The sequence below is a fragment of the Cryptomeria japonica genome, chromosome 2 (assembly GCF_030272615.1).
Source record: "Cryptomeria japonica chromosome 2, Sugi_1.0, whole genome shotgun sequence".
Taxonomy (NCBI): domain Eukaryota; kingdom Viridiplantae; phylum Streptophyta; class Pinopsida; order Cupressales; family Cupressaceae; genus Cryptomeria; species Cryptomeria japonica.
The window spans coordinates 258,228,771-258,299,411 of record NC_081406.1 but is presented as its reverse complement, the minus strand read 5'-3'; the positions used below and the strand labels follow the sequence as shown (position 1 = coordinate 258,299,411).

Genomic DNA, 70,641 nt, shown 5'->3' with positions numbered 1-70,641 from the left:
ATATTTAATTTATCTAATTAATTCACTAAGCCCCATCTTTCTAATTAAATAAATATTTATTATTTAATTAATTAATCCAACCTCTTCTCCTAAATAAATATTTCTATTTATTTAATTTATCTAGTCCTTTCTTCTATTAATTAAATAAATAATTTTATTTATTTAATTATTTCTCTTACTTTTTCCCTCTTTAATCATAGCCCTCCAACTTGTTCACATGGATCATAATCCAAATTTACAAGCACATGACAAGTGTTAATAGCCTCTTCATTCATTTTGTGTTTTCTCTAAAGTCAACTAACCTATTAATCTCCTCCCTTCACCTTTACCTACCGTCAAATCCTATTGAGTCTCTTTTATCTCTGGGATCTTGGCCATTCAAAATCGAACCTCTTAATCTAAACCTCCATTTTTAGAATGATCTTCATAAAAGAGGATTTCTCTCCTCATTCTCCATAACACATCTTGAGAATAACTACATTCTGCCAAAATCTCTCTAGGATCATACATAATCAAAATCATATCCTCACATCATCGCAATTACATATTTTCTTCTTTGAGATCTTGTGCAAGTGCAACACAAATATGAGAGAAACACCATCAAATACGATATCATGGAGGATTTCCTATTATTTTCATGCATTTATAGTTCTCTATTAAGTTTGGTTGAATTAGTTTGTAGATCTAGGGTAAGTGGTTGACTTACTTAGGGTTTACCAACAGGGTTCAAGTTTAGCATAAGCAATTTTCATACCCTTCATATTGCTTTTCCCATAACCTGGTGATTTCCTTATTGGATTATTTTTGCTTGATTCCCAATTTATCAGTAAATACTTGTGAGGACATTGAACAATGGTCCCCTCCTCTTTCTTTTGAAATTGTTAATTCTTCTACCCCTAAGTCTTCTTTAGCTAGATTCTTAACTTCTACAAAAAGGCCTTCAAATTTCTTGCCTTCTTTCTATAGTAGATCTATTTTAATTAGACCCAACCTTAATTCCTCTGAGAAAACCATTAGCTCACATACTACCTTTAGTATTGAATCCATCTCATTCAGATTTTACCCATAATATTCTTCTACTAATAGTGCTAATGTACCCCCATCTTCTATATCTCCTTCTGGAAGACCCTGCTCCTTGAATACTAACCATTCCTCCTCATCAGTTCACTTCCCTAGATTTAATTGATCTATACAATTGCAACTTTAGTCTCCTCCAAAAATTCATTACCCACTTTGTATGGTAGATTATTTTAATTCTTGAGGATTTGCATGCACATTCATTGAGCTTCTCTAATCCCCTAGATTTTTTTTTGTCTTTCTCTTATTTTTCCTAGGAAGGTCCCTCTATGCATAGTGTCTATTTCTAATTTTGGAAGCTATTCATTGTCTTCTATTATGATTTTAATTCATTCCATTGTATGATATTCGAGCTTATTTCTACATAGATCCCGATCTGCATGATAGACTCACTAGGAAGAAATCTCTCTTCTATACAAATATAAGCTCCAAATTCATTTCTAATCATCTTGAAATATTCATGCTCTATTGTTCTGATTGTAGATTCAGAATTTTCTACTAGATACAAGTCTTCTCCATTTTATGATTTGTTGGGTTGAAATTGGGTTCCCACTCCTTGATATAGAAAATGAAACCATCCATCCTCAAATTACTCTCAATCACTATCACTTGTTTCAGGTCCTATGTTTTGAAAATTTAGTAAAATATTATTTGTTAGAATTTTGATTTAGACTCCTTCACCCATCGTTTAAACCACTAATTCTCCATTCTTTCACTATCACTCCCAGTGCCATACCATTTCACAAAAAGGGTATCTCTTCAAATTTATTAGAATTGGATAAAGAGTCTTTGATGGAACCACCACTACCTTACTATTCCCGATTAGTTGCCTTTCATTGTCTCCCTATGCATGAAAGAATTAGTTCTGCCTAAATAAACATCTACCATTCATTTCCTAGTGCCTAGGGTTTTCCCATGTCTTCTTGTGACCCAACAATATAGAATTGGATCCTATAGAAAAAAATAGGACTTGTATTCTATTCTCACATCCCTGCCTCCTATGCCCATGTCCAAATCCATCTCCTAAAATTTCTCTTTGTCTTCCCTGCTCTATTGCCCTATTCGCATGCACTAGATTCTCTCATCTACACATGCCATTATGTCACATTGATTTTTTTTCTTTTGAAACATAGTGGTGTCTCTTATTTTTGTAATTATATTATAGTATATAGTATGAGTAGGGACCCACTTTTAGATTAATACATGTGTCAACATTTTGCACCTCATCAATAACTAAGATCTTAGGATAATCCTGCAACATGTATTAGAATTAGAACTTGACACCTAGACTATTGGAATGATAATCCTAAGCTAGGATCACGACTACAACAACTTCCATAGAAAGAGGGAGAGAGATACATATTTCACTAGGAAAGATAAATGATATTGTTGAGATGATTTATAAATATACAATAACCTTGCTTATAAAGGAAAGAGCTAGAGATGAGAGAACACAAGATATGAACATGTGTCTTAATATAATGTGAGGGTAGGTACAAGCCAACTGCCCAACTACAAACATTAAATGTGTCACATCTCATTTAATTGTCCTAGTTTAATCAATGGATTATTGTATTGATCACAAACAATTTCAAAAAACAATTAATTATGTTACGAGTCTATTGAATTATAATGGTGATTATTGATTATATATTATGTTTTCATAAGTGCATTGGCTATTGACATCCTCTTAGGTTAGAGAGAGAGATACAAAGTATCATCGAGTAAAAAGGTTCTAGTTGGTGAAGTTAAATTATCGTGATGGAATTAAAACACATTCACCTAGACTCATATAGTTAGGTTACAGGTACGTGAATAAGATTAGGTATTTCGAGTTCGAATAATGATATATGTATGTATGTATTTGTAGAAGAATAGAACATTTATATAAAATTTCCCTAATTAAGTAATTTAGAGCTTGAGTTAACATCAAGTTATAAGCTTAATTTGGCACAAGCTCATGTTGCTAGTTGATACATAATTTTTTTAGCATTCCATCAAATGAAGCCAATTAAATGAGAATTGGCACAAGAATGCAAGTAATATTTTATAATAATACAATAAAACAAAATTAAGTAAACTATATAAATTTAATATTAATACTAGTATAGTCTAAAATAGAGTGAATATTTCATTAAAAAATATTTATTGGTACGTCAATGCGCTTATTACATTTTAAAGGAAAGGCCGATTATTTTAAAAATAAAATAAATTATATGCATTATGAATAAAAAAATCTTTAAAGTTGTTTTTCCCTTCTCCAAGGTGCACCCTCTCAATACTTCCACGAATTGTGTACATGTGAATTGTGGCATGTTGTTGGATAGGGCCGAAGCTATTTTGGCTCTTAAACAGACCTTTCGTACAACGTGATAGCGATGTGTTAGTCAATCGCAGTTGTTTATTGCAAATCGATGGTGTAAAACGCACGACTAACACGCGTGTTAGTCAATCCGTATTGCCGTTTTGGAACCAGAATAGACGCATCCATTAAATAGGATAAGAAATTCAAATTATAACTGACGATTTCATTTTTTTAAAAACAACAAATTTGGAAGGGCTAGAAAAGAAAAACCCATATCTGGAAATGGGGGTACAAAAGAGGGGGGGACCTCGTTGTAGCGGGGAGGATGCTGAGAATGGATTTTGTATTTTTCCTATGCTTAGCTAATTTTAATTCTTTTTTTTCAAAAGCCAAGGAAAAGTCAGTTGTCAATTTTTGGAAACAAGAAAGAAGGAAAAGAAGATTCACAGAGTTGAGATAAGGGTTGAAAATATCTTCAACCAGATACGTGGGCTCTAAACTTCCTACTCTCATTTCCCTTGGTACTTGTTTTTAAATCATTTTAAAAGAAACAACTAAATTCTCTTACATACAAGAAATTTCATTTGTCTCTTTTCAAGATAATTCAATAAATAATATTCACTTGCTGCTGTGCGATTCTCACAATAGACTTGTTGCTCATAGATAAAGTTATAGATCTACAAATAATTGCATTGAATATTTGAATAATTACATAAATTAAAATTTCTAATGAAGTACCGTAGCAGCATAGTATTAATTATCATAAGAAATTTAAATAAAATTTAGAACCCATTCAATTTATTATTATTAGCCACGAGTCTTCAAAAAATAATGAAAACAACAAATTAGTATCGTTAATATCTTCCACCTTGAGAGAAGTTACCAAAGTGAAAATTTCTCCTACCAAAGTGAAAATTTCTCCTACCAAAGTGAAAATTTCTCCCTATATGTGAAATATAGAGATATGGAATAGAAGTATTTCTTTTGTATATTAGGGTTTAATCATTAGCCATCCCTTTATTTTGTTGATTATATATTATGCACAACTGGACCTTGCATACATTATTATTGTGATCCAGAATAAGAGATTATATAGTGGAGCCATATCCATGAATATTTTGAGAGATAGAAATATGATTGAGTTATAATCGTTTTAGATTCAACAAATGTCTACTATATGCACACTTTTATATATATAATGCAGTGATATAATCAAGCAATACAACTCGTTGCTGATTTCTTAATAGTGGACAACTTGTTATGCCTAACTCATCAACAACTGGTTAGTATATGTAATACATTAATATATTTACACAGTGTACAACCTGTTGTTGATTGCCTAATAGTAGACAACTTGTATCAATAGTTGGTTAGTTTCTTGAACTATGGTTTTGTTGTATTCTATAGTTGCTATCTTATATATGTACAACAACAATCATGTTGGTTTGAAGACCTTTTCTCTTTCAAGAATAACCAAGTGAGAAATGACATCATGCTTTGGATTAGTTAGTTATATATCATGCTTGAAGATTTCATACACTTGACTTAAGCAATATAATGCACAAGATATGTTTTGAAGAGGAGACTTGAGTATCAAATAAGATTATGTCCTAGATGCCTATTTAAATATTAAACTTTCTAGGATCAATTTTAGATTATGTGTTAGTATAAGTATAAAATTACCCTATTGTCACACTAGTGTGCTTGGTAAACTAGAAAAATTTGTAGCAGAGAAATTTGCTCATAGGTGCTTGGGTTTCTCACGAAATGATTTCTGGGTTTTCTTCATTCCTTCACCTTTCCAGAACATACTGAACTTTTAATTAGGCTACTTGGGTTTCTCACAAAATGATTTTTGGGTTTTCTTCTTCATTCATTCACCTTTCCAGAACATATTGAACTTTTAATTATGCATAGAAGTTATGACTGTTTTAACATTGCAGTTTTGTTGCAAATCAACAGATTGAAAATTGATAAGTAATTAAATGGTGAAAATATACATTGAATATATATATATATATATAAAATTAATCAATTGGGTGAGTTTATTGAATGATATTATCCCTTCCACGAAATCCTAAAGGGGCGGGGAGGTTCTACATTTCAGAAATTAACATGTGAGGAAGTAAGATCCTTCATCCTTTATATCATTATGGTGAGTGAGTTTAGCAAGTTGTTATGATTAGAATAAGGAACTATTTTTAAATAGATTATTTAGAATATATGGTTTGGATCAATGCCAACATGACTTATATTTTTGGTATATTTATCCTTCATGTAGAATGCCAAGATATATTAGTGAGATGATTGAAACATTGTATGTTGTAGACATTGATTGTTATTGATAATATCCATAAATGCACTGTTATGATTATTCTACACTCTTCAAAAATATATTTAACTATAGATGAGTGTATTAGACATTAATGCATGAGAATGATACCAATGCATGCACATATAGGTATGCTAGATTAACAATAAGTCAGGTGAGTGAAATTACATCATTCCTGTTGGCCTCGACTTCCTAGATCCTTTAAGATGGGTCGGGCTCCTCCAATGGAGTAGCGTGGGGAAGCATAATGATTCATGGTAGGGTGGATGCCATCTTGGTGATTCTCTCTCTCACTTATACTACAAGTTGCAGATAGGAAATGATAAAGGTTTTGTGGCATTATGATGTTATATCCTTTCCTTGTGTCTTATTGATTGAGATGGGTATATGAATCTTATTATTTGCTTGTCTCAAAGATTAAGCCATTCATGTCTAAGTATGAATATTGCATTTTATATTTATATTTTGATTGAAAGAGTAGGTAAAGTTTATATACCATTTGCTCAAATCATGCAAATTTTGAGTGTGGTTTTTTGTGTGTATTATGAATTTTTAACAAAAAATGTTTCCATTTAATAGCTATGCTATAATTGTAAATGGACTTACAATTTTTAATGATTGTAGAAGCAATTTAAATTTATGATTTCAGCCAAAATTTAGTATGTTTATCATCGCGTTTATCTCCACTTTAGTAGCATGTTACTTAATGATATCCATACTTTATTAATGCTTATTTGGAAGGATGTTAAAAAATGTAACTAAAATTATTAAATGATGAATGCATATGTAGGCATGAGTGAATAGTATTTAGTCCAAAACCTTCCCTTGAGTGTAACTTAGGGAGATTATTATGCAAATGATGCAATATTGATATGTGAATGCAATAAATGGGTCCTAGTAACTAGGTCACGTTACGTACCCATGTACAACTAATCATGCAACTAATCTCTTTATAAATAGAGAAAAGGATCAAAAAATTCATGGGATAAAACTCCTCTCCAAAAGAGAGATAATAGAAATGAAGATAAGTGATAGGATGAATGATGAATGGAGGTCTCAACACTAATATCCCCCAAGAACTACATCCATCTTGAGAATACAATTGATGTCCCCCATAAGAGGGAAAGTGAGAGAGTATGTAGCTCCACCATAGTGAATAGTCTCTAGAAACAATGGTAAGTGTTTGCAAATAAAACATAATCCAATTCTTACAAACTACTTGTACATCCTCTTAGGAAGAAACAAAACCATGTATAGATGCAAGTATGCTTCCCATTTTGGATATGAATCGAAGGATGAAGCATGAAAAAAGAAGATGATGTCTCTAAATTTTTTTCATGTGTCTCCTTGTCCATAAAAGATGATGATGTTATAGTCAAATTTGGTACATGCCTAAACAAACAAGAAAGTGGCAAGCTAGAACTATGTGGAAATTGATATAAAACAAAATCTAAAGACAAATTTGTTGTGACAACAAAAATGCAATGATTGTCATCAAATACGAGGGACAATCCCTCAAATGCATCCTCTAAACAAGTACAAGACTGACAAACCAAATTTGATATACTGGATAGGAATCTATTTTGCAACCTCAAATATGAAATTTTTAATATCTTCTGAATTTGAAAGACGATGATCTTGCTAATCAAGAGTGATGAATGTCTTAATCAATGATTTTGCATAATAAGTTAATGGAAGTGAGGGTGGATCAACAATCTCTAAAGAATAATTCAAAACCTCTAAAGCAACCTCAACCTCATCTGAAGTCTCAAAATACTCCAAGGTATTAAACTCCATAATATTTAAGGATTTTAAAAGAACATGAGAAAATGTTGATAAATTGTTCCACTAGAAAAATGTGCCAGTAGACACACAAAATATTATGTGACTTTTCTCCAAGAGAAGATAAAGTTATGAAATGACCCTTTTAAAATTAAAAAGGGAGATAAAAATAAAATGATACTATAATCCTTTGATTTAGAGAAATATTAATAAAAACTATTTATGAAAAATTCTCTTAAAAGAGGGGAATAACTATAACCATTAAAGGGGTAATTAAAGGTGGCCATTTTGAAAGGGTGTGATGTTTTGGAAACTACCTTTTAAAAGGTTATATACTTTTCATATATGTGAGACTTGGAAGAAAGCATGGGGATCACTCATAGAAGAAGAAGAAGGCAGTGGATTGGTGGGCTACGAGAGATTTGGAGAAGGGGCACAAAATATGTGTCCAACTTGGGGTACAACATATACCCAGGAGTGTCTTGGCCACAATAGTGTTATTTATGCCATGAAGGTAGGTAGGCTTCTTTGTAAGAAGTGGTGGGTTATGTGTAAGAATTGGTTTCCTCTGAGGGTTCTATAGCCATAAAGGACCCAAGGTCACTAGAATCTTCTTAGAGTGAGAATGATCTTTCCAAGTGCTCAATGTAGTGCCCCTCCCCGATTTATCTTCCCTTTTTGTACATCGATAGACTATATTGATATAGCTTAGACTACTTTATGATGCTTTTGATAGATGCTTATGGATTTATTTATGATTTGGATGCTTCATTATGGCTGATGAACATGTCGTATTTATAATTGACATTATGGTTTCGTGCGGATGATGATATTTCTAGATTATCATGAGGATGGACTATTATTTGATGATTTATATGTACTCATTTTATATGTGTGTTTTATATTTGTTTATGGTGATTTGATGGTATCTTATGATGCACTAACCCTATATCATGATTATATTAGACACTATGATTATGACAGTGCTTGGTTGTCGTGATTGTCTTCTACTGCATTTGTGATAGGGACGATGTCATACCACTCACTTATGAGCATAACATGACATTGTGATTCCCGTTCACTTGTGTGCATCTTTCATGATATATGTTATTGTATATGTTGTTGTACATGTATTGGCGGTGATAGGTTTGCAGGTACTAGACATCGACTCCACCTGGTCTCACGAGTCTAAGCATGTCTTTATCCCAATGGCAAGTTGTTGGAGATGGCATGAGTTCCTTCTACACACTCTAGGCTTAAGTTGTCATCCTTGTCAGTTAGTGTCATGGCTTGGGTTGGTGGTTAGAGTCTTGTGGTATGATGTTCGACCCTATGTTGGGTTGTCTTGTGGCAATGTGAGTATTTGATTATTTAATTAATTGATAATTAGTTAATATAGTTTATGAATGTTTAAATTAATTTAATGTATAGTTTTGATATTTAATTATTAATGATTAATTTATTGTTGTGGATTAATATTATTTTAACTAAGCTTTGGGTTATTGGTGCTTTAATATTTATTTATATATTGATTTGATGTTTGTTCGATATTTATTATTTATTGTTTGATTATTTTTACTGTTGTGGTTTTAATATTAATTTGGGGATTTATTTATATACCCTTGGTTATCTTATTATTGGGTTTTTATTTTTAATTGTGCCCATGGTTTAATTTATTATTGGTTGCTTATTATTATTTCCCTTTTTACCTATTGGGTTGATTAAATATATTTATTCTACCTACCCTATTTTACTATTGGTTGAGATATTGGGGTAAGTTATTTAAATAATATTTTATATATTTTACCTTGGTTTTTGGAGAGGGTGGGTATGAAACATATTTTTATGCAATTTTATGATTGGCCAACATGTTTCTATAGGTTTTGAATAATTTTCTATACATGGACTTTTCTGAGATTGTCTAGAGGTTGGCTATCGGATGAATTTTCTGTGATTTGGATTTTGGGATTGCTTGCTTAGAGATTGGATTTGGCTTGGCTGGTTTGTGATTTGGATTGCTCTTCTTTAGATTTCATTTTGTCATTCTTCATTATTTCAAGTTGGAGATTTTATCCACCTTCGTATTTATTTTCCAAAAAGATTGTCTGTGAAAGATTGTTTGTGGGAATGGGGAAATGATTATATTGTTTGCAGGAATGGGGAAATGATTATATTTGATAGATTATTTGCATAGTTTCATTATTATTATGGTTTTAAGAAAGATATTGTGATGTGAATTAAATTAATGGTAATTGCTGGAAATGATTTTTGGATTAGCTCTATGACCATTGTCATGTCTATGTTCTTGTTTGAGACCGAGAATGCGTCTTTGTGCTAGATTTGTTGTATCAGGACTTAATGATCTTTGTATTTGTGTACGTTTCTAAGATGTGTCTCTTCTAAGTTTTATTGATGCCGTAAATGAGACTTTACCTTATCTTATATTGAATCGTATCTTTCTTGCTTTTGTCTTTTCTGAGTTTTGGCTTGTATGTGTTGAAAATACATATGCGCTAATTCTTTTGTCAAATGCGCTAAAACATTCAGTGAATACACTATAGGAGTTGGTAGATGCGCCACTCTGATTGTCATTTGCACTATTTGATCTGTTATATGCGTTGTCTAGATATGCATATGCATTGAAATACCTGTTAGAAGTACTACAGAGTCTATCATATGTGCTAAACTAACTGACAGAGGTGCTACTCTGTAGAACATATGCACTAATTTGCTTTATTTGATTTCTGAATTTTTGGTCTTTTCTAAGTTTCTATTTTGGGTATTTTCATCTATCCAGAGGCTGAGTTTGTGTATTTTGAGTATTCTAAGGTATACTCAAACTGTATCATGGATTTATATTGGTCTTTTGTATTATTTTTGGATTAAAAAGCGACTTACACTTTTTGGCGTGATAAACAAGATGTGCCATGTCTTGTTGTGATATTGGGGCTAATATTGTGACTATTGGCTGTTATATGGCTGAATGATGTGGCAATGGTATTGATTTATATTCTTTGTTGATTATCTTGTAATGTAGACCTTGGATCCGGGAAATGTTGTATTGAGGGATTTTGCCCTTGTTCTTGTTGTGTATGTTTACCCTAAGGTCTAGGTGAATGATTAGGGGAAGTGGGCTTCCATGAGTCTACCGAGGTCATGAGGAATAAACTGCTAGGATTCTTGAGTTATGGAGCTGGGGTCTAGACCGTTGGGATGGCTCATTGGAAGTTTATTGTAATAATCAAGTGATAACATAATACATTAATCATTGGTAGGATGGGTATTAGTAACTCATCTTAATAAGATAAGAAATGTATGCGCAGTATCCCATCTCATGGGTTGGAGTGCTAGTGCAGACCAGAGTGAGGTATGGAAAGATTTAGTAGCTGAATAATCCGAGCTCCCTTGATTTCCTCAAAGGTTGAGACAGTTCCGCATGTGTATCACAAATGTCGGGACTGAGTTCTAGGATATCCTTTGATGGTGATAGCACGTGATGACACTTTTCCTTACATGTAGTTCCTATTTCCTTATGTCTTATTGTTGTGGTGACTTTGGATAAGTTTTATGTGTAAGGTCTTATGCCTTGTACTTTTGAGTTATCCTTGTGATGTGTTAGAATAACTGGTGGACAACTGAGAGAGGGGGGGGTGAATTAGTTGTCAACAGATTATATTAATCAAACCACTTTATAACCTTTAACCAGAGCACATAAACATTAAATATCGGAATAGCTGGAATAGATACCGGTAAGCAATAAAAATTAAGTATGAAACAAAGAATCAACACAATGCAACCATACCACATAACACCATGACTTATACGTGGAAAAATCGGTAATGGGAAAAACCACGGTGGGAAGCCTACCCACAGTCAGATAATACATCTGTAGAAAGTATGTGATAATAAGGGGCCTGCACATGCAGAAAGGCACACTGCCTAGAGTGTACTGCTCATTACAAAGGAGTCCCACTGACTACAAAGAGGTTATAACCACCTCAATATAATTGGACAATAATCCAGATGAATGAACTGCCAATGATAGCATCTACCATGCCTGATTATAGTCCCAGTTAAGCTCAATACTGGAGGCCTTTGACCTCTTACATAAACCCAATCCGATCACCTATGATAGATCAAATATCCTTCACATATGATCTTTTTATTATTCATACATTTAATTCCATGACCATGATCTACAAAGAGATCTTACGTCAATTTATACAAACCCTAAGGCCTAAACCAATTAGGTCGGCCATCTAAAAGATATTACAATAAGATCATTACATACATCCACATTACAATGATATACCATGTCAGCTTTAGACCAAAGCAACATTAACCAATCCATAAATCATTCCAGTAATGTATAGAGAACACTTAATATCACGTTATAGGATACCGGTCCATAACCTAGATAGATACTAGACCCAAATAGATCGACCACACCAACGTGATGTCTCCAATCAGTCGAGGCACAAACACAATCACCTTTTGCATCTTGAATTCTATCTAGAAGCCGCACCAACACCACCTATGCATCCTGTCATAGATTCTTAGTAAAAGCTCTGCCGGTAAAACCTTAAACCCTTACCGGTATAGGCTTACTAGAGTGTATGATAGCATCCGATAACCAAGTCAATACCGACTAACCAAAACATACTCTAGAAACATGCAACACATTAAAGCAAATATATTACATTTATCCAAACATGTCAGTAGTATCCAACTAATAGTCCCTTCTGTTGGTAACACTAGTTCTTCTACCGGTAATCAAAATCAGTCTGTCGGTAACCAATCATAATAGCTAGTGTTGACATCAATGACAAAACATCAATGCAACACATAATCAATTTATTCATATTGCCAACAATCTCCCCCTTTGGCATTAATGGCAACACTAGATGTGAAAAAGAAAACATTTAAGTGCTAAGAAATGCCAAAAATTTCTCATAGAAGATATAACAATGAAAAACTGAAAAAATCCCAGCAACTCCCTTTGAGGAGTGCAGTCCAATCTGAATTGATCTGAATCTTTCCAATCATTTCATAAATAAGGTAACATTTTTCTTTTGAAGGATTTTCCATTAAGGTTTTAGTTGCTATCCTTTCTAATAAAAAGCTCTTTCTTTCATCAAATGTTGTTGTAGTGGAGGTGGGAACACCAACATGAGGATTGACTTAGGAAAGCCCCTATATAACACAAAGTATTTTCTATTTTTGTTTGTGTAGATTTAGTCTGATAGTAGAGAGTAGAAAATAATAGATGTTTCCATAATACCTGCACAAATGCCTAGACTAGGGAACCCTCCAACCATGTCTAACACTTTTGAACTAATTTTCAAAGAGACAGATCTATAGGATCTCTTGACTTAGAATTTGGAACTTATTGTTGAAAAGAACACCCTTGGACTAGTGTTCCTTTCAATCATGTTTGAGATTTTGAAGCCTAGAGGGTAGCTATGAGTTCCTATCTCTCTCTCTCTCTCCCCCCCCCCCCCTCTTTATAGATCTAACTACTATGTTGGTTTTCAATTCTATTATTCATTTTTTTCTTGAAAGTTATCAATTTCTTGTTATTTAGCCTAGTTCATTCACACACACCTCAAAATCTCAATTTTATTGCAACAAATGAATCATAAACCATAAGTGTTCAACTCTCTTATTAGGACTATAGCCAAACCTTTTTATGATTCCAATTATATGCGTTGGGGATTTGAGATCTTATCTGACTTTCCTATGCTAGGATCTCATTTCCCACATGTCAACTAAAGAGTTGTATGTATCCTACTAGAATAGGATTACATCAAAAACAACTAAACTCAAGTTATCCCTAAATTTTATATTTGATTCAAAATATTGAATTCATAGGTAAACGCTGACATTGATCAAACTCTTTTGGTGCTTTCTCCAAAATTTTCCCAAGGTCAAGCCTTGGGCAAGAAATCATTTTTTGCATTATATGAGATCATTATATTTAAAGGATCTTATAAGAAAGTTAGTGAAGGGAAATGAGCTTGTATTACAAATTAAGGCTACTTTAGAATACAAGGCTCAATTAGCCACATCATTTCAAGTTGTGATAGAAATGAAGGGACACGTTGAAAAACTAATCAAGAAAGGATCCTTCTCACCATTTATTGATGATTATAGTTTATCGAATGAAAGAAAAATCAAAGCATTTCTTGTGATTAAATTGGAAGACTAGACATATTTTTAGGGTAGGGGGTAGACCCCAAGCATTGTAGAAGTGGAATCAGTTCTCAATCCTTTGTCACAATTAAAGTTTCAACTAAAAGTGGTTGTAAAGAAACTAAATTAGATTTTTCACAATGAAATAATTGATTTGGATAAAGATTTTGTAGGCGTGAAACAAAAAAGATTTCCCATAAATGTCAAGCAAGTGTTGCTATAGGCTATACTAGAAAAGTTGCAGCTTCACTTTACTTCTTTTTATAATTTTGAAATTTTGCTCTCCTTCACCAACTAGAGATTCTAGATTTTTTCTTTATGACCAAGGATCCCCTTAGAAGTTGCTAACTATAGAGACCACTCTCTATTTTGTTTAAAATTAGAAGACAAGTGACAATTGATTTTATTATAAATTTTATGATAGGCAAACGATTTTGATCATGGATATTTCCATACATAAATATTTCACAATATTTATACCTTGATGGTTCTAAGAAGTCTAAATCATTATGATATTTACCAATTCATCCAAGTCATCAAGTAAAAATAACCCATTGTGGCTTCCCCACGATACGTGTCATCTTGACACATAATTGCAAATATGTTTGTCTGATTGTTTGTCCATATTACATGGCATTCAAAGTGGGTCTTGACTTCAAGTTATCAAAAAATAAAGATCAACATCATGGTGTTTATGTTGCACCTGTATCCACGTCCAAAGCTTTGTCAAATAACACATCCTTTTAATCACGTCAGTGGTTTTGTAATCCCGATTCAGAGGTCGTGGTTCCCGTTTTCTCGAATAACATATCAAGAATTGTGAATGGTCGATCATAACAAAAGTCATCCAATGGTTTGCACATCACGTAATCTTATGAAAGCCAAAATGCACAGCCTTGCACCATTGGATTGAATTAAGTAAGCCGACTAGCCTATGGGCCACATGATAAAAGAAATAAAGGATAGGTCTACAGTACTATATTCAGGTCAAATCTAGGATTTGCATGCATTTGAAGGTATATATATATATATATATATATGTGAGTGTGTGAGAGAGGCTCTAGTTTATCTAAATATTTAGGAATTTCAACTATTATTGTCATTCCAGTTCGTAGGTAGAATCAGGCGGTGGGGAAAAATTAATATACTGTATATTTTCTTTATAATTTGTTTTGGGATCAACAATGAAGTGAAATTGATATAATGTCTATGTTAATTAATTTCAATAAAAAATATTTATGAATGGTTTAAAATCATGTTTTTATGTGTGAACTTTCATATCATAATTCAATATTATGATTTTATAAGTCTAACTAAGCATCATTATAAGTCTCTTTTTTTAAACATCGTCTTAATATTGTATCTTTTGTAAGCCTTTTGGTTTTTTCTCAATTTAAATTGAAGCAAAATTCTTTGAAGATCTAATAAAGAGACACCTTCTAAAATCTCAAAGATCATTTTGCAAGTCAAATCCCATCCTTGGTGTTTGTTTTTATATAAATAATTATCAAATATATATAAGATATCAACATAAAGTTAAAATACACATTACACTATTTTCCTCCTAATCCCTTTTCAAGGCCTTGGGTATGGTATCATCTCTAAATTTATTACAAAAGTCAATCTCAATGACAAACAATTAGTTTCAAGTTTTGACTTGCATGTGTGCAGGGGTTTCATCCCTTATTCTAAGAATATACACAAATATTTAGAATTGCTCTTGGATTTGTTATCATAGTTATTTGAAGGCCTAGAGAAAGGATTCAATGGTAATCTTTTTTTGGGATTACATGGATTTTAGTAGAAACTTCATGACTATTAAAGATTTTTCTTTTTGCTATTTCTTATAGATGAATAATGACAAGATAATTTATATTTGAGAAAACTATAAACCTAATTATTTTATTTTCCTATTGTTAAATATTTAATGATACATATAGAGGTTCTATTTTTGTTCTTGCACTATGAGTTCTTGCCATGTTTCATAACCTTAAGAGTCTTAGGGAAACACAAAGACCTATATGTAAATACTTCAATAATAGTATGGTTGATTTTTGTTACTTGATAAATATGACTATAAATTATTTCCATGGTTCCTTCGAACAACCCTTTCTTCAATGCAAGTGAGCCCTTTTCAATTCATATCATATTTTTTGCTTTAATGTGTAGAAATTTTATCTTTGTAGTTTACACATTACTGCATACCAAGATCCTTCAATTTCAGTAACATGGATGATAATAATTAAGATAATCATAATGCTATTTTCGTCTTTGATGAAGAGGGCTAGTGAGATTCATCATTAAGAAATATTTTTCTATATTTCATATGCATGAATCACATGATCAAAATAAGTTATAATATGCTTATGATGCTGAATTGCAAATATAAGACATGATTAAAATGATACTACGCTTAATAACATAAAAATATTTTTGACCAAACATAGACTAAGCTATTTGTATACATGATGCTTTCCTATCCACCATTCAAATTAAAATATGTTTCTTTCCTATAAATATTAAACATGTTATTTTAATTTTGATCATATTAATCTAAAAATAAATAATATTAATCTACCATGTCTTGAATTTCAACTCATAGAATGTAAACTATTCATTTTCAATAAATGTATTTGAAAGCATTAGAATCCTTCCGAAGACCAGAACTAAAAATACAACTTAATTTACAATCAAATCTATTCTAGCTAATGTCATTTCTTGAACCAAGAACGTCTACATTCCTCTCGGGCTCTCCAATGCACACTTGTCCTATTTAATCCACTAGACTGAAAGGAGGTCCAATCTTCAAAAGCTTCTTTCAAATCATGGATCTTGGCCTTCAATCCTCTACAACAATTTGCATGCATGGTGTACACCACACTCAAATCTCTGCTACACTGGCAAAATCCACTGAAATACTTGGTATCAACAAAGCGTGCACTCAGACCTATTTTACTAATACTTCGAGACAACTTTATAGCATTCCACACATCCTGGTCATGCATGTGGGGCCTCATTAGTGTAGAATTGTGCCACACCTGCATCATCTGAATAGTCCTATTGTTTGAACGGACTAACATGAATCCTGTATTTTCCTGGTTTCTCATATCAAGTGGGTTCCCGGAATACCTATCGCATGACATCTGAAAATCTGTATCTCTTGAAAATCTTTCAAATGGATTTCTAAACCACAGTATATCTGAATCCTGTGCAGAAATGACACTTCATGAATTTAATTATAAAATTCAAATTGCTGATGGCCAAATAAATCACTATATATCATCTGAATAGAGTTGAGAAAGAGAAAACTTACAGAAAAAAGAAAACTGTAGCCTTTCTGTAACACATTGGTGAGGAAGAGGATTTTAGAACGCGTCATCTTCAAGTAATCCTCCGACATGAAGAAGCTTTCGCCTGAAAAATCAACTCCTGCAGTCTTTAATCGATAGCAGTGAGGATGGATTTGTGTACAGGCGTTGAATGCCTTTTCATCGTGGGCAACCACCAGAAGATTGTTTAGTAGTGGTCGTGTTCCCTCCCCAACTTCAAAGCTCTTCATAAACAAGTCGAACATCCCGCCAGATTCCATCCATGCCGCGTTCACCATCGTTATTATCACAGTCTTGTTGGGCATGGAGGCGCTGGCCAGAGCTGACGTCAGCTCGTCCTGTTCATTCAAGTACCACAGCATCAGTAAGAAAATCTCTGTAATTCATTATTCTCAATATTGCCTGTGTTTCAAAGAATGAAATTTGATGTCAGATTATGACATACCGAGCTTTGATTCTTGAGCTTTCCTTGAAATCTGTTGTTCATGGCTGAGTAAAAAAGTGGCTTGTTGGAGAGCAGTACAAGAAACAACAAAACACAGCAGAGGACACCCAAAATCTTCTCTCTGTGGCTTAGATCCATACCTACTGGTCAAGAATTGAAATATCAAACTTGTGGTGTATCTTTAAACAGATAAATAACATGAGCAACATTAAAAGTCCAAAACTACCAGTAAGCTGTGACGTAAATAGTAGTTGACGTGCAGGTTAAGTAAGAGAATTCAGTCGCAACATCTCGTCTTTTTCTGATACGCTCATATCTTACCCTCCGGCAATCAATTCAATTTTGAATAACGCAGTTGTTTAAGATAAACCGACTCATAGTTTCTCCCTATCCACCATTCAAACCATTACGCAACCCAAATTTTCCTCCTCCTGTTTTCGATTTTCTCTCTGTTCTGTTATCAGTCAATTTTAATTTGTCAGTGGTTAAAAAATTAATAATAATTTTATCCCACCTATATTTATATATATTATTTTTATTAATAAAAAACTAACATGCCATTATTTTTATATTAAAAATAGGTAGATCAAATACAAAAACATCCAACAATAGTATCAAAAAAGAGGCCCAGCCTCACCACGAATTCAGAGTATCATGTAAATAGACTAAAGAAGAAGCTAAAGGACATCTAGTGTAAGACATCATAATGGGTATCAACCCAAGCAGTCCAACCAAGAGGACCCTCCATCCAAACTATGATCTTACGCTCCCGGATTTGCGTAAGCATGAATATCTCATTTTTCCTTGAATTAATATTCTTCCTGATCTCTTGGTTCAGCCTTTTGCAAGTTCGTTCAAACATTTGAAGGTCATCGAAGTTCCTCCTCCACTCATGACCATGCTTCAGCTCATAGACGAAAATAGTGGTGTGCCCTTCTTTCAAGAATCTCCTCAGCTTGTCTTTCTCCATCATCATTGTTGTGTGGACCTGCAGAAAGATTTTTAAAAAAGTGAGTTTTTGAAAAAACTCAGTAAGAACTCTAGGGTTGCTTTGATACCTTTCCTCGTTCCTGAACTTCCAAATCTGCTAGAGGATGTTAGAAGACAACATATTCCAAAATAAATTAGCATCCTTTTTAAGCCCATCAATATGACCAGTAACAATTTCCAGAATGTTCACATTTAAAGGATAAAAAATACCAAACATATTCCATATTTCTTTAGCAAAGATGCAATCAAAGAGGATATGTCTACCCGTTTCAGGAAGCCTGCAGAGACTGCAAATGTCAGTAGTGTGACCATCTTGTCTAATAGGGAGTCTGTCAAGCATAATCAGCTACCTAAAACATCTGATTTTAGGCTCAACAGGGCCTTTCCAGAGAATATCAAAATACTTTTTCCAAGACACAGCATCAAGAGAAGAGTACCAAACAGTATTGATATGATTAATAATATTTTCATTATGATCAATGATTCTATAGATATTCTTGGCTTTGAGATTAACCATGATGACCCCATCCGGCCATTTGCACTTTAAGTATCTATGAGAGTCCACATGACAGTCAGAGGGCAGGTCCTTAGTAGCCTTGACAATCATATTATAAGTCTTCTTTTGGGAGTCCAAAATATTGAATCTGTTCTTGAGCTCATCCCAATTGACGAGTTTATCATTTTCTAAAAGATCAGCAAGTTGGGAGATCCCCAGTTTAGCCCACAACCTAGCAGAGCATCCTTGGGAAAGGGCTAGGGGTTTACTAGCCCGGCTCAAGTTCCACCAAATGGATCTTTCACCATATAGATGCTTAGCATCATGGAAATCCTTATTGGTGATAAAATTCCTGACATGGTCCCAGGCTCTCCAGATGGGTCTGAAAACAACAGAGCCTTGGACATTGACCAGGAAGTTGCCAACAATTAAGTCACAAAATGGGAGATTCCTCCAAGATCTAGCTTTTTTAGGAAAGCCTCTTACAATATTATGCCTAACCAGCACCTTCCATGGATTGTTCCCATCCATAGAATGAAAGATCCATTTGGCGGATAAAGCAATACCTTGAATTTTAAGGTCTTTAAGCCCCAGCCCCCCAAGGAGTTTGTCAGTATGACACCAGTCCCATTTGACCGCATGCCATTTTCTATTGCCTTTACCATTAGACCAGAGGAAGCTCCTAATGGCCTTTTGAATTTCCAAAATTTGGTAGTTACTGAACATCCAAGTAGAGGAGTAGTATATGCTATATGAAGACAACATTTTTTGACAAACCTGAATTTTGCCAGCAGAGATAAAGATCTGTTATGCCACTTATTCAACTTCTTATCAATTTTTTCCTTAATCCAAGACCACATGTCTTTGAGGGAAGGCTCAATAGAGAAGGGGATACCTAAATACTTAACAATCTTATGAGGTCCGCCCCATTGGAAGTTATACTGATTGAACCAAATAGGAGGTTGCTCTTCCCACCCCAGGCAGATGGATTTGGATTGGGAAATACGAGCACCAGAGATAGAGCAGAACAAAGTAAGTTTGGTTTGCAAGGCTGCAAATTTATTGTTGGAAAGCTCAAAAAATAAGGCAATATCATCAGAAAACTGATAGTTTATAAGCTCATCATTGTTAGGGAGATAAAGACCTCTAACATCAAGGGAAAGCGTATTGTCCCTGAGGATATAGTAAAGGGCTTCTGAAGCTATGACAAACAGAGAAGGGGCAAGGGGACATCCTTGTCTAATAGACCTACCAAGGGGAAAGGGATTGGAGAGGGAACCATTGACCTCCACCTGGGCAGAGGCATCATTAAGCAGAACCCGAACCGAGTTATAGAAGAAGGCCGGGAAACCAAATGCTTCAAGCATCATAATGATAAAGTTCCATTCAAGCCTACCATAGGCTTTTTCAAAATCCAGGAGTAACATCACAGAGTTCTGATGAGAACACTTTGCCTAATCCATGGCTTCCCAGCTAGTAATTAAGTTTTCCAAAATATATCTACCTTTGATAAAACTAGTCTGGGTAGCACAAACAAACTTAGGAAGGATATGAGCAAGTCTGAGGGCCAGGATCTTGGCCAAAATTCTATAGGAGACATTGAGGAGGGTGATAGGCCTCCAATTTTTTATAAGAGCTTTGTCCCCATCTTTGGGAAGAAGTTTAATGATGTCACTGTTAATCTCAGGGCCAAGGGAACCATTAGCTATGGCCTCCACATAAATGTCATGTAAATCCTTACAGATCCAACTGATATTGGCCTTATAAAATTCAACAAGGAGCCCATCAGGGCCGGGTGCCTTATCATTATTGAGAGAGTTGATAGCTTTTTCAACCTCATCCAAAGAGATGTCCTTAGATAAGATAGTAATATCATCATTATCCAGCATATTGGGGATAAGAGGTTTACACTTATTCCTAAGAACAACAGCCTCCATAGAGTCTTCAGAGGTGAAGAGATTCCTATAGTAATCGACAAAGGCTTGGTTAATGATAATAGGATCTGAGATATCCTGGTTGTCAATAAGGAGTCTATCAATAGACTCCTTGGTTTGTTTTTGTTTTAAAAGGTTAAAAAAGAATCTGGAACCATGGTCTCCATTCTGGATCTAATGAGCACGAGATCTGATTTTAGCACCACAGATTCTAAATTGTTGATGCATCCTTGGCAGATATCACCTGGGAGACAAGGTCAATATTGGAGGAATCATTCTGGACATTGTTCTCAGCCTCTTGGAGATAAGAGGAAAGACGTTTTTCAACGAATCTGTAATCCTTAGCATTCTTTTGACCAATGGTTTTGAGGAGACATTGTCAAGTTGGGAGATTGACCTTCCATCTGTCAGTCATGGAGAAGTTAGGGAAATTGACCTTATTGATATTGCGAATAATCTAGATAGCAGCAAGGATATCTTCATCAAGAAGGAGACTGGTATTCAAAATGAACTTGGGATTAGTTGTCCTAGGGTGAACAGGGGTGAAATTTAGGCTGATATGGGTAAAAATGGGATGATGATCAGAGAGAGTGGTGGCTGTAACAAGGACAATGTTATTCTGGTTGTCAGGAAGGAAGGAGAAAACATTCTTGTTGCCATAGAAATAGTCAAGTCTAGAATAGATTCGAGAGTGGCCCTGTTGGAAGTTGCACCAAGTGTGCCAAATCCCGGGGTTAGAGGCCTTATTGCCAGCTAAAGGGTCAAACAGAGTCTTAGAATTAATTAACTTGTTCCAATGAATCTTTTCATTATCTTTCCAAACGAAGGGATTACCTCTAGATTTATCTTGCTGGGACTCAACCATATTAAAATCTCCGCCAACTAGCCAGGGGATATCAGGGAGGGTAGTCATCCATTTCCAAAGATTAGCCCTCTCCTTAGAGTCATTGGGGGCATAGACAAAGCAAATGCCAAAGATATTATTATTATGATTAATGATAATCCAGACAGCTCTCTGGGAGGGAGAGGTTCCATTGGCAGTAATATAGTTCCCCCATTTGGGGTTGGTGAGGAGAGCAATTCCACCTCTGCCTCTATTGTGATTAGTGCAAAACTTGATCGCATTATTCCATATAAAGTTAAGGTTGGTTTCAAGCATGAAACCGATGGCTTTAACTTCTTGCAACATAAGAAAATCCATAGAATTAAAAGAACTAAGAAAACGCTTAATAACAAATTTCCTATCCAAGGATTCAAGACCCCTCACATTCCAAGATAAACAATTCATGAGGAAACATTAGAGGGAGTAGGGCACACAACACCAGCTTCATCAGCTGAGGGTAAAGACTTAGTAGAACTATCCCCCGTTTTCTTATCAAAGGTTTTATTCTTAGATCCTGGAGGTCTTCCCTTGCGTTTCAAAGCAAGGGTATTAGATTTAGGATCATCTTCATTTTCAGATTGGGAATCCACTTCCATCGAAGGCATATTGGGGAGATTGTTAATAGCAGGGATGATTTCAATAGAACATCATCACTTAGTTCCTTAAAAACTTTTTGCAGGAACTTTTGAGATGCTCCTAGAGAGATATTCAGGTCGGAATTGTTGGAACAAATAGCAGGGGAGCAAGGAGGGTTGTCGCTACTAAATTCAACCACAGGAGGGATAACAAGAGGAGTTTGGGGAAGGAGATATCCCGAGGAGGCAGGATTCAAAGTTTTAGGATGATTAATGTTATTACCCTTGCGCCTTCTTTTTTTGTTGACGGTTTGGAAGCCATCGTTAGTGTTTGCTTCATCAACAGCCATGTCCGAAAAAGGGAAAGAGATTTGAGCGATACGGGAAATAGGAGAGGCTGAGTCAAGAGTAGGAGGAGGTTTGGAGGCAGTTTCCTCTTGAGTGTTTTTGTTAACCGAAGGAGGCAGATTAGGGTTAGCGGGTTGAGGGAATTTAGCAAGGTTCTGATTCTTTTTAATAATGGGGCAATCCTTTCTAAGGTGGCCCTCTTTCCGACATAAGAAACAAGCATTTTTACCTCCCAATATTTCAATAGGGCACACAAAAGTTTCTTCCATGATGTTAACAGAGATGTCAGCAGGGATTTCCTTCCCTAGTTGCAAAGAAATAAGGACTCTGGCGTCCATATGTGGTACTAGCCTAACAGTATCATCCATTCGGATGGTTTTGCCCAACGGTTCAAGCAATTGAGGCAAGAATCGCCATAAAAAGGGGGGGAGATTTTTAACCATTATCCATCTAGGGGCCGAAAGGGCAAGAACTTCTTCGTGCACAGCCTCAGGAGTCCAAGCCAAAGCACGGAAAGAAGTGGATCCAACGGTCCAATATGCTTTTTAAGGACTTCAACTTGAGATTCATGATTAACAAAGAATATCACAAATAAACCCTTCTGGATCTGCCGGCAAAAAGAAATGTGAAAGCCCATTTTGAGATTCCAAAAATTATGAAACCAGTCGTCAAGAAATTTCCGAGGAGGACACTTATCAAGTTCAACAACAAAAAAGAAAATCGCAGTATTCTTTAACCTATTCTTCTCCTTAATAATCTCAGCAAGCATTTCAGGATTAGGAGCCATGGAGAAAGGGGCCAAAGGAGCCGTAGAGAACTTACCAGGAATGGCGGCATTGTGGGCACTGGCCCCTGCAAGGTTAAACTTGGCTTTCTCATTGACAACACCAGTTGTATTGGCCACTGCTTCAGAAAATGTTTTTGGTTTACAGGTAGGGTTAGGGGTATTAACAGAGATGCCATTAATGCCGGTGTCCTTCGGCACAGTGGGAGAGGAGTTAGGGGGTACGAGCTTTGCCGAACGGCAGAGCGAGGGAGATTGAGAACCAAGTAAATCAACCATATTAATGGAAGGGTTGGAGAGGACTACACCTGGACTGACATTGCGATCGGGGGCCTCCAGTTATCTCCCGTCCTTCCGTTCAAACCTGCCGGAGATCGCCACCTTAAAGCAGCCTATGCTTTATTCCAAATTCGCAGAGTTCGCCCTCCAATTCTCAACATGCCTATATTTTAAAAATAATTATGTGGAGATATCCATTTACAGATAACTTTAAAATTACATTAAACTTATTTAAAGATTTTTAAAGTTGTATTACATTAAATTAATCTCATTCTTATTTTTCCACATGATATGCGGAGTGCCTTTGAACCCTCCATTTGTAGGGGTGGAATAAATAAATATTTGAAATGTATTGATATTTCTAAAATTTTCACACATGCTCGACAAATTTAATCTTGCATGCATTGGCTGCAAGAGAAGAGGAAAAATCAATTTTAAATTAATTTTCTTAAACTGTTTTTAATTTAAGTTCTTTAAATTGTTTCTATTTTTTGGCATCATACAAATGCCTAAATGCTATTGGTGGAAATACAAGTTAGAATCTCTTGACCAAATTGTTTTTTGAAAAATTTACTGAAGAAAAGAATTTAGATATTTTTAATGTAAGAAAAGTAAATGAGAACATAAATAAAATTATATAAATAGAATAATTCTAAAAAATTTAAGAGCATATCTTTTTATAGTAGCTTAACATATAAAAGGGATATCTTTTTTTTTTTCACATTTTTATTAATTAAAAAAAAACTAGCATATCTATATTTAAAAAAATTAGGTAAAGATTTTTAGGGATATCTTTTTGAAAGTGGTTATTTAGACACATATAAATCACTATTATGTTTTTCTTTCATAATAATTCTTTGTATGGATATTCAAAAACTAATACTACATCAAAACTAAATGCAGATCTCCAAAATGAAAATGTATGAAGTGGAGATCTCCATTCCACATTTTAATGGGCTATAAATATGTATTACAACATACAAGAGATAAAAAAGTTCATATAAAAGAAAAAACATGTTGACTCAATGCCTTCAATATATTTTCTCTCTTTCCTATAGATTTTCAATGGATTAAATTTTAAATTTAAAACATGCAAGACATAAAAGAAAACTATAAGATGACAATTGATTTCCCAAGCCAACATAATCATGACTCATGAAAAACATGACAGACCATCAACATAATATTGTGTGTCCTCCATTACTCAAGTTGTTTAGACTTAATGCTTTGATACCAAATGTACAAATCTAAAATAACTAGCCCAAACTTAAACTAGACAGTATTCTGGAAACCTTAACCATGCCACCTAAGATGAAATTCTACCCATAGAGTATGGGCACATCTCTCAAGCTACCCTTCCAAGCTTAGTAGTACATAATATTATAAGAAAAGGGGCCCCCCTGTAGTACACAATACAAGAAAAGTGGGTTTTCTATAGTGCATTGGGGACATTGGTAGCACTCCGAATCGAGCAACCTATGACCCTGCAACAATATAAAATAAACTTGTGAAAATAAAATGCGAGAATTAGACAGTACAAAATGATTGATGGAAAAGATTATTTCAGGCAACAGAGCATAAATAAAATACAATATAATGGTACCCAAAGATTATGTAGAGGGTATGGGGTGGCACCCTAAGAACCATCTTAGCAGAAAAGCAAAGATCTATTACTTCTATTGTAGTTTCCCCAAGGCCAACCATGACGTCCCTTGAAAACTAGGTACAATGCCAATAACATTTCCCACCATAGATGACATGTATATTTCAATAAATGAAATGAATATTATAGTTCTCTCTAACATATTATAATTGTGGAAGCACCATATCCTTCTTGCTAGTATTTACTAATGATGGGTAATTACACAAATTGTAGAACTCCAACCTAATCTTAATTGATTCATTTCCACCACTGTAACTACAACTATTGACATTTATAAAAATAATACTAGCTAAGATGTCAATTTGTTTTAAAAGGGGTGTTTGTTTATCAATTATGTGATTATAGATGTCAAGATTGTAAATCCCAATATTTTAACCCTTGTTAAACCCTAACCCAAATTGAAAGATAACCTTAAACTTAACCCTAATTGAACCTTAACTCTATAATATTCCCCTAATTGAACCCTAACCCTATAATATTCTCCTAATTAAACCCTAACCTTTAGCATAACCCTAATTATTTTTAACCCTAAACCTAACCCTAATTGAACCTTACTCCTAATTAAACCCTAAATTTTAACCCTTATGGAACTATAACCTTTAGTATAACCTTAATTAGTTTTTAACATTAACTCTAATCCTTATTGAACCCTACTCATAATTAAACAATAACTTTAACCCTTATTGAACCTTAACACAAATTGAAATCTGACCTTAAACCTAACCCTAACTGAACCAAACTCTATACTATTCCCTTAATTCAACCCTAACCCTAATCCTAATTAAATCCTTAATTTTAACCCTTATTGAACCCTAACTCAAGTTGAAATTAACCTCAAACCTAACCGGAATTGAACCCTAACTCAAATTGAAAATTAACCTCAAACCTAACCCAAATTGAACCCTAACTCTATAATATTCCCCTAATTTAACCCCAACCTTTAGCATAACCCTAATTATTTTTTAGCCATAGTGCCAAACTGGGAAAAATATGTCCTTTTAATATAAAGCACAAAAAATAATCATTCTCTCACACATTCGACTTAGATCCACAACCCAACCATGAATAGAAAAGCATACAAATTTTTGACCTCTAAGAAGGAATGATGGCTTGAGAATGTCTTTTGATGATAAGATACCATCACCAACATCTCATGTGAAGTAATGATAGTGTGTAATTTAATTGTGTGGCATATGTCATCTCAGTCAAAGTTGGCCCAATTATTCCCAACTCCAGTCCATTAGCCGCTATGTTGACCAATTCATTGCCTTCACTATTTATCTCCCTATAAGTGTGATTTAGAGTAAATTCCTCAAAGAATTCAAGTAAATTTATAATCCCATCAACTAGTGCCTTCAATCTCCAATTAGGTGTAGTGCATATTGTGATAACATTACTGGCTAGAGTTGAATCATCCTCAACTTCTATTTTCTCAATATCAAGATCCTTGCAAAATAAAAGATCTTGAGTCAAAGCATTTAACTATGCCATATTATTAGTGTTTTATTCTAAGGGAATGACTAGTCTACCCACAATGTATCTATCCCAAAGCCTGATAATTCAACATGCTCCAAAAGGCCATAGATTACCATGAGAAGCCCTATCAAAGTTCCATTTGAACCAGCTAAATCTTAGTGGTTGCCATATAGCATGGCACCTTCCATGTTGGGTCTCATTCCCCCCTCCCTGATAAATGGGGGAATACAAAGGCCATACCAATTGAATCTCATTCTCCTATCCCAATTAGTGAATTCACCCTTCTGCTTTAGGAACATATATATCCTATTATTGGCATTACTGCACCGTGACATATCAGGACATTACCACCATCTAGATTCGAGGAACTATTAGGACATTACCACGCTGCACGAACATGTATGTGACGTGCTTTTGTAAAACCAAAGATAATCCCAATTGGAGTCTTAGGGCAATTGGTGACACTTTATCTTTAGAGGCCATGATGTCAAAATGAAAAAATCTTGATCATGAATCTTATCATAAATGCATTTGCGCAATGCGTAAGTGTCATAAATACATAGAGTATAATTTATGACACTACATTTTGTCCCCACTTTAGTGAACTGGTCAACTTAAGGGATCAAGTGCACTAAAGTAGTCAAGAAATATGAATTCATCAAATTCATACAGTGCATTAAATTCAGTGACTATTTTAAGAAAAAAGATACTATAGAGTTCACAGAGGTTGGATAGGAAAACACGAACCATGCCCCAAGTACATAGCAAAAATTAGTGTGTTCAGTGTGAAAACCCAAGTACTACAAAACGCAAAAACTATTAGCACAAAAAACAAAGGAAACTACTTTGGCGAGAAGAATGCTTAAGAAGTGTTAGTATGAGGCAGAAATGAAAAATTACATAAAGGCCAAGTATATGCCCTCTCATTTTTTTCCCCTATCAAGATGGGGAAACCAAGAAAGAAGACAATTTAGAACCATCACAAAAAAATTAACAAAGTTTGGGCAAGAATCCGACTATAAACTCGAGGAGTGGGCCCTTAGAAGGGTCATTCTTACTATTCAGTATTGAAATTTTCCTTGAGATTTCTATACAGCTTCAGTGAAAATGCCTCATAGGCAAGATCATAGAGAAACCAAGATCGATGAGCTACGCATCACTGTAGAGCAGGGTGATGAGTCAGACCAATTAAGCTTTGAACCATGTCATGTAGTTGGTTTTATATGTTTAATAGCTAGTTCAAATTAGGAGTAATGCGAGCATCCTTATGCCATGCATGCTTTCGGGAGCCGTGTGTTCATCTTGGGTGTATCTACATTGGCATCCTTAGATCATGCTAGTGTCCAAAGGATGCATTGTCATCCAAGGGCATCAAATGATCTAGCATCCTGAAGGACATAGGAATGAATAGAGTAGAAAATTGTCACTTTTTTGCTTGTATGGAGATAGAAATGATGTAGATTGTGTTTACTAATGCAAGGATTGCCTGAGATGCATGATCATACATCGATCATCTACTATCAACATTGCAAGATTGAGCAGATGAATTGACAATGGAAAAACGGGCATAACTACAATGAGTAGGACTCTAGTGGGTCTATCGCATGCTAGAGTTTCGGTTCCACACCTCGAAGCTGCGAGCATTGATGGAGAGGTGGGATGTTGACATAATGTCATTCTACTTGCCCACTTGACATAAAATCTGAGAGCAAATATATCAAACAAGATCAATGGAGATAGGAGACAATGGATATTGAAACCCTACTTGACATGTGAATGGTAATATTGTTTTATTTTATTGATTTACATGATCTTAGGTATCTCTATTGGTATTGGTGAATGTTTCATTGTAGGACCTAGATTGTTTGTGGTTGGATCTTTATGGTTTTACAATAGTTTATCATCATCACTTTTCACTGTATACAATCACTAACAGGTCTTCATCAGGGAAAAGATTTAGAGTAGGAAATTATTTAGGAGAAGGGGATATAGCTAGTTGGTCAGAAATAGCCTATCCTTCGATTCATTTTCGAGTCACAAATTTTAGGTTGAACTCAAAAAGTAACTTTACCCATTTCACTAATCTTCTAGCAAAATCAACCTTGGAGAAAAGAGGTTTAAGAAGATTGTTCTTAACAATCACCTGAGTTTTTGCACGAAGGAGATAATGTCTTAACTTTTGTGTTGTGAAAACTAGAGCTAAGCATTATCTTTCCATCATAGAATATTATTTTTTTGTAGTCTACAAGAACACAAATGATGTAATACACCACTCTTTCTCTACCATCATCATCATACTGGGCTAGTAAAGTAGCTAGAGCATTAGATGAGGTGGATTATCTAGATATTATTTAATAGAATGAAAAGAATTTTGATAATCTTAACCCCATTTAAATTGCACACCTTTCTTCAACAAACACATGAATGGAAGGGGTACGATCGACCAATGGAGCAATAAATCTATGGATGACTTGGATCTTCCCTTTCAATCTATGAAGTTAAGAGATATTATAGGGTGAAAGAATATTAACAATAGAATCTATTACAAGATAGGGTTGTCATTGCACCAAAAGATTGACCTGTTAATGCTCGATACAACCACTAGACTTATAGAATCCACAGGAGGCTGTTAAACCATGTCGCGAATCCCCACGAGGGATGCTGGCCCACTGCCAACAATCCCCCTCCTCGTGTCACTCACTGTGGCTTGCATGATTTAAACATGTGACCAAGCTCTGATACCACTTGTTACATGTGTGATTATCGTTTCACCAAAAGATCGACTTGTCAATTCTCAATACAACCACTAGAATGATAAAATCCAAAGGAGGCTGTTAAACCATGTCATGAATCCCTACGAGGGATGTTGGCCCACTACCAACAACATCTATCTTGTTTGTATCAATTTCAATTCCTCAATGAGAAATAATAAAGCCTAAAAAACATCCATACCAAAAACACATTTAAGGGGGTTAATTTTCATCTTAAATAATCGAAGCCTCTCAAAGACTTGCCAAAAAAAATTGGCATGATCGTAGTGAGTCACTAATTTCACTAGGAAATCATGAACATAATCCTATAGGATCTTATGAATGAAATCACAAAATATAAGGGTCATTGCTCATTGATAGGTTGCTCATGCATTCTTCAACCCAAATAGCATGACCACATAGCAAAAGGTACCTCAAGGGGTCGTAAAAGATATCTTGTATTAATCTTTGGGGTTAACACAAATTTGATTATAACCTGAAAAACCATCCATGAAGGACAATAAGGCTTGGCCTACAGTTGAATCAATGATTATATCAATATTTAGAAGTGGAAAGTCATCTTTAGGAGAAAACTTATTTAAATCCTGAAAATCATTGCATATTTGGATTCATCCATTAGGATTTCCTACCAAAACAATATTCGAGATCCAAGGAGAGTAATCGATAGGAAAAATAAAGATAGCTTTTAGAAGCTTCTCTATCTCCATCTTGACTAATAGAGCTACCCTGGGTTCATCTTTCGAATCTTTTGTTATATAGGCTTGGCATCGGGACTTAACAAAACATTGTGAATTACAACAAATGCATAAATCCTTGGCATGTCTTCATATGACTAAGAAAAAGCATAATGATATTGATGCAAGAGATCTAAAATAAGATTACATTCCTCAAAAGAAAAATATTTTTTGATTTTGATAACCATGCTAGAATCATTAGTATCCATGGTAACATCAATAGTGTCTCCTTTAAGGAGTTTACTATGGTCTTGAGGATGAGACAAAGGTAAATTTTCATCATCATGAGATAAGGGATGCATTTCACCAACATTCATAATGGATTCCCCAAAGCATGCTTGATCATTGAAAGGATAAGGAAATCAATGCTTATGATGATAAGAAGGCAATCCAGAATACACACCCAATAATTCCTTCAAAACCTCCTCAGAAAGGAAAATGTCCAAAGGGACTTCATTGGGTGATGCAACAATATCGAGGTGTTTAGGATGTACAAGATTAAGAGGGAGAACATTCATAGAAATCATGTTAACATTTAACCATTCTTTTTCCTTACAATATGTATGTCAATACCCAATTCTAGTGTTATGATGACGAAGTTCAAGTTCCAAAGAAATTTGAATACCTTGTCCATTAGGTCCACAACCTCTACCATCATGACCGAGTTTTGAGACAATGTTATATCCTAGACCATAGATGCCATGAAGGTCTCTGGAGTTCATAGGTTTTGTGTAGAAAATATGATTAATGTAATAAGTATCACCTGGCTTTACAGATGTGTAATCATCTTTTGTGGCCAAGGTGAATGAAAGTTTAGGAAATCTTAGGTGGATGGGGTCAACCTTATATTCATCGACATGATAATCCATGAAGTCTAAGGAACCTTAATCATCACCCAAGCATGCCTTTACCTTAAGCAAAGATCATGGTTTGCTAGACGGTGAATTAACAGAGGTAGACTTAGAGTTTTGTGCTTTGGGGAGGTCTACTTTGGGAAGACCCTCTTTTGGAGGATCCTGATTCTTAGGTAACTTCTTCTTTAACTCTTTATAATTCTTCTAGATCTCTTTCTTATGAGACTCTATAGAAGCAGAGGTTATCATCAGAGAAGATAATGTTGAAGTATAATTTTGAAATGAAGGTGTAATTGAGGCCTAGCCTATTGCTGCCATTTGACATAAGTGCACGAAATCAGAGTTAGGCTTGATCGTGACCACCTGATTATTTGAAACAAACTTTATTGACCCATGAAGGGTAGAAGAAACAACTCCCAAAGCGTGAACCCAGGGTCTACCGAAAAGAAGGTTGTAAGATAAAGGCCCTGGCATCACATGTACCAAGGTTGGGATGGTAACAGGTCCAACCTTCAAGAGAAAAATTACAGTGCCCACAACAATCTTTCTATTATTATCAAAGCCACAGATAAATAAAGATGTTACAAGTGAATTTGGATCTACTTTAATCTAAATGGTAATAAATCTAAGCTACAAACATTAAGTGTCAACCTTGTGTCAACAAGAGTTCATCTAATGTCAAGACCATTAACATGAAAAATTATCATCAATGGCTCAACCAAGCTCCTCACTTCAGGAGGCTGGAGTTCATGAGGATAGAATGTAATATTTGTCGAATCCATTTGAATATGGTCCATCAGCGCATTCATATCCATTGGTCTCATTGAAATAAGGTGAGAAAATATTTTGCAAAGCCTGTTGTAGCATACCTTGATCTACACTAGAGTAGTATTGAAGAAATTCCCATATCGAGATCTTAGCATGAGTAATTCTAAGTTGCTCGATAAGATCATCATCACTAGGGTACTTGAGGAATACTTGGCTAAGATGATGGTAAATGTGAGCTTGACTAATTGGGATGTTTTTTATTCCTCCTTGTATTATATGTAGGAGAAAGAGAATTGTAGGGAGTTTTCTTAGACTAAATAAACTTAGTATACAAATCAAGAACATCTCCCTTAAACAATTTACCACCAATGGATTTAACTTTTTTAGTAGGACTAGTTGCATTCACATAGATGCGTAGTATTTTAGGCCTTCATGGAGCCACAAAGACAACAATGACAATCATAGACTCTTCATCGCTGGAGGAAGAGAAGGTTGGGGATAAACAATATTTAACATCTCCACAACTAGGAGGAGATGTTTCTAGAAAGTCCTCCAAGGCCTCATCTAGCATATCAAAGTCATCCTTAGAGAATGCCTTAACAAATGCACCAAACTCTAAGAGAAAAAGATTTGACATAAGGAATTCACTTTGGGTTTGAACCAAAATGTAGAGGAAGGGATTTGCTACCTTCAAGATGAAGAATCTCAAGGAATAAATCTACATTCACACTACCTCACTTTACTAGTGCTTAGGTGAGCCAAGGGATAAAAATAACATAAATCAAACAACAATTGAACTAATATATCAATACTACTAAATATAAAAAACATATAATAGAATAAGGATATTGAAATTATGATAGGAAGTATATAAACAAAAGGTAAATTTTACCACAAGGCTTATTCAGTCTTGAATTTCAGATGTCAGTGCATCACGAGCATATATGTGCACTGCATTGTTGTCTGTATGGACATAGAACTAAAAATGCATGGGAGTACCCCAAAATCTACTATTTGTAGCACATAATATGTTTGTCACTTACACACACTTAGACAAGGGGAAAATTTTGGGGCTGAATAGGGGTTTGCCTTAATCAAACCTTGCTTTGGTGTTTCTACCGCCATGGACAACCAAATTGATAGAATGGATAAGAGATAAATGTAATAGAAACAAACCTTGCCTAATGGAGAAAAACCCCTATTACATTAGATGCAATAGAAACAAACCCCGCTTAATGGAGGAAAACCCCTATTGCATAAGATATAAAGATAAATGACTTAAATGTGCCTAGATAATAGATGCATTCAATGATTCGTTAGATATGACAATGCAATATTAAGAATTAATAAGACAAGAGAGAAGACAAAGTATTTTAGCCAAACCCTTCTCTCGAGATAAGAGTGTGACAAAGATCGATGTAATCTTTCTACTGTGAGAGATCCAAGAGTGTGATAACGGTTTCAGAGAGCTCATGATAATAAAAGCACCAAGGGATTTTTTTTAGAGCCAAGAGATCATGGAGAGAGAGAAAAAGAAAAAGAAGGGGGTCCAATTAGCAAAATGATAGGATTTTAAAACTAAAAATGGACAGAAGTGACTATTTTGGATGTGCCCAAGCCAAGGGAAACATGTCATTGAAAGGATGGAGCATAATAGGCCATTTGAATTTGAGGAACTATCGGAACATTAGCACAGTGCATAGACATCTATGCACTATGCTTATGTCCAACTAAAGATAATCCCAATTGAAGTCTTACGGTGATTGGAAACACTTTATCTTTAGAGGCCATGATGTCAAAATGATAAAATATCAATCACGAACCCTGTCATAAATGCATGAGGCATCATTTATGACACTACAATATCCACCCACAACAAGGGAAGAGAATCTAAATCCTTCCATTTTCATCCCAAAGAAGGGTCATTTTGAACAAAAATCACAAAGTCTTTAACCCTATTACCCTAATGCTACTTCAAATATGCTTTGGTCTAAATCACTACATTATAATTATCAATTCTCAGATGACCCCCCAAGGAGTCTTCTGAAAAAAGAGAAGAACCCCCATCATAAGTGTCCCAAGATAGGTAATATGTAATTAATAGTCTACACTTAAGCATAAAATTCCATACCTTTGAGCCTTTGGGAGGATTGGCCACCCTAAGAATTTTTGAAGGATTATTGTTGTTGAGATATTTGTCTTGTAATATCTTAGCCCATTTTAGTTGCGACTCTTTATACATTCTCCATACTAGAATGGTACCTAGGGCCTTATTCTACCAAATTTGGATCCTCAAACCCACCCCACCATGCTCCTTAGGTCTGTATATCTTCTCCTAGGATATGAGTGCCACTTTCTCCTCTGTAAAGCCTTGCTGGAAGAACCTCATCACCTTCTGCACTATTTATTGGTTAACTCCCATTATGATTGTCAATAATGATAATAGATAAATGGGAAGAGAGAATATAATGGCTTTAAGCATGACTAGCCTTCCTACCCAAGAAAGCCATTTTCCTTTCCAAGAAGATAATTTGTTCTCAACTTTCCCCTTGACGGGATTCCATAGTTTAGTATTTCTCAAAGCTTTATCTAATGGAAGTCCAAGATATGAACATGGCAACATCCCTCTCTTAAATTTGAAGATGTTTAGTATTTTAGCTTCCAATCTCTGAGGGGTGTTTAGGAAAAAAACTTCAAATTTGGATTGGTTGACTTCTTGATCCAAGGCCAAAAATTCTAGCCTCAACGATAATATAAAGAAAAGGGGATAAGGGATCCCCTTGTCTCAGTCCCCAAAACACCTCAAAGAATCCTTCGGGGGAGCCATTGATAAGAACAAAAAACCTCATAATAGATATGCAAGTGAAGATCCATTTAACCCATTGTTTGTTAAATCCATTATAGACATCTAAATTTGTCTATACCCAACTACACTTGACCTTATCCCATTCTAGCCAATTAAATAAATATTTATTATTTATTTAATTAATCCTTTATCTTAACCCACCACCTTTAATTAAATAAATTTACATTTATTTAATTAAATTCAACCTTCACCATTAATTAAATAAATTTATATTTATTTAATTATGTTTAACCTTGTCCTACAAATCCTCCTACTAAACCAATTAATTAATTCCTACTTAATTAATTGATTAAACTAATTAATCTCCATTATCATTTCTCTTATTATTTTATTCAACCTCATCCTCAATCCTTGTCCATTAAATCCTAACCCTTGAATCCATCTACATGGACCAAGATCTAAACTTGTCATAATGTGACAAGTGTCCCTACCCTCCTCTTGCTCACACATGTGTGAGCACACATTCGGAAGATCCAAGTGAAGATCCATTTAACCCATTGTTTGTTAAATCCATACGTCTCAAGGACCTTACACAAAAATCTCTAGTCAACCTTATCATAGGTTGAGAGCTATCCTATATATTTAATTTTATAATATATAGAATACACCGAGAGATATCCTTCTCAAGGGGCCTATTCATGTTAGTGTAGTTGGCGAGAATATAGTTAAAGGAAATTAACCTCTTTTTATTAAAACCAATTTTCATCTATCACATCAAATATGTGACATTTACAACCCTTTTCAAATGTCATCCCCATAACAAGTAGAGTAAATGCATGGAGTTTGACAATATTAAGACAATTTATTTTTTCTTACCCATGAATTATGACTGGTTTTTGTTTTCTTATGTAATTTTAATTATAAAAATTTATATAATCAACCAAAAAAACATAATAAATAATAAATATTAGACAATAACAATTATTTTTCCTTTTCATTATTTTGAAAACACTATAAACTATTTATTCAATACATTATAAATATTACAATTCTCGTCAAAAACAAGGACTAGCAAATAATAGCTTACAATAGATAAATTTACATGCTAATTTTCTCAAAGTTATATCATTTTGTCAGCCAAGAACGTTTACATTCCTCTCTAGCTCTCCAATGCACCTTTGTCTTATTCAATCCACTAGATTGGAAGGATGTCCAATCTTCAAGAGCGTCTCTCAAATCATGAATTTTGGCCTTCAATCCTCTACAACAATTTGCATGCATAGTGCACACCACACTCAAATCTTTACTAGATTGGCAAAATCCACTGAAATACTTGGTATCAAGGAAGCGTGCACGCAGACCTATTTCAGTAATATTTCTAGTCAACTTAATGGCGTTCCATACATCCTGATCATGCATGTGGGGCCTCATTATCGTGGAATTGTGCCACACCTCCATCATCTGAATAGTCCTATTGTTTGAACGGACTAACATGAACCCTGTATTTTCTTGATTTCTCATATCACCTGGATTCCCTGAAAACTTATCGCACGACATTTCAAGATCTGTGTCCCTTAAAAACCTCTGAAATGGGTTTCTAAGCCATATTATATCTGAATCCTGTGCAAAAACAAGAACTTAATAAAATTAACAATAAAAATATAAATGCTCATGGCCAAATAAGTCAGTATACCATCTGAATACTAGAGTTGATAAAGATTACACTTACGGAGAAAAGAAAGGTGTAGCCTCTGTGTAGGACATTGGTGAGGAAGAGGATTTTAGAGCGTGTCATCTTCAAGTAATCCTCCGACATGAAGACGCTCTCGCCTGAAAAATCAATTCCTGCAGTCTTTAATCGATAGCAGTGATGATGGATTTGTGTGCAGGCGTTGAATGCCTTTTCATCATGGGCAACCACCAGCAGATTGTTTAGCAGTGGTCGCGTTTCTTCCCCAATTTCAAAACTCTTCATAAACAAGTCAAAAATGCCTCCAGATTCCATCCACGCTGCGTTCACTGTGGTAATTATCACCGTCTTGTTGGGCATGGAAGCCCTGCCCAGAGCTAATGTCAACTCGTCCTGTTCAGTCTAAAACCACTACATCAATAAGAAAATCACTACAATTCACTCTTCAAAATATTGTCTTCGTTTCAAAGATTGAAATTTGATCTCAGATTGTGACTTACTGAATTGTGATTCTTCAGCTCTCCTTGAAATTGGCTGTTGAGGACATTGGAGATGGCCTGTTCGAAAAGTGGCTTGTTGGAGAGCAGTGTGAAAAACACCAACACACAGCAGATCACTCCCAAAACGCTCTCTCTCTTGCTTAGATCCATACTGGCCATGACCCACGAACAACTTGGAGCTGCACAAATTGAAAATGTTTCAAATATCAAACTTTTCTCGTGCTTCCCAAAACATATAAATCACATGAGCAGCAATAAAAGTCCAAATCTACCAATAAACTGCAACGTAAACAGTCATTGCCGTGCAGGATACGATAAGAGAATTGACTCGAAACTGGTCGATTTCTTCTGTTATCTTCTTACCAAACTCTGAATGTTATCAATTCTTATTTGAATAACGTGCTTGTTTAAGATTACCCAACTGATAATTCCTTCTTATCCTATATTCAATCCATTACACCGCAATGCATTAATATGTCAGTTTTTAAGCAAGATCTATATATGAGTTACTGCATGTAACGGTTATGTAATTGCTCTGCTGCTGTAAATTATCTAAGTCGATGCCGCGCCGTCTACGTAAGAGAATTGACTCGTAACATCTGGATTTGATGGGATATTCCCTTACCAACTCTGAATGTTATCATTTCTATTTTGAATAACGTGCTTCTTTAAGATTAACCGACTGATAATTTCTCCCTATCCTCAGTTCAATCCATTACGCAACCCAAAGTTTTCCCATTATTCAATTTTGTATATCCTGAAACAGTTTATTTCAGCATATTATTCAATTCACAGTTTTATAGCTCATCCTTATTACAATGTTCAATATATTTCTTGTTTTTCTTAACCAAAATTAAACCTGTTAAACTAACTCATGTTTGAAACGGAACTGCTAGCTGAATTCTGACCATATCTAAGGGACTGGGATTTCTCATAATTCTATAATTGATCTTATCACATACTATTTCATAATATCCTCTCTTAATAACATCTTAACATTATTATACAAATATTTAATGCAAAAAATAAATAATGAGCTACCAATAGACATAAGCCACAGTTTGGAAAACAAAGAAACTTCTTCTGTAAAAAGGAAAAATCTTCTCACCAGGTTATGATCATCCATGAAAAGTAGCAGCAACGATAAGGTTAATTTTCAGGATATTGCAATTGAGAGATATAGATTAAATTCTTGTTATTTTCATCTATAACTATGTCAAGGTGAGCGCAGATTCAAAGATATACATCTATGGAAGCATAAATATTAGAGTATTATTTGTTGGAAGTAATCCCAACTACCCCATGTGTATTGTGTACTCCATATCCTCCGTATACTAAAACAAATCTCAGCATTAAAGATAAAGATATCTCAGCATAATAATATAATTTGTTTGACAAACCCTAATGATTACAAGACAACGAAATGTAGATGGAGATCGAAGGACGGGAGACACAGTAGCAAAAACTATCAAAGTTTTTGCAATAGAACAAGAAGCTAAAGCCCCAATATATATATATAAATACAACTATGCAAATGAGAAACATAAGATCTTATCAAAGAGCATGCGTCTTAGCAGTTTCATACCGTAATAAGAAATAAAATAGTGAAACTGTATATCATGATCTACCGAGCTGTAAGGTTCGCTTCCACTCTCCCTCCTTCCACCTTGTCACTTAGTCTCCTGCAACAAGTGCAAATCCTCTTAATATACAAAAATATATTTCCCTGTTTTCCAATCCCATTGAATACTTGTTATGTTGCGTTCTCTCTTCCTCAAATAGTCTTCTTTGAACTTCTTATGACCCGTCTAAAATTTCTTACATGATTCCTTCCTGTATTAGGCTAATTTTAGCACTTATGCCAATTCAGAGTATTGCATGAAGGCATTAGCCATCCACTCCCAAAAGGAGTTACGAATCAAGAATTTTAATAATTAGCAAAATTAATTATAATTTAACTCCCTCATAATACTAAATTTTGTCCAGGTTGTGAATAAAACTTCAAAAACATAAAAATACGAAGATTCCTTCTGAAATTTAATATAGAAATAATTTTCTCTCAATGTTATTAACTTTCATTTCTAACAAAAATGTGTTCTAAATTTTTTATTTTTTTCGAAACTTTAAATGAAATAAGAAGTTCACATGCAATTATCTAAATAATTAATAGACACTTAAATATTTCTAAATATTTAAAATGTGTTTCTATTCCATCATAACCCTTCACTTTTAAAATGTTAGGTTCCTTCTCCCGACATGGTGTTCTCTCCCTTATGGTGTGTCGACCTATCTATTGTACTCATAAATACAACATTATCACCTTCGTCATCATTAATATCACAATCAAAATCAAAATCAAATATTCTTTGTAATATTTCTCATTGCTCATATTAGGGTTCAACATTAATAGTTCCAAATCAACACATCTAGAATTTAATGAAAGAAAATTTGCCCAATCCAAATAAGTTGTGATATATAAGCTAAGCATATAATAATTTAAGTTATAAAAGTTAAATTGCTGTCATGAATGTAATTTATGACAATTAGGTTAGGCATCTCAAATTATAAGCATTGCAATCACATGGGATAGAGATAGGTGTAAATAAATACAAATTACAATAGAATTGGCAAAGTAGATTAATGATATGACCCTAAATATCAGAAAAATCTATCTAAGTTTATAGAACATTTAAACAAAAAAACATACATATCATGATTATCCAAGTAGTTTGAGTAGAAAATGGTAAAAGTAAGGCAATAGGCCACTAGTGGCAAGATAAATATACAATATTAGATGTAGCACACCCTTGTAACCAACCACGTGGGTAAGGTTATGGTGTCACTATTATGACTCCAAGATGCATTGAGTGTGAAATTATAATGAGATAGGATTAAAGAATTTAATTTGACCCTCAATAGCTAGAAAATATGGTGTCAAACAAAAATGGTTATTTATAAGAACAAAAAAGAGTATAGGTGTACATGTAGGAGATATGTAATTGTTAAAATGCTTCTTGAATATAGAAAAGATGGCATGATAGTGCTTGGAAATGACATGAGTCAAATAGAGAAAATAATTGATGAATAATCAACCATGTCTAATATTGGTTAGTAGTATCCTTGTATACAAATAATGGTAATTAAAATTTTCATTGACTTTACATCAAGAGGATAGGCCAAAGGAAGCTATGGAAAATTGATAGTGACAATGAGAGGGGGGTAGAGATAGGGCTAAAAAGAGGGAAAATGGAGAGGGGAAGAGCAAGAGGGATGTTCGTAGAGAGATGTCGATAGAGAACAAGATAAAGATATAAATAGAGTTGGAGTTAGAGATGGAGAAAGATGGACAAAAGGAGAGAGATATGGTGAGATAAAGAGAGAGGGGAGAGAGAAATAGATAGATATGGAAGAGAAAATTAAATAGAGTGAAGGACAAATAGAAAGATAGAGATGGAGATGGAGATGGAGATGGAGATGGAGATGGAGATATAGAGATAAAGATATAGATAGAGATAGGAAGTGATATATAGAGTGGGAGAGATATAGTGGTATAGAGAGATAGAGAGATAACTAGATAGAGATAGAGGGATAGATGAAAGAAGAAATATGGATAGATAGATATAGAGAGAAACTTTTTTATAAATATGGTGGTCTAGATAGAGGGATAATAAGAGAAAGAGAGGGAGATAGATGGATGGATAGAGGTAGACATGTCTAGAGAAAGAGGGGAGAGAGGAAGATAGAGAAGAGATGGAGATGGAGTGAGAGAGGAAGATTAAAAAATAGATATAGAGATAGGGTCAAGGAGAGCAAGAGACAAAGATAAAAAGGTAAGGGGGTAGAGAGGGAGAGATTGAGAGGAAAAGATTGAGAGATCTATAAAGGAAGAGGGACAATAGAGTGTTCGAGAGAGATATAAGGAAACATAGAGATAAGGAGAGAGGGAGAGATAAAATGCGATGGAAAATATAGAAAGATTGTGATAGATATATATAGAAGGAGAGAGGGTGAAATAAGGGGAGATAGAGGGAGATACACACACACACACACCGATATATATAGAGAGATAGATAGATAGATAGATAGATAGAGAGAGAGAGAGAGAGAGAGAGAGAGAGAGAGAGAGAGAGAGAGAGAGAGAGAGAGAGAGAGAGAGAGAGAGAGAGAGAGAGAGAGAGAGAGAGATGGAGTGAATATGAGATAGAGAGGGGGAAGGATATATAGAGATAAAGATAGAGGGGAAAATAGTGATAAAGGAAGAAGGTGATAAAGACAAGTAATGAGAGAAAAGTTTAGAGAGACAAAGAGAGATAAAGAGGGGGAAAATAGAGAGATAGAGAAAGAGATAGGGAGGAAGAAACATGTAGTGTGTGTGTTAGAGAGAGAAGTAGATAGATATAAAAAATGAGAGTGATGGGGAGAGAGGTAGTAAGAGATAGGGATATAAAGAGGGAGAGAGAGGGATGTATAGGGGTATAAAGATAAAATTTAGAGATAGAAAGGGGATATATAATAGATTTTACTTGTAAAATATATGGGAGGTAAGGGATAGGGAGATATGGAAGGAGAGAGAAAGTGGGAGAGAGAGATACATAGATAGAAAGAGGGAAACAATGAGAGAGGGGAAGATAGAGAGATAAAAAAAGATAAAAATATAGGAAGTTATATAGAGAGGTAGAGAGGGATGTAGACTAGGAGAGATGAATGGAGAGAGAGAGAGAGAGAGAGAGAGAGAGAGGGAGAGAGAGAGAGAGAGAGAGAGAGAGAGAGAGAGAGAGAGAGAGAGAGAGAGTTTATTTATGTGAGTGAGATACATATAGAGATAGAGATAAGAAGGGAGAAATAAGGAGAGTGTGTGTGAGTGAGAGAGATGTGGAGATATATATAGAGAGGGATAAAGATATATGTAAATAGATGGAGTGGGGAAGAGAGGGAGAGAGATGATATAGAAGTAGAGAGATATAAAAGAAGGAACAATAGGGAGAGATAAAGATAGGGGAGAAAGATAGAGATAGAGATACTAATCAAATGAAATGTTGTCATAAATATAAGTCAACGAGGAGACATGATATCCTTAAATTATTGACATGAAACGAGTAATCAAAAGTCAATTTATCTCCCTCTCTTTCTCTCTCCTTTTCACTTCAAATTTTTAATTTAGGTTTTAAGTTGAAATTTATTTTATTTTATAAATTAAAACAAAAGTTCAAATATATTATTCTACAATAAATAAATTTTCATAAGACAAAAATTTAAAATTAAATTAATTCTAATATCTTTTAATTATAATTTTTAATTTCATAAGAAAGAATAAATAATTGAAATAAAATTTAACTTAATATAAATTAATTCTTAAATGAAAAAGAAGAATTAAAAATAAAAATAAAATAGAATATCTAATAAAAAAAGATAACATAAAAGATATTCTTATAAATAGAAGACAATAAAAGAAAGTTTTTAGTTCAAAATATAATTATTCTACACCAATTAATTTTTTAAGAAAACAAATAATTATGAATTAAATTAATTTTAATAATTATTTTTAATTTCATAAAATGATATAAATATTTAAAATTAAACTTAATGAAAAAGGAATTTGCTTAAAAGAAAAAGAAAAAGAAGAAGAATAAGAATAAAGCTAATTCTTTCTTTTTTTAATATTTTTTTCTTTTTGGGTTTAAAAACATACAAGTAGCATATCCTTATATTAAAATTTTTTTTTTTGAAATATTTTCTTATTAAAAAAGTTAATAATAAAATATTAACTATATTTTTTTAAATAATAATATTAAAATCTATATTTAAAAAATATATATATATATATATCCTTACACCTTCTCCTCAATTTTGCGTGATATTCTTTAAAATTTACACACATTAAATAATAATATGAAATATTATTACTTTTTATGAAATGTGCATCATAAATGGGCATTCACTCTATAAAATGTTAATATTTGTTATAATTTAGAAAGAAAAATAACAATATTATTTTACGAGTGGAGTGAATTTTTTAGGGTTGCGAATTTTTGTCATGTAGGAGGAGGGTTTCAAGTTTGGTTGGGGAGATGAAGCGACCACTGATCCCCATCCCCCTGAAGATCCTTTTGGCACCAATATGGATCATGTGCCTCAGTGGGTGTTTCAAAATGGTTAATGGGTGGACATGGTTGCCCGACATAATGTTTCTTCTAGTCTTCCTCTCCATGGTGCTCATGTGGGGAATGAGGGTTTGCCTTGGGTTAAAAATGTTATATGATATTTCCATTCTTTCCCATCTTCTGGTTATTTTTCAGGGGTTTTTTCGAAAGACAGAGGGATGGGGCCATATAAAGGGGTATGGCTCAGGGGTTGGCAATTTTAGGGCTTCCCAAGATGTTAATAAGGCACGATATTGGGTGGCAAATACAGAACCTAGGGTTTCCCCTATAAAAAAGATGTTGGGTCCCTCTTTGAGGAAGGAAAAATCAAAGGAAGTTGTTCGCCCTCTACCGAATCCTGAGAGGTCTTTGAAGTCAAATTTTGTATGGCTTCCGGTACCTTCGATTGATGCTTCTTATATTTATTTGGGGAAAAAGGCACATGATCTTCAGGCTTTAGTGGTCATTATCTGTGTTTGGGGAGACTCTATTTCTGTTTCAAAGCTTCAATGTAAGATTCACTCGCACTGGTATGGAACCTTGTACTTCCAAGTTTTATTTGCAAGTGCTTTTATTGTTGTGTTTGATTCTCCTGAAGCTAGGGATAAGGCTTTATAGGCCCCGATTTTTTGGTTGGGTAAAAATTTGGTCTTTGTTGAAATCTGGAAACCCTTCTTCGAGCCCTCTTGGGTTCCTTCCAAACAGATTCCTATCTGGTTTAAACTCCCTCAACTACCTTCTGAATTTGTTGAGTCAGATATTTTAAAGAAAATTGGGGATTCTTTTGGAAATTTTTTAATATCGCACTCTATTTTTTAGGATGACGTATTTTTGGTTAAAATTTGTGTTCTTGTTGCTGTGAATGTGTCCCCTCCTCGAACTTGTAACATTTGGTCCTTTGTTGGTATTTGGCATCAAACCCTTGTGAGGGTTTCATTGGAATTTTCTTGTTCTTCAGTTGTTATGGACTCGGCTTTGTTTTTTGATATGAAAAAGATTAGATTTACTTCCAGATCTATAGATTCTTCTATTGACAGAAATCTTAAATGTTTTTCTTGAAATTTTGTGCCAAGTATGTTCAAAGACTAGATCACATTTCACTTGTCATCTCTCCTTTGGACAAAAAAGTTTGATTTGGAATTAATAAAGATTCAATTAATTGTTCTTTTCCTTCACAAGTCTTGGGCCTGGATAAGGATATTTGTGTGGGTAATGTTAAAGTTGTTTGGAATTTGCCCTCAAAATGTGTGGGTCTGGAAAAAGATAAGTCGGGTGTTTAGGGTTCTTCTTTGCCTGTTAGCCCTGCTAAGTTGGTTTCTAATAAGCCCTCTTTTGATACTAATAGTCCTCTTATCGCTCCGGCTAATGATCTTATTTCTCAAGTGCAAAATATTGTTAATAATAATAACATTGTCTTAAATTCTGATCTAGCTGATAAAATAATAACCTCGATTAAAGCTGATTTAGGTAGGTTGGACAATGATTTATTTTCTTTCCCTGTTAGTTTGAATTGCTTAATCCAGAAAGGGCTTTGGTTCCCTCTGTTCTTGGGGATCCATCACATGCTATTAGGGAGGAGGGTATGGGTCAAGGTAAGGATAAGGCCCTTGTTGGAAATGCTCCTCTAGATGGCTTACCTTTGATTTAGTCCCCACTTTTGCCTACTTCTCCTTTTCCTACTCCTGCAAAGAGGGGTCATAAGCCTAAGTATGTTAATACTCAATTGGAGATTGATGTTGGTATCCAATCAAATCTTCTTGCTTCTTTGGATTCTTCCAAGAAGAAGAGGTCCAAAAAGCCTTTTAGTCTACCAGTTACAAGAGCCTTGGATTCTAAAAGGAGCCTTGAAAAGGATTTTGTTGTGGGAAAAGACTCTCAGACTCCAAATTGTTAAAAGAGGGGATTCGATGCCTCCCCTCTAGACCAATGAAGATAATATCTTGGAATGTTAGGGGCTTAAATGCTCCTAACAAGAGACGCTTGATTAAGTCCCAGTTGGACTTAATGAAGTGTGATATTGTGATGTTGCAAGAAACTAAATTAAAATTAACTTCTATAGATATGTTATTTCCCTCCTGGAGATCCTGGAAGTTTTGTGCCTCTCCTTCTTTAGGGGTGTCAGGAGGGCTTGCTTTTCTTTGGAAATATTCTACTGTGGACCTCTCTTTAGTTGCCTCTTCATTCAATTGGATGCTTGCTTTAACTAAGAGTAGGTTGTCAAATATTAAATTCTAGCTTTTTAATGTTTATGGCCCTATTCGGGTGGTGGAAAAAAGGAAGCTTTGGGAAAGTATAGCCTTGATTGCTTCTCCTTTGTTGAATATGTTCTTGATTTTTGGGGGTGATTTTAATACAATTTCATGTTTAGAAGAGAAAGTTGGGGGGATCATTCCTAATAAGCATACTATTGCTGACTTTTGCCCATTTGTAAACCTCAAAATGGTCCTTTCACCTGGACTAATATGCAAAAAGACTTTTGTCAAATTGCTGAAAGATTGGATCAGTTTTTGGTATCTGATAATTGGTATAATTCTGGTCAGGACTTATTTTCCTCAGTTTTACCTTTTATCGGGTCAGATCATTTTCCTATAATGCTTTCTATACTTGAGGATAGGGCTCCTAGGAAGCTTCCTTTCAAATTTGAGCCGATGTGGTTTAGGGACCAATCTTTTTTGCCTTTATTAAAACAATGGTGGTTGTCTGCTCCATATGTTAATGGATCAAGGATGTTTCAGATTGTTAAGAAATTAGCTTTTTTGAAAAATAAAATCAGAAGTTGGAATTCTTTTCATTTAAGAATATTTTTGGGGAAAAAGCTAGGATTTAGGAGGAAATAAAACAGATTAATAAGATTATATTGAGCTCGGGTATGACTTCTTTGTAGGCAGATTAATATTTGTAGGGAAGAATCTTATTGGAGGCAGAAATCTAGGGATGTTTGGTTATCAGAGGGGGATAGAAATACCAAATTTGTTCACTCTTCCACTAAGTTAAGGTGCCAGCTCAATAGAATCTCCAGTATTATTGATTCTCATGGGAAGACTTTATCAGATGAGGATGATATTGCTTCTGAAGCAGTAAATTTCTTTAAGTCCCTCTTGTCAGCTGAGCCTGTTTCCTTAGATACTACCTTTGCAAATTTGGTCCCCTCATTAGTTATTCATGAGGATAATAGGATGCTTATGGCTCCTTTCTCTTTGGAAGAGTTAAGGGGGGTGGTATTTTCCATGCATTCGGAAAAGGCCTTGGGTCCGGATGGGTTTATGGCTTTATTTTTTCAAAAGTGTTGGGACTTCATTTGGAATGATGTCTTATTAGCCTTGGAAGAGTCTAGGTGTAATATAACTATTTTGAAGGAACTTAACACTACTCTTATTACTATTATTCCTAAAATGGATAATCCTAACTCGTTTTCTGATTTTCGCCCTATTGCTCTTTGCAATACTTTATACAAGATTTTTACCAAGGCAATTTCGGTTAGATTGGCTATGCTCCTTCCTAAGATTTTTTCATTGACCAAGGTGGCTTTGTACCTGGTAAGGAAACTCTGGAGGGTGTGATTGTAGCCCATGAGGTCCTGCATTCCATTTCGGGACAAAAAATTCTGGTTATGATTCTGAAACTTGACATGCTTAAAGCTTATGATCAGGTTAACTGGTAGTCTCTTGTTGTTGTATTGAAGTGCTTTGGGTTTGCCCATAGTTGGATTAAATGGGTCTTTTCTTGCATATCTTCTATTTGATTTTTGGTTTTGATTAATGGGTCACCTTCTGGGTTTTTTTCTTCCTCTCGGGGAGTTAGGCAAGGGGATCCACTTTCCCCTTTTTGTTTATACTTTTTGGAAGAGGATTTAAGCAGGACCATTTTTGATGCTACAACATTTAGTCTGTGGCATGGTATTAGAATAGATGGTTATCCTTATTTGCTATCCCATTGTCTTTTTGCGGATGATACTCTTCCATTTGGTTCTGCTTCTTTGACAGAGGCTAGAGTAATCAAGAAGATTATCACTGATTACTCTTCTTTTTCTGGTCAGAAAGTTAATGTTTTAAAATCTAAGGTTTTGTTTTTGAATGTATCCCCCTTGGTCAAAAAGAGGCTTATTCAATTTTGGGGCTTTCAAGTGGGTGCCTTTCCTTGCAAATACAAAGGCATTCCTTTTTTTGTTGGTTCGGATTAAGCTATCTTTTGGGATAAAGTGGTGCATGTGATATCTTCAATAATTTCTTCCTGGAATCATAAATGGCTCACATTGGTGGGTAAGCTTCTTCTAATTAAGTCAGTTCTTCATGCCATTCCTACATACCTAATGTCTATTTTGAAAATTCCCCCCAAAGTTATCCAGGATCTCAAGTCGTCTCTAAGATCCTTTCTTTGAAATGATAAAATTGGGGGCAAAAAGAAGCTTCCCCTTCTGGCCTGGGATAAAGTTTTCCTTCCTAAAGAGCTGGGAGGTGCAGGTATTTGAGATCTAGTGTCCCACAATAAAGAATTGGGGGCTAAACTTGTTTGGAAATTATATAAGGATCCATCAAGTAAATGGGCATCCATTAGGTTTGCTAAGTATTTAAGGGTGGCTCCTAGAGAAAGGATTTTCATAGCCTCATCTCTTCCAAAAGGTTCAGCTTTTAGGAATTTTTTGGTTAGTTTTAGATCGGTCATCCTTCCGCACCTTTCTTGGGTTGTCCATAATAGGAAGAAGGCTCAGTTTTGGGATGAAGTTTGGAACGGTCATCCTGCATTATCTTCCATTTGAGATTGGTCTCCACTGTTTGATATTCTTTCTAATCTCTGGGGGGTTTTTGTTGCTAATTATTTTGTCATTGATTCTTCAAGTCCTTATCCAGTATCCCGATGGAAGTCTATTGCTTTCCTGCCCATTGAGAATGAGCTTAGAGTTTCTTTTGAGGCAGAGCTTTAGAATAGATCTCTTATGTTTCAAAATAAAGATGATAGTTTGGTTTGGACTAAAAGTGCCTACTCAGTAAAGGAGGGGTATAAATCCTTGTCTCAGTCTTCTTCTTCCTTCCATTGGCCTTCTCATCTTTTTTGGCATTCGATGTGTTTTCCTAAAACTGGGTGTTTTGCTTGGTTGGCAGTTCAAGATAGAATCCTCACTGGGATGAGATTGGATAGGCTTGGGATTACTACAATTTTTCCTTGTGTGTTTTGTGGATTTTTTATGGAAACCATGAATCATCTGTCCTTGTATTGTCTGTTTGCTATAGAATGGTTGTACTGGTTATTTGGAATGCTTGGTTGGTCCTTGTCTATTAGTCCTAGTTTATTATCATATTTTAGGTCTTGGCCTTTGTTGCATTCATGCTCTTTTTATTCCTCTATTTGGAATGTGGCACCTTCTATAGTTGTTTGGAGCATCTGGCTAAAGAGAAATTCTAGGATCTTTAATCGTAAGTCTGCTTCATTTAAGGAGGTTATTGACAAGATTCAATCCTCCATTTCTGAGGTGGTTCTTTCTTACATCTATAGAAACTTGGAACATCTGAGGTCCTTTTCTCATTGGGATAATTGGGTTACATGGAAGTGGAGTTCACTTCGAGTCATTCCTTCTCATGGGGCGTTAACAACTGGATTATCCTCACTTGTCAAACATAGGATGGCCAAATGGATTCCCCCCTCCCCCCCAATTCTCCTTCAAGTTAAATTTTGACGGGGCAGCTAAGGGTAATCCGGGGAAGGCTGGGGTTCGGGTAGTCATTTTTAATCATAATTCTAAGATTGTTAAAGCTGTCGGCAAATATATTGGTGTCAACTCCAATAATGTTGTTGAATTTCAAGCATTATCTTTTGATCTGGATCTTGCCATATCTCTGGGAATTAAGGACATCATTATTGAAGGGGACTCAATGTTGGTCTTTCAGTTGGTCCCTGCTAAGAAATGTGTCTCTTGGCATCCACAGTACTTGTTAGAGCACATCCTTACACAGTTGAAGTGTTTTTCTACCTTTACTATATCTCATTGTTATAGGGAGATAAATGTTATTGCAGACTACTTGGCTAATAGGGTTGTTGTTGAAGGGGCTGAGTATTTGGAGGTTTCCCCCTTGGATATCTTTGCCTCTTGCATTTGTATTCTCTTTTAAAATAGATTGGGCATGGTTGTAGCCTACATTACACTCCTTGCTGGGTGTGGTTTTTCTTTCACATGTGTCATTGAGGAGAGTGTTGTCTGCCTTATGGTAACTCCCTTGTTAATGGCATATTCGGTAAGTATCTCTGCATGGAGCAAGGAGGGTGTAAGTCTGTAATTGCATGCCTTGCATCCTTCCTATTGGCTTGGTATTTGCTTTGGCTTTTCTTTTCCTGTTTAGTTGTGATGAATTTGTTCTCCATAGGTCTAATGTTACCTATTTTTCATGAACTAATGCTCTACTTTCTGAGTACGACATTAGTATGAGTATTCGAGCTCGTCAAGCTTATTGCTTGGGATGTACTCATTAGCTGTATAACTATTGTATCGTGTGGGCATACTCCTTTCATTATAAATTTCTCACCGGTGGTTTCATTTGCTAATCATGTTGTGATATGTTGGGGTGGATGTCTCGGGTATCATTGCTTGAGTGTATTTACTACTTACTCTTCACTTGCTCGGTTGTTTAATGATGATTGCTTTGAGATGGCAGATTGATTCTTGTTTGGGTAATTAGTGGGGGTCGTGTTTTTATTTAGGTTTTGCTTCATTATTGTTGGGTGATTTCTTTCTACCAGCCTGGTTCCTCTTTTCCTGCATATAATTATGTGGAACATTTCTTGTTTATCATATCTTGAAGTTGGTCTCTGCACATTCGAGGAGGTCTCTTGTGTGGTTTTGGTAATTTTCATAATGCTTCCTCTTTTGGAGTGTTATATATCAAGGCTCTGTTGTTGGCCTTCTCATGTTTCTTTCTTCTATGGTATCATTTATTATATGGTAATATGCTCTATTTTATCTGGAAGAGCTTGGTTAGGTTTGGAGGATGGTGGTTGTCTTTAAGAGCTTGGAATTTGTAGATTGTTTGGTATATGAGATGGATTCTCATCTTATTGGTCTTTTCTTGGCTGCTTCTGTGGGCATTTCTATGGTTTGGTTTTATTCTAGCTCCTCAAGGTCTTCAGCATCTTCTCCTTCTCCTTCTTTGGGTTATATTATGTTTACTCACAATGTTTGTATTGACAGAATCTCTTATACTAATTTCCCTTCCGCTCTGTGGTATCATTCTAATCAGTGGTTTGGAGAATTGTGTTTCATAGATAGGGGTGGTCCAGCTTCAAGTTTTTGGTTGATCTTCTGGTTTATTGGATGGATATACTTCTTCTTGAGGTTTCACTCTAATAGTTTTCTTTTGTATGCCTCCTCTAGCAGCTTCCTTTATATCTAATGAGGATTATGTAATTGAGTTGGGTTTTTGGATGAATTGTGCCCATGGGCTTGTTGTAATGGGTAGATAGGCTTGTGTTACTTGAGCAATACTGAAGGGTTTTCTTATAGGTTCTTTCCCTTCAGTTCTCTTTGAACCAGGCACTATAAAAAACAATATTTATTAATATATTTTAGTGGTTTATCCACTTTTATAAAAAAAAAAACAATATTATTTTACAAAAAAATATCAATTCTTCATGTTATGCAAAGAGCTTAAGGGAAATATTTTTTAATTATTCTTTTAGTTTTCTTTTTTCTGTTGCAATGTATGACAAGTGGGAGAATATTTATTTAATTGTTAATACATGTACTTAAATTGGTATTAATTGTGACTAGTTTGTAAATTTCTTTTAATTGTTAGTAGTAGTTTTAACTGCAACTATTCTAATTTAAAAAGATGTTAGAGTTGTTGAAATAGAAAGAGCATGATAAGAGGAAGTATCTAGATGGACTTAAAAGAAGATCAAGGAAGATCACCAAAATGTAGATATGAATGATAATGCTTAAATTAGTTACTAGTTTCTAGTACATAATTTTAGAAACTATTCATGATTTCTGATTTTTCTTGAATTGAAAGAAAAAGAAAAAAGTGGAAAAGAAAACATGTATTGATATAATTCATTGAAGGATTAATACAAACTTCCAATTTATTAGTGTGTGAAATTTTTCCCACAAGAATTTATCTTGTATTTTAATTTTCATCTATTTTATGACCATTTATGTTTTTCTATTTACAATTTATCACTTAAAAATTATATCTATTTAAAATTATTTTATTAATATTATTTATGAACTATTTTATTTACCAAAAAATTAGTTTATTTGTTTAAGATTTATTTTTTAATTTTTCTTTTTAATAAACTTCAACTCTAAAAAAAATCTTAATACTACCATATCATGATTCTTATAGCATTGTAGATAATTTTAACATAAAATAAATATATTAATAAATAATTTCTTTAAAAAATCAATAACAATACATATGAAATTTTTTCAAATAGTTTTTTTCTTTTTTCAGAGAACAACTAGTCGCTTAGAAACCACATTCATTTTTCTACATATTCTATTCTTACATATTTTTGAAATAATGTTGGTAATTTATTCATTTTTTTTTCATTGCCACTTAAGGGCCTGTTTGGCCCACCATGATCTTGCACATACCCCAAACAAATCACCAATATGTGGTAGGGGGTACTTATTCCTTTTCATATCCTTGTTGAGCATATGATAGTTTATACACAATCACAGAGTTCCATCTTTCCTTTTTACAAAAATTAGGTGCTCCCCATGGTGATACATTTGGTCAAATCAATCCCTTAACAACTCTTAAAGTTGTGTTGTTAGTTCCATAAGTTGTATTGTCATTATTTGATAGGGAGCCTTAGACATGAGTTTATCTCGTAGTACTAGGTCATTTAAGAAATCAAATAGCGTTTTCAGGGATAACCCTGGTGACTCCTCAAGGAAAACATCTAGGTAATTTTGAAGGTAATGTATTTTTCAACAAAGGTTTCCTTTGGTGGATATTTCCTTGGGTTTCTCTATATCTTCCATCTTGATTGAAAATAGTTGGCATCCCTTTCTCTTTTGACTGCATAGTAGAGATCTCCTAAACTTTGACTTCTCATTGGATGCCTTGTAGATACACCTTGTTCTCGAGTTTATAAAGGCATTCAACAATCTTAGAATAATAGTCAACCTTAGCCTGATGTCTCCAAAGACAATTCATTCCTAAAATTATGTCATAGGATTTTGAGGGAGCTACATATAAGTTTTTGATAAAGATAAACATGTTTTATATGGACTTGAAACCAAAAGTTTTACAAAATCCATCCATCAGCCAAACAGACATAAACCAATGGCAAAATAGGGGAGCACCCCAGAACAGTCATGAAAGCAAAAGAGACATAGACAACAAAACAAAACAAAATAAAATAAAAGAACTCAATTAAGAGAGTGCACCAACTCCTTGTTCTTCTGGATGGTAATCTTATTGATTTCCTCCAGCTCCTCCATAATGAATCTGGAGGTGCCCTTATTGCTACTCCTGCTTCTGGTCCTGGAACTAGGGCCTATGGTTTTGTTGTCTCCGACAGCCATGTCTTCACCTCCAAGATCTTTCTAAGGTTCACTGTAAATGGATCTGTATTCTGCAACCATGACATCGATCTTTTCGAGCCCCTCTATATTATTATTCATGGCCTCCTTTCTTACGTCGACTAGGTTCTTGAGGTTTTTCTTTATCTCCGCCATAGACTGTTCCACCTTTTCAATTCTTTGTTCATGGTTGCATTTCATAACCTCGACATCTTGGGAGAGTTTTTGGGTCATAATCATGAGCTTCTTAGATTTGTTAGGCTTTGGCGAAGCTGTGAAGATATCAATAATCTCCTTTACCCCCACTTTGAGAGTATCAACTTCTCTCTCCACCCACTTCCAGTAGCTCTCCCAGCTTCTAGTCACTTACATCACTAGGTTCATCAAAGTACTAATCCTTTGTAACCCACTATCCTCTTCTTTAGGCATGGTCCCCTTCTTTTCCTTCAAGACGTCAATTGGAATCTCCAATTTAATTTCTTGGTCTAAAGTCTTCGGACCATAGTCCTTAGCCACAAGCTTCTTCTTTTTAGAAAGGGGCTCGACCTTAGAAATCAATTTGCTGGTAGATTTATATTTGTTGGTCTCCCATCTGGGGGGATTCTTACTGCTAAACATCCCAGGGGTGACCATCATCTCACCTTCTTCCACTAGCTTATAATCAGGGTCGTCAAAAGGAATGGCACCCCCACTATCCTCCAAATCCATTTTCTAGTCAAAGACATCTTGAATATTAGTATGTTGGCCTTTTTCAGATAGAGAGGGTACAACTTCAAGGGTCTTAGCATACTCCATGATGAGCACAATAAGCCCTTCATGAAGAACAAGATTATTTGGATTCTCCATATGTTTTTCAAGACTATTCTCTAAAGAGGAGGCTAGATAGAAAGGAATAGAACTGATTTTACCATGCCCAAAATGATTCAAAATGGTAGGAAAAGATACTGGCATATCTTCCATTGAGCGTAATATACCTCATGATGAACTCGGCCATGTCCACCCAGGGAGCCATAAGATATTTCCTGTTGTAGCCACCATCAACCATTTTGTTAACTCTTGAGCGCTCCTTGCCTTTGTAAAAAAAAATCACCAAGTCCTCCTCCCTTGTTTTCTTGTCTCTATAGAACCTTCTGCCATTCATCGCCAGACTAGTAACCATCACCACCAGGCTTTCATCTACCTGGTAATCAGCACCATAAGCCCTCAGAACCCCTTTCTTCGACCCATTGACAAAGGATTCTGTAAGAAGAGGAGAAGGGTCATGAAGTCTTTCCAAGAAGGGGACATTCCCCCATCGATGATTTCCTGCCACGCCTTGTTTTTCTTCCATTTCTCACAAGTAGACAATTCTTGCTTGCTCTTGTCCCCACCCATAATGATCTGGGTTGTCAAACAATAGGAAATGGGCCACACCATAGAAGTCTTCGAACAGTAGCATGAAATGGGCCACACCAGAAAAGTCTCTGAACAGTAGGAAAAAATGGGCCACACAATTAGGCAGAAAATCCAGGCACAAGGGAAGTTTCTAGATATTCAATTAGGGAGAAGAAAAAGGCATCATTTCCCCAACAACTCAATCAAATCATGATTAAATATCATTGATTATCACAAGTGGGTGGAATCATTAGAAGCCAGGTCGCACATTTTTTTTGGGAATGAATCCCTACTACTCCATCATTTAGCCGCCACATAGCCCACCACCATATTGGCCAATAGATTTGCCGCTTTGTTGCCTTCCCTAAATACATGCAAAATTTTGAATTATTCCAACTCATTTATTACATCCCGACAATCCTTGATCAGATTAGCAAATGTCCATCTAGGATCCGTGTGGCCATTCAGACAATTGATAGTGTTTAGTGAGTCAGACTCTAGCTAGAATTTTCTAAAGCCTTCTCTTTTAGTCACATGTAACATAATGTGGGCAACATTGGCCTCCGCAAAGTGGGGAGCTACATATAAGTTAACCTCTATTGAGAATCCCAAAAGCTCAACCCTAACCTTATACAAGCGTTTTTCTACTTGATCTTTAGTTTGATTAGCATATTATATAGACCATGATTTTTTTATAAAGCTATCTATCATAGAAAATTTACTCAACAATTTGGGTGGAATAGAGCTTTTTATTGCACCAATATCTTTAAGAATAGAGATATGGTTTCCATAAATCATACTCGAAGATTGTATCAAATTTATATGGAATTTTTCCAATTTATTATCCAATGCCATGTCGATCCATTGTTGGAAACCTACCTATTGAGGGTGGAGGATTCTTCCAATATGATAACCCTTGATTCTTGGTAGGGAATTGATTTGCATAGTGTTCTCCACCACAAGATAAACATCCCCTAGTGGCCCCCTTTTCTTAAGACACCTAATAGAAGTATTACCTTCTTTCTTAAAATTGTTCAAATTCTTCCTATCTCCCTTCAACTCTTGTCTCTTTCCTTTGTACGAGCTTTTGTCATTTCTTTTCCCTAAGTCATGTTTGGATAAGTGCACCAAGATGGTGAACAGAAAAGTGGCCACATACAAAAAAAAAAATGAAATTTCTCATAACCCATGCGTGTTCTACGAAATTCAAAAATGTGCTAGGCTTGGTAACACCAAGCCTAGCAAAAAATAATTAAAAAAACAAAAAAAAATTCTCATAACCCGTACTGGTTATGTAAAACTAGAAGTTTTGGCCTTAGTTTTGCATAACCGGTACAGGTTATGTAGAACTAGGAACCAAAGAAGAAGTGGAGAGAGAGAAACAGGGAGGGGAGCAAGAGAGAGAGAGGGGGGGAGGGAGAGAGAGAGATAGAGAGAGAGGGGGATGAGAATAGGAGAGAGAGAGAGAGAGAGAGAGAGAGAGAGAGAGAGAGAGAGAGAGAGAGAATAGGAGGGATATAATAGGATAAGGAGAGGAGGGGGAGAGAGTTAGAGACAGAGAGAGAAGGGGATAGGAAGAGAGGGAGAGAGATATGGAAAGAAAGAGAAGGGAGAGAGGGTGAGAATAGGATTGAGAGAGAGAGAGAGAGTAGGGTGTAGGAAGAGAGGGATAGAATAGGATAAGGAGAGGGGGAGGGAGAGAGTGTTACAGATAGAGAGAGAAGGGGATAGGAAGAGAGTGAGAGAGATGGGGAGAGAGAGAGAGAGAGAGAGAGAGAGAGAGAGAGAGAGAGAGAGAGAGAGAGAGAGTAGGGTCAAGAGAGGGGGAGGAGGAGAGAGAATAGGATAAGATAACGAGAGGGGGAGGGAGAGGGGGGAGAGGGAGAGGTAGGGGGAGAGAAAGAGAGAGAAGGGGGAGACGGTGATAATAGGATAGGATAACGAGAGAGAGAGAGAGAGAGAGAGAGAGAGAGAGAGAGAGAGAGAGAGAGACGGTGATAATAGGATAGGATAACGAGAGAGAGAGAGAGAGAGAGAGAGAGAGGAGAAGGAGGAGAGGGTGAGAGACATGAGGTAAAGAGAGAACGAGAAGGAGAAGAGGGTGAGAGACGTGACAGAGAGAGAAGTGTGAGGGGGAGAGAGATGAGATAAAACTCAAGAAGGATAATTAGGGCTCAGAATAAATAGAGACGGTGATGGGGGAAGGAAGACGAGAGAGAAGAAAAGAAGAGAGACGTGCATGTATACATGTATACATATATCTATATAAATATATGTATATATAACTATAGATATGCATGTATACATACATACACACATATTATATATGTATGTCTATACATATGTGTAGTATATGCTAAGTTTACAAGCATACATTTTGATGTCTTCATAACCCATACGGGTTTTGTGAAACTCAAAATGATGTTTTTCATAACCCGTACTGGTTTTGTGAAAATCAAAATAATGGTTTTTCATAACCCATACGGGTTTTGTGAAACTTAAAATGATGTTTTTCATAACCCATACCATAATTTTGGTTTTTCATAGTCCGTATGGGTTTTGTGAAACTCAAAATAATGGTTTTAGTTCTACACGGGTTATGTAGAACTATGAGTGGTACTTTTTTGTTTTTCAAAACCCGAGTGGGTTATCTTGCACATCAGAACCCATGTGGGTTTTGGCTTGGTAAGAGGGTTGGAAAATGACCCTAAGGCTTGCAAGCCCATTTTCCCTCCATTTTTGTCCCTTTATACGTTTTTCCATCTTCCAACATGATTTCTCAACTTCATCATCATCAGGTTTACCATAATCTCACACGTCTTCTCATATTTCTGACCATATAATTTTTTCTATTTTTAGACAGCATTAGCATAGTAAACTTTAATTTTCTTTACCAATGCCTTGACAGTCCTCACAGACATACGTCTACCATTTTTTTAATAACTTTTTATATACTTGACCAAATTCAAAATAAATTACATATTATTTTTGTACACTAGATTCTATATAATTTTTAAAAAAGAAGTTTTCATTTTCGATTATTTTGATTCAAGTTATGCCCAGCGCACAAACAGGTACCAAATTTTTCAAGATGCGGTCACTTCAAAAAATCATAAAAAAAAATAATCAATGAAAAATTACAAAGAAAATACAAAACTTCTAGATCTCAATCTTACCTATCATACTACCAAAGGGTTTTGCAAAATACTAAATCTAATTATATATTTTGTGCAGCGCACGAAAATAGCTATGTTATGGTTTTCAGAAAAAATCAGGAACAATTTTTCGTGCGAGAGAGGTTTGACCCTCTTAATCTTATCCAATTTTAAAAAACTTTAGTATTTTAGAAACTAGATTCAGAGTACTAAAATTCATATTCTTTTCTCAACTCCTAGTTTTGAGTGTGTGACCTTCGAATATCTCTTTGAAGTTCAGGTTTACCCATTTTCACCAAAAAAAAAAAAAAAAGTAAAAAAAAGTGGCCACTTATACACCCTTTTTGTTCACCATCTTGGTGCACTTACCCATTTATCTACTTTCTTCTTACAAGGCTGGGAGGTTTGAGACCACTTGAATTTCTTGAAACTCTTATCCCTAATTGCAACAACTTTTTTGAGTCTTTTCTCTTGTCTAGTGACCTTTTCATACACTTTGTACATTGTGCTTGGTCTTGGGACATCTATCATGACACCAATTTAGTTTCTTAACCCCATTAAAAACTTTTTTATTCTAAACCTTTTGTTAACTTGATGTTGAGGTACCTATTTGAGTAATAGAGTAAAATTATCCTAGTACTCATTAACTATGAAGTCTCCTATCAAATCCTATAAATCCATTTATTTATAGTCTAAGAAAAATTGAGGTAGCCACCTTGCCTAAAAATACCAATAAATTTCTCCAAATTTATTCTTGTAAAGTGTAGGTCTAGCTTGGCCTTCTTGTTCTCCCACCATGTTGCAGCTTCCCTTGACAACAAGAAAGCTCCCCATATTTTCTTAGCATTCTCTATATAATTATGTATCTAAAAGTTTTGTTCCATGTTTATTAAGTAGGCCTCAAAGGTGTCTCCTGACACTTTGCCTTCAAACTTTGGGGTTTTAACTTTCTTCACATTGTAATAAATCTCATGAGCTAGTTGATTTTTTATTTCTGACTGAGTTCCAGCTTTTGAGAGTTCCTTTCGGTGTTCACTTTGCATGTTTCATTCTTGCCTATTATAGGCCCCCTATTTTGATTTTCTTGGTCATCCTCCATCATGTTATTCTAATTCAAGACCTGATGCTCTTAGTTCCTAATTCTAGCCTAGGTGTCATTCATCATAGATAATAATAATTGGTTTGATTAGGGCATAAGAGAATCAGTGGGTTCAAACCCTCCAAAGTCATCTCTTGTATTTTATATGTTTTTAAATTACCAATTCCTACTAATACATTGAATCATTTACTAATTTAGAACAAATATGTGTCTCATTTCATTTTGAAATTTAAACAACAAAAAGTGTTTATACACAACAAACTTTTTTTTCATTATTCACTCCAAAAAGAGAATGTACATCATGTATCATAATTTAAAATTTCACAAATTCATAAATTATTAACTACTATGTCTACTAGAGTGGGATGTCTTAATGGGCTCTTCTTTCCCTTCATATACTATTAGTATAAGTTTGTTTCTAGGAAGAAAGGTGTAGGTCCTCTTATCCCTCCATTACAATTCTCTTCCCAAATGGGATCTCTTGAGTTTGCATAGGATTCATGTTTGACTTAGAATAAGATGAGGGTTTTTGTTCTTTGTAAGCCATGTTCACCTCTCCTTTCAGAGTTGTTTAATTGCTTCAGTCATTGTTTCATTGTTTGATGGTAAAGAGAAACTTGAATAGTTGAACTTAGTTTTTTTTTTTATTCAAGAGTTCGGTCATGAAGTTCCTAGACCTTTTTCCTAGGTTTTTTGTAGATCGACATCTTGTAACACCAACATATTTTGTGATTTAACTTACTATACTAGGTTTCAACTAGTGAGCTCCTAGGTTTAGTGCTGAAATGGCATCTTTGATACCATATGTAATAGTAACATTATACTAACAACAAAAGTAAATGGTTTGCATACATCTTTCAAATAGATAATCAATCTAAAATTTGAATAATTTTTTTTTGCATATAAACTTAAATCTATCATGTATTGACAAAGTAAATAATTATGTATTAACTAAAATCTTTACATGAAATTAAAAGAATTTATATTAATTTTCTTTTTTCATATTCAAACTTGCGAACCAAAACATAACAAAGATAGAGTAGTGTTTAGAGTGTACAATGTTTTGCTTGTCAGTAGTGAAATCTAATCAAATATCTGCATATTCTACATGAGGGTTAGAGTGCTTTTCCTCCAATCAGAAAACCTAATGATCCCTCACACACCTTCATTTTGGAAGTGGCCCTACCCTTCACAAGGATGCAAACACAAGTATAGTTCTAGTTGTCATCTGAGCCTGGTGTTTAGATACCTACACAATCCTAGTTGGCCACACAATTATAGACCCTACTAACTTTGTATGACCCATTGAGTAGCTTATGCAATTGGACTTGGTGAACTGACTAGCACAAGTAGAACTTTGCAACATCTTGGACAAAGGTTTTTATTATACTTGCTAAGCATGTCATATGTGTAGTTATCTATCCACCCACACCTACTTGACTTGAGACTCACAAACACTAATTGGTATTAATTTGAGCCATTTGTTTTAAGTTGAGAAGTAGTTTAAGGACACACACTTGTTGTGTTTCATCCCTGACACCAAATAGAACTCATATGGTGTACTAGATAATTAATATTAACAAATACTTTCAAGTTCATCTTTCTCATACATAGGTGAATGTGATAGGTTGGGTGTACAAATTTTATATTCATTACTTATGGTTTGAAACATTCTTTTCCATAGCATCAAGTAATACCAACCCAATTAATTCTTCATGGAATTTGAATTTAGAATTTGGAGATTGCACTTCCTAACAACATGTAATTTTCAATTCAGACTAGGCTCACTAGTCTTTTGACATTTCCTTGCATGAAATAGGATTTGGTATATAGGGTTAAGAAGCTCAACCTCTTCCTCTACATGCACTCTGCACTCTACATACATACATATATGTGTTCTCTCTGCATTCTACACAGGCATACATATAAATATGTGCTATCTTTGCATTCCACATGCATACATATACAAGAATTTAGATAACATGTTCCTCTTGTTAATGTACCACCAAGAAGCTTATTTATTCTTTTGATAAGTTTCTCTTTACTTATCGAAGTAAAATTGTTAATTTTCCAGTTATAAAAATGATTTGTGTTTGACAAACCCATCCAATTACTAGACTAGTCTTTATAGAGATGAAAAACTTCAGTTTACAGAAGGAGTTCACATTCAAGACATATAAAGAATTCACGTATGGTTCATGGGAAAGAGATTCACAAAAATAAAGAAATGCTCTGAGCTTCTCTATAATTTACCTTGAGAGCAAATGTTTTCAAAGATAATTCATATGAATTGAGGATAACTATTACAGCTTGCGAGCTATTAATTTTCTTGAGAAGTTAAAGAGTTGGCAGTCATAGTCATGAGTTAGCGCTACACTCTTTTTCCTTTCTTATAATATATGGATAGGGTAGCTTCTCTTTTGAATTTTTTTCTAAGAGAGACTATTTCATATTATATTTGATAAAATATAACAGACAAAGATATCTTCAATGCCATTGATAGCATATTGAGAATAATTTCTATCAAATACCACTCTGAACGAGAGCATGATGTTCAACCAATATACAAAAGGAAAACTTTAAAAGAATAAAATAGTTTTACATGCCTGGGTATTATGGATGAGGCTACGTTTTCGAAAGTCTAGTAGCACTATTCCGAATCGAGCTTCTAAGCTCTATTCTCCGCAGCTATTTTCCAGGCAATATTAACCAAAACCAGCGAAGTTTATAATCATTCAAGAATAGAAAACTCGATGCCTATAACACCAGACCTCAAATCATCTTTCATTCCTTTCTACAAGATTCATTTAAGAATTTGGTTCCTATCGACTCCTTAAGATCATCTTTTGATCCTATTAAGTTTCGATTGGTCTTGCATAAAGTGTGATGAAAGTACCAAGTCAGTAGTTGTTCCTATTTGACAAAATACATTTAGAGCTTGTCAGCTCAAAGATTTATATATAATTGAAGTGATTAAGTTTAATAATTCATGACCTAACACAGCTGTAATAGTCGGCAAAACTATAAATTTGATTCTTGATTCCATAGCTGGCTATCTAGCCAAAGTTATTATCTTCAATTTCTACAAGGATTAAGAAATAAGAGTTACATAATTCTCACTTTTCATAATACATATTTATTTCTTATAAAAATATATACCATATATATATATATATATATATATATATATATATATATATATATATATATATATATATATATATACATTAGTTATATATATATGTATTGTCAGTAAGATGAGAGGGGGGGTGAATCATAAAAACTCAATAATCAATGTATTCATCAGATTCAACCTCGGTAGCCTTTACTAATATGCAACTATGACTGTAAATCATTCAAACTTATTAAAAGATACACTTAAAACATCATAACACATTTAACACCAGATTTAACGTGGAAACCCAAATAGGGAAAAACCACTATGGGATTTTAGACCCACTAAAAATTATACCCTTCTAGAGTATGCTCGGTTAAAAGCCAATCCCGTTACATATTACATAAATACATTGCTAGATGTGACTCGGTTAAAGGATTTCCCTCAGACTTGTTAGAATCTTGCACTTTTTTAGAAGTGACCTTATCAAAGGATTTCAAACACTCATTCAGAATGTTACCTTGCTACAGGATTTACAAATAAGACTGTTAGGTCCACTCGATTAAGAGATTTCCTATCACTTACATAATAAATAACAGTATAAAATATATCTGCAACTTCACATCTGAAATGCTAAAGCAGACTCTATGTGCTCAAAATAATCTTGTCATAAGACTTATCTTGCTCCTTGTTGGGCTTCTCAATCTGTTCTTTAATCAGATATTCAATCTTCTGTGCTCGGTGATTACTATTGTAGTATCACTGTTCTTCTATTTGCCCGCATTCATTGTTCATCAACAATTTCTTATTTATAAACAATTCCTAACCGCTTAATCTCCTTGATCACATTTCCCATGATCAATCTTAGCCATCAGATCTTCAAACTTGACTAGGTTCATTGTATCCTTTGATTTAAAAACATTTTATCTCGCCTTGGAACTTGTATTCCTTCCTTGGAACTTGTGCTAGGTTGTGATCGTTCAATCTGCACTGTAGACCTAACTCTTGTATTTTCATTGTCGTAGATCCTCAACAAACTTTTTGCATGACATAACAATCATCTATACATCTCCAGCTCATTGGCATCTTTCATTTAATAATGCTTTTATCCATCCAATGCATTATGTTATTACTCGATAAATACTGAACCTTTACTCGGTAGATATTCTGCCTTCTTTGACTGATATCGATAACCTTAGTGTTTACCGACTAGCTTCATGCTCGGTAACATAGAACAATATCAAATCTTAACTCATTTATTGAATGAAATCTTTTCTCATTCTTAGAATACGCATATATAGGATATCAAAGTAATCAAAACAACAAAATCTCATCAGTGTCTAACTCGGTAATAGTTGCCCATTGAATAACTTATTGCTTCCTTTCAATTTCATTCTTTTTGTGTCACTTACTGACATCTTTATACTTATCAAAACATACTCATTCAGATATGGCAACATCATACTAAATCAGAAAATCAATTGCTTGATATCAATGACAAAATAATATTATTAAGATAGTAATCATCCTTTCTCGGTTATACCAACAATCTTACTGGAATGCCAACACTCTCCCTTTGTAAAATGCTAACAATGTATATCTATATATATGCATATACACAATTTATACACATAAATACATATATTTAGGTAAAAGAAACAAAAAAAATTGGAATTCGGAGATGGAATCGGACAATAGTGGGGTTCCTGCTGATGATCCTGAATACGAACCTGCGGAGGAAAAAGACAAGATGGTTACTCTTGAGACACTCGGCAGCAAGAACCCCCCCCCCAAATGGGCAGCCAGTAAATACAAAACCACCAGCAAGTTGATCTCCAAGGCCGAACCTCTCACCAAAAAGAAAAAGCTAGTGGCGAAGGATCACAGCTCAAAGATTATGGACCTAGGGATTAAACTGGACATCCCTGTTAATGTCCAGAATGACAACCAGGGAAAAGATGGTAGTCTGATGAATCTTGTCATGGAAGCCACTAGAAGCCAGGAGCACTACTGGAAGTGGGTTGAGTGCGAAATCGTCACCCTTAAGATAGGGGTTAAAGAAATAATTGACATTTTCACTGCTTCCCCAAAACCCAGCAAGCTGGAAAAACTCATGATCATGACTCAAAAACTCTCTCAGAATGTTGAGGTTATGAAATGTAACCATGAACAAAGGTTTGATAAAGTGGAACAATCCATGGCTGAGATTAAGAAAAATCTCAAGAATCTGGTCGACATTAGTAAAGAAGCCATGAACAACAACATTGAGGGGCTGGAAAAGATTAATGAGATGGTTGTTGATTATAGATCCTTCCACAGTGACCTGATGAAAGAACTTGGTGGAGATGATGTGGCTGCTGGAGACGCTAAAACCATGGGACCCAGTTACATAACCAGGAGCAGAAGTGGCAACAAGGGTACCTCCAGATTCATCATGGAGGAGCTTGAGGAAATAAATAGGATTCTCATCCAAAAGAACAAGGATCTGGTGCTCTCGCTCAACTGAGAGCTTTTTTGTTTCAACTTGCTTGTCTATGTTTCTTTTGTTTTTTCTTTTGTTTGGGGTTGCCCCCTATTTTGTTGTTGTTTCTTGCCGGATTGGCTGTTGGCCAGTTGTTGTAAAACTTTAGGTTTCGGGTCCTTGTAAAACCCATTTATCCTTATCAAAAACAAAAAAAAATGAAACCTAGAAATCAGAACTTTGGATATTACAAAAGTGCTTCCAATAAAAAGACATAAAACTAAGGACACCATCTACCCCTCCCAACTTTGATTAGGTTGATGACTAAAGTTATCTTCTCGGTCATCTGGCTCAACCAGGTGAGAACAGGGAAAACCCTTCTAGAGTTTGACTAAGGTTGACTTGATTTACTAGACTGTGTTCTACTCAAGTTACTAGAGTGTGTTCTTAGCTCTAATGGCAACACAACCTTTTCTTGCATTTTCAACCCTCTCCCCAATGATGCTCTCTCTCTTTTTGGTGGGTTGTAAAGTCTCTTGCATCCAAGTTTGGATTCACAAATCTAGTTATACAAATCATAAACCATCTTAGACATAGCAATATCAAAACATTAGATACACTATTAATCATTTGAGTCATATATTCATCCATTGCAATGCAAACTCAATTAAATATTAATTTTTATATCGATGAGGTTACACATTCATTCATCTCAACATTATTATGCAAGAAAAAAATAACACTTGTATCATGAGAGAAGGGTGTAACACTAACCATATATAATAACCAAATGATATAAACATGATCCATACTTTGTGATATTAACATCATGACGTAGCTAATTAGGCTTACATTTTTCTTTCTTCTCATTTCCTTAACTAGTGTTTCATTTATTATCCTTAAGGACAAGATTACTGATATGAAACTCTTAGATTTTTATACATTTGTTATAGTTTATATATTGATACTTCTAATAAATTTATAAACAATTTAAGGTATAGGTATTGCTCATTAAGTAGGTTCAACTCGTGTAACTATACAAGTCTATACTGTTTATTATTAATACGGTCATGCAAAGAAATGCATAATAATGGTAATTTAATCTGAAATGACAAGATTACTTCAATGTTGAAGACTTGAAACTATAGAGTGGGCCCTATAAGAGTGTGGATGTTGGTATAGTAATCCCATAAGGTTGGATGGAGATAGAGATGGCAATCATAATTAGAACCAATCATATTTTTCTGAAGAAATCTAAGCTAGTTTTTTCTTATAATTAACCATTGTTTCAGGGATAGTATGGAGTATGCAAATAATGTTTGATATAAAAGTTCTCGTATAAAGTGTAGATCTCATATTTTTTTAAGGAATTACTAGGGTGAAAAAACAAACCTATGTTACACTTTGGGCCAATGAAATAGTTTCAATCGAAAGGTTTCCAGCTAATTCCTTTCCAGTCAAGACTGTTTCGATTGAAACCACATGGTGCATGCAAGGCAGCTACATGACAATATCTTTTCATTCGACTTTGTTTTGAAGCTGAAAAATACTTTACCAAAAAGGTTTCAATTGACTGTGTGAAATATGAATATTAGCAAAAGTGGGGGCCTAAGCATTTTGATTAGGACCCAAAAAGTAACATTTTTTTACCAAAAGCTCCTATGAACCTCTTACTTGCGAACGTACAAACGCTTGTAGGTATTCTCTTTACAAGATACAATAATTTTTATTTTTTTTAAATCTAGTAGAAAAATGAGGATGAAAGTAATAGCTTAGAATACATTGACTTGCAAGCTATTTTAACTAAATGTCATGTAGGTAAATGAAGACTCAAAAAATGTCATATAGATAAATGCAAGATAATTTAAGAATTAAATTTATTTTTTATGATTTTTTTTCAATTATAATTATTAAAAATTATATAATTTAAAAAATAAAATAAAATATAAACATTAGATAATAACAATTATTTTTTAATACAGTGTACAAAATATAGTAAACTATTTTTATAAAATATTTAAAGTCATTACAATTCTAATAAAATAATAAAAAAAACAACTAAAAGGAATAGCTTAGCATAGATTAATTTCCAGGCTAATCTTTTGAAAGCAATATCATTTTGGCAGCCAAGAACGTCTACATTCCTCTCGAGCTCTCCAATGCACGTTTGTCCCATTTAATCCACTAGATTGAAAAGATGTCCAATCTTCAAAAGCCTCTTTCAAGTCATGAACCTTGGCCTTCAATCCTTTACAACAATTTGCATGCATAGTGCACACCACACTCAAAACATTACTAGATTGGCAAAATCCACTGAAATATTTGGTATCAAGGAAGCGTGCACGCAGACCTATTTCAGTAATATTTGTAGTCAACTTAATGGAGCTCCACACATCCTGATCATCCATGTGGGGCCTCATTATCATGGAATTGAGCCACACTTGCATCATCTGAATAGTCCTATTGTTTGAACGGACTAACATGAATCCTGTATTTGCTTCATTTCTCATATCACTTGGATTCCCAGAAAACCTATCGCACGACATTTCAAGATCTGTGTCCCTTAAAAACCTCTGAAATGGGTTTCTAAGCCATATTATATCTGAATCCTGTGCAAAAGCAAGAACTTTATAAAATTAACTATAACATATAAGTGTGCATGACCAAATCAGTTAATATAGCATTTGAATAGGATTGATAAAGATTACACTTACGGAGAAAAGAAAGGTGTAGCCTCTGTGTAGGACATTGGTGAGGAAGAGGATTCTAGAGCGCATCATCTTCAAGAAATCCTCCGACATGAACACGCTCTCGCCTGAAAAATCAACTCCTGCAGTCTTTAGTCGATAGCAATGATGATGGATTTGTGTGCAAGCGTTGAATGCCTTTTCATCGTAGGCAACTACCAGCAAATTGTTTAGCAGTGGTGGCGTTTCTTCCCCAATTTCAAAGCTCTTCATAAACAAGTCAAAAATGCCGCCAGACTCCATCCATGCTGTGTTCACTGTGGTAATTATCACCGTCTTGTTGGGCATGGAAGCCCTGCCCAAAGCTAATGTCAACTCGTCCTGATCAGTCTAAAACCAGTATATCAATAAGAAAATCACTTCAATTCATTCTTCAATATACTATCCTCATTTCAAAGATTGAAATTTGATCTCAGATTATGACTTACTGAATTGTGAATCTTCAGATCTCCTTGAAATTGGCTGTTGATGACATTGGAGATGGCCTTTTGGAAAAGTAACTTGTTGGAGAGAAGTGTGAAAAACACCAACACACAGCAGATCACTCCCAAAATGATCTCTCTCTTGCTTAGATCCATAATGGCCATGACCCACGAACAACTTGGAGCTGCACGAATTGAAATTGGTTGAATACTGAAGCAACTGTAGCAACAATCAGTGAAGAAAAAAAAAGAAGAAATTGCAGACAGAAGGAGAAGATTGTTAAAGAGAAGAAGACTATCATTTTTAAATGAGAAATCAATGAATGGTTTGATTGTCATACAATTGGAAAAAGTTGAAAAAAAAACAAAAAGATGGATATTATAATGGTAGTTGTGATTAAGGGGAGTGTTCGGAATTAATTTCAACTACTTCGTCATCTAATCTTTCACATCTCATATCCACCGTATGCATAAAAATTCTACATACATGATTCAAAACAGATTTTCTCGAATTTAAAAGAATTTTTCATTAACTACTCCAACGTGGCCATTGTACCATTTGAAGTCTTCACATAGATTATGACTAACATGAAATATAATTTTATATTGTTACCTTAGAAGGTTCTAGATGTCTATTGGTCCATTCTTGAATGCATATTCTAGATTGATCTAAAGACGTCTAAAATGACGCACATGTAACAGATTATGACAGGAGTTTAAAAAATGATCAAGAGATCATGTGGTAGATAAGATGAATGTTGTAGCATTACAAACATATGTAATGTCTGATCTAATTAACAAATAGAGTGTTATATGTTATAGAATATTGAGCAGATTTTTGTGTTACATATTTTATGTTTCTATTTATAGGAGAGGACCCAGCACCCTAACTTCGCGCTTCTCAAAATCTTACGTGGAAATTTCAAATCACTCCGAATTTTTTTATAGCAGCTTACTTGGCAAGTCCCCTACTTATAACTATCCACATAAACAAATATGATACCACATCAGCATGCTTTTTGCCAAGGTATCCAAAACAGCCCAAAAAAAATGTGAGGCCAATAGGTGAACAAAAGGGCCCCAATACTTGTGCACTTGATGTGGCATCGCATGATTGATTATTTTCACAACAAATGGTATATTTCATTCAATTATTGGTATTTATCATACAAGTATTGGTGCAATGTTGTACAAAAGTTGGACATTAAATCAGCAAATATGTATGGGGGTATTAAATCAACAACTTCTATCACAAGGATTGGAACGTGCTCAACTACTAGATCCTTTCCCCTATATGTTTTTTTTTCAACTCCCCCATTTCTAACACAATAAAAGTCCAAATCTACCAATAAACTGTAACGTAAACAGTCATTGCCGTGCAGATAATAAAAGTCCAAATGTACCAATAAACTGTAACGTAAACAGTCATTGCGGTGCAGGATACAGTTAAGAGAATTGACTCGAAACTCGTCGATTTCTTCTGTTATCTTCGTACCAACTCCGAATGTTGATTTCTTATTTGAGTAACGTGCTTGTTTAAGATTACCCAAGTTATAATTCCTTCCTATCCTATATTCTATATTCAATCCATTACTTGTTGGAATATTAATTTCTCACCACCGTAATGCATTAATATGTCAGTTTTGTAATTGCTCTGTTGTTGTAAATTGACTCGTAACATGTGGATTTGATCATATACGCTCATACAAACTTTGAATGCTATACGCTCTTACCAAGTTTGAATGTTATCAATTCTATTTTGAATAACGTGCTTCTTCAAGATTAACCGACTGATAATTTCTCCCTATTCTCTGTTCAATCCATTACGTAAACCAAAGTTTTCCCTTTCTATTTTCTATTTTGCTTCTGTTATGTTATTAGTCAATTTTATATATTCCGAAACAGTTTACTTAAGCATGTTATACAATTCACAGTTTTAGATCTCATCCTTATTACAATGTTAAATATTTTTCTTGTTTCGCCGTGAGGCGATCTACAATGGGATCCATGTTGTCCATAAACAAAAAACCAGTTTAAGAAAAATTTGACGTTTGCATGCATGTGTAGAAAAACATAGCAGGGTAGTTGGTCAGGGTGGCAACATGTTGGAGGCAGCATAGTGGTTACTACAATTGAAACGTCTCCCCTAATGCACTTTCGCAACCACAATCTGCAGTAACCACCATTCATCAATGCCAGCTAAAATTTTTAAGAGAGTCGATGAATTAAAAAAGAAAAGAAAAATTAAATAAGCCATTGTTGATAGAGTGGTGGAATAGCAGGTTCAATCTATAAAAGCATTCAGTTTGCTCATCATCACTGAATCTTAACCAGCCACACCACCTACGGCTGTTTCTCAATTGCTCCTTTGCTGCTCTACTACTCAATCATGTCTGCAATAAAATTTATATACAAATAACACAAGCCGTTTATGAGTTATACAATGCTTTTCCTTGAGCTAGATTGGACTTTACCGACCATAACTTTTGGAAAGGAGAGGTTGCATTTGGACCTTCATCTTCTCAGCTTTTGGAAAATTTGAGTAACTGTTATTTGAATTTTGTCAAGGAAGGACATGAAGTGATTGCTCATGGGGCCAATCATGAAGCAAATGCTGGTCCGTGGATTAAAGTCGCAGGGGAGAAGAGCTAAAGCTCAAGTTTTGGATGTTGAGTGAAGATTTCAGCTCAAACTTGGAATCTCTTGGTAAGCTATTATCCACTAGGACTAGAATCCTAGCAGTTGCACATGTTTCCAACATTTTAGGAGAAATGCTGGATTTGGAAAAATTAGTGGAATTTTTTAGGGAGAAAGCAGGATCCAAGAAAACCAGAGTGGTTGTGGTTTGTGTGGCCTTTGCCCCACATAGAGCAATTGTGTAGCAAGGTAGTGTGTTGATTGGTATGTTTTTAGCACATAATGTTTGTGGGCCTCACATAGTTGTTCTCTTTGGAACCAATGATGCCTTCAGTGAAATCAAGGATGAAACGTCCAATTTCATTTTCATTCGCAGTCATAAATTCAGCAGTAAATTTGAACTAAGATGCCTTATCCATGAGGGTTGTGCAGGGACCCTGGCCCTCAAACAATATCTGCAACTTTTGGCGCAAGAATAAGAGTCCTTAAATTTGGATGCTTCTGAACATGCTGACTCGATTGAAAATGTTCAAAAGCAATTTTTTGCTATGAAAGTTGAGGATTCTTCTACCTTTGATAGAGAGTTAGTCGAGGCTGCTTTCCACAGTTAAATTGTTGGAGAAACCCTTGCAAAGTGCATTGATTAGCTATCTTAGATCAAGATCAGGTGTCCAAATCATAGGACCTGTTGATGCAAATGGAGAATACAGGGTTCCCACCATCTCTTTTGTCCACAGGAGTAAGAAATCGTCTGACATTTCTCAAGCTCTTTACAAAATGGGTTTTGCAATTAGAAATGTGAATATGTATCCCTACAGGATTATCTTAGCTTTATGTTGATCTGCCCTTCTATTCGACAACAACGTGAACGAGGGTGTGGTGATAATTTCAATGATACATTACAATACTCCTCCTTTAATTTCTTTTCTCATCTCTTGATTGAATGACATTCTGTAATTGG

The 70,641-nt window shown here is 34.8% G+C and overlaps 3 protein-coding genes across 4 annotated transcripts; all 3 read right to left on the bottom strand.

Moving 5' to 3' along the window:
* Positions 1–16,394: 16,394 nt before the first annotated feature.
* Positions 16,395–17,601, bottom strand: LOC131049932 (uncharacterized protein At4g15970). Its single transcript, XM_057984031.2, has 3 exons — positions 17,463–17,601; positions 17,002–17,355; positions 16,395–16,894 (listed from the first exon to the last, which is right to left on the bottom strand). Exons 1-3 carry the CDS (start codon positions 17,598–17,600, stop codon positions 16,400–16,402), a joined length of 987 nt encoding a protein of 328 aa, XP_057840014.2. The 5' UTR covers position 17,601; the 3' UTR covers positions 16,395–16,399.
* Positions 17,602–35,948: 18,347 nt separating this feature from the next.
* On the bottom strand, positions 35,949–54,000 carry LOC131049924 (uncharacterized protein At4g15970-like). Its single transcript, XM_059214169.1, has 4 exons — positions 53,616–54,000; positions 37,014–37,192; positions 36,553–36,906; positions 35,949–36,443 (listed from the first exon to the last, which is right to left on the bottom strand). Exons 1-4 carry the CDS (start codon positions 53,998–54,000, stop codon positions 35,949–35,951), a joined length of 1,413 nt encoding a protein of 470 aa, XP_059070152.1.
* An 11,858-nt stretch (positions 54,001–65,858) lies between these two features.
* On the bottom strand, positions 65,859–67,331 carry LOC131066116 (uncharacterized protein At4g15970). Of its 2 annotated transcripts, none has more exons than XM_059216912.1 (3): positions 67,050–67,331; positions 66,589–66,951; positions 65,859–66,483 (listed from the first exon to the last, which is right to left on the bottom strand). In XM_059216912.1, exons 1-3 carry the CDS (start codon positions 67,206–67,208, stop codon positions 65,989–65,991), a joined length of 1,017 nt encoding a protein of 338 aa, XP_059072895.1. In that variant the 5' UTR covers positions 67,209–67,331; the 3' UTR covers positions 65,859–65,988. The 2 variants fall into 2 exon arrangements, with proteins under 2 accessions (XP_059072895.1, XP_057856804.2); XM_058000821.2 differs by having other exon boundaries at positions 66,589–66,942.
* Positions 67,332–70,641: the final 3,310 nt, after the last annotated feature.

Bases quoted from the DNA above. Each gene is read 5' to 3' on its own strand.
- LOC131049932 (XM_057984031.2), bottom strand. From the start codon at position 17,600: ATGGATCTAAGCCACAGAGAGAAGATTTTGGGTGTCCTCTGCTGTGTT. The intron at 17,356-17,462 runs GTATGTCATAAT...TTGAATGAACAG, and splicing joins AGCTCAAGAATCAAAGCTCG to GACGAGCTGACGTCAGCTCT. The intron at 16,895-17,001 runs GTAAGTTTTCTC...ATTTCTGCACAG, and splicing joins GCTACAGTTTTCTTTTTTCT to GATTCAGATATACTGTGGTT.
- LOC131049924 (XM_059214169.1), bottom strand. From the start codon at position 54,000: ATGGAAGAAAAACAAGGCGTGGCAGGAAATCATCGATGGGGGAATGTC. The intron at 37,193-53,615 runs GTATCTTTTCCT...CAATTTGTGCAG, and splicing joins GCTCAATGGAAGATATGCCA to CTCCAAGTTGTTCGTGGGTC. The intron at 36,444-36,552 runs GTAAGTGTAATC...GTTTTTGCACAG, and splicing joins GCTACACCTTTCTTTTCTCC to GATTCAGATATAATATGGCT.
- LOC131066116 (XM_059216912.1), bottom strand. From the start codon at position 67,208: ATGGCCATTATGGATCTAAGCAAGAGAGAGATCATTTTGGGAGTGATC. The intron at 66,952-67,049 runs GTAAGTCATAAT...TACTGGTTTTAG, and splicing joins ATCTGAAGATTCACAATTCA to ACTGATCAGGACGAGTTGAC. The intron at 66,484-66,588 runs GTAAGTGTAATC...GCTTTTGCACAG, and splicing joins GCTACACCTTTCTTTTCTCC to GATTCAGATATAATATGGCT.